The 72,089-nt window shown below is 48.2% G+C and overlaps 1 protein-coding gene and 1 long non-coding RNA gene across 3 annotated transcripts; both read right to left on the bottom strand.

Moving 5' to 3' along the window:
* Positions 1–21,869: 21,869 nt before the first annotated feature.
* LOC129387026 (uncharacterized) lies at positions 21,870–29,147 on the bottom strand. The gene is made up of 2 exons (XR_008614349.2): positions 26,114–29,147; positions 21,870–22,076 (listed from the first exon to the last, which is right to left on the bottom strand). It is a non-coding gene; the product is annotated as an uncharacterized lncRNA (long non-coding RNA).
* Positions 29,148–29,419: 272 nt separating this feature from the next.
* On the bottom strand, positions 29,420–66,654 carry LOC126539860 (transformer-2 protein homolog alpha-like). 2 transcript variants are annotated; one of them, XM_055075665.2, is made up of 10 exons: positions 66,457–66,654; positions 52,652–52,836; positions 44,818–44,898; positions 44,463–44,477; positions 43,199–43,250; positions 42,104–42,232; positions 40,287–40,346; positions 33,492–33,607; positions 30,480–30,521; positions 29,420–29,778 (listed from the first exon to the last, which is right to left on the bottom strand). In XM_055075665.2, the coding sequence occupies exons 1-10, from the start codon at positions 66,469–66,471 to the stop codon at positions 29,610–29,612; spliced, it is 864 nt and encodes a 287-aa protein (XP_054931640.1). In that variant the 5' UTR covers positions 66,472–66,654; the 3' UTR covers positions 29,420–29,609. The 2 variants fall into 2 exon arrangements, with proteins under 2 accessions (XP_054931640.1, XP_054931641.1); XM_055075666.2 differs by lacking the exon at positions 30,480–30,521.
* Between the last annotated feature and the right edge of the window lie 5,435 nt (positions 66,655–72,089).

The following is a 72,089-nucleotide window of genomic DNA, read 5'->3' as shown; positions in this document are numbered from 1 at the left end:
GCGTCTGCTCTCAAGCCTGAATCTTGCATCTTATGCGTCCGATAACTATAAATTTCGCATTGTCACCGATGTAGGTCGGCACACTCACTAAAGAGTCGACTCACTCATATTCACTGAAGCTCAGATGGACCTGCTCAGATGGACCCATGAGTCTGAGTCTCAGTAAGCCCGGTAAGTAAAATTTTGGTGAGTCTGAGTCCGAGTGAGACCGGCTGAGTCCGAGTGAGGTGGCCTTATCAAAAAATATATACATGTATTCTGAGTGAGTCTGAGTGAGTGTCGTTTATTTTGCTCACTGATGACCCGAACCATCTTTTGGTGGGTAAATATGCCCGCTCGCAGAGCGACAGTTACAAGAGTTGCAAAGCAGCGCACAATTGCGTTCAACCGAAGACCAATCTTGAATACTCGTTCGGTTTCACGACTGTGATTGGTAAATCATGTGAAGGGGTGCATGTTTCGGAAGTGCTTAGCCCCAGTCACTGAGTGGGGTCAAAGGAGTCTGTGCTTTTTTTTTTCTATTCTGCCATCGGTTTTGCACTCAAATATTATTTTCAGAGGTATCTGGCTCCTAATATTAGGTTGATTGCGCAATCCTCTTTAACGAACCCCTGGGGCATCGGTACTGGGCTTCCGTCATAGGGACATTGGTCGAAATAACTAAGAGCGTCCCTGCGAAACAAAAAGATGACCATGATTATGGTTCCCTATTTTGCCGCGTTCTAACTATCCGTCCCGGTTTTCGTCTCCTTACTACAATTCAAATTCTATAAAAAGTAATTCCAAAGGTTGAGTTCAAAATTTGCAAGATCCTATTTCTATTTCCAGTGCTTTTATTTTCGTGTCTTCTTATTTTATTTTCATATTTTGCTCTCGCAAGGTTCAAAACTTTTTGTGTACTTTTTTTTAATTTAACTTATGATATGTTGCCTGTGTGGATCTATTTGTACTTTGTCCTCTGCTATACCATGCAGCAGATTCTTTGCCTATTCCTGCAGTGGGTACGAGCCATTTTCTGTGGTCGTCACCATAAGGAACAACAATGGCTGCCGGCCACTCCATGTCATACGGTGCGCGGCCAGAAAACCGAAGCGCGATGGATTTGACACATCAGGACACGAGCCGCTTCCTGTCCGTCCCGCGGCTGCCCCAGCATCCGTCACCGCAAGGAACGAGAGACCCGAACCGCATCATGTCAGATCCCGTGGACAGGCGATGCGCCAAGTCGCCGTGGACGGCCACCACACTTCCCAATCGCACCAAGATGCCAAACCAAGTACTCCAACTTCCGGTGGCGCGAGCCTTGTCGCCGCACTTCCCTACGCCGCGTACTGGGCGCAAGAAGATGGCTCCGAAAACCATGGCACACCGCTACAAACGATCAAGATCGAGACCTTCCAGCAGACTGAAGCGCAGATCTCCGTCACCTACGCCTAGACTGCCGTCCAAGATTCGGGAAACATCCTCCGATGACAGCGTAATGACGAAATCGGCAATGCGATTGCTGCCGAAGTTGAATAAGAAACAGCCGTCGCCGGCCAGGTCACGCAAAGCCATGACGCGTAACAAGGCAGCTCCGGCCCTCGCGGTAGCTCGTAAGTCGAGGAGCGACCGTACAGCCGCGTCTCGCGACCTTCGATGGGATGCCCGGCCTCCGAGCAGACATGCTGTCCTCTCCCCATCGCCTCCTTATAAAACAATGCCTCAGCCTACGTGCCACTCTACAGGTAAGCCTACCTGCCCAGTGGACTCCGCTCGTACCGCGTCTGATAGTCGCCACGATGCGCTTTCGCCATTTTCGCAAGTCGCACCGGATTCCGACGTTTCGTGTCCAACCATTCCCATCATCGACCCGATGTCACTGCCTAGCGTATCCACCCCTGACGCAGAACCTGGCCCGCTATGCTCTAGCAACAGTGAAGAGCTGCATTTTCGAACCACAGACAGCAAACTACCACCACCGCCTCTACCGCTAGAGAGCGGCTTGCGCAACCTCAACAGCAGCGGGCAGCCCTCGGGACAAACCGGCAGCCGACCACCGCCAAATGTCGGAGTTCCAGCCCAGCGTGTCCCGGTGCCAGCAGGAACACTTCGAAATCACGCCCGTCGACCGCACGACGTCGGCCGTAGTTTGGCCAGACGCTCTAGCGCCACCAGCATTTCTGAAGGTAGTGGCGGTGGCGAGCTTTCCGATGTGCCAGCGAGCTCCAGTAGGGCGACGCACACCGCCTGTGTCACCGTGTGCCTCGCGACCGCCGCCGTGCTGTCCTTCTTGGCCTTCTACGCCATCACCGACGCCGTCATGGCCGCCAGTGCTTCGGGAGACGACAGGGCCGATCCCATTACTGCTCGACCGGAGGAAGAGAGCGAGCCGGGATACCCGCGGGACATGAGGCGTTACATACACGGGCCGCAACTGGCGACACAGAAAGCACTCTCATCAAACGTGACGTTGCCGTCTCAGCATGCTGAAGGTTCACAGGGAAATAGTTCCAACGATGGCAACGTCACAGACGCTTTCGAGTTAACCGTGAAACCAAACAATAAAATTTGACCGAATATTTCCCTTCCAAATGACCACTGTCGAAGTTCCAGCGCACGCTTTCATCTTAGAAAGAAACGCTGCTCAAGCCGCAGGGTTTCGCCATTGTCTTGAGCGTCGCTGTCATTAAAACTCTCGGCATAAAGGTAATATACACACAGCACTTCAACAAGGCGTACCGAACGTCGATGCAATATTTGCCAAACGCGTTCAGCTTTGGCTTATTGTTTGGCGTATTATATGGATAGCATTTACACGGGCACTCGAGCCGGCGTTCAAGCTGGCGGCGTCGCCGTGCTGTCACACAACCAACAGCCCATGCGTACACTGCGCACGGCTGGTTAAAAGTGCCAACATGTTGGTCCCGTTATGATGTGAACACCGTCCGAGGAGCTCGAACGCAACGATAAACCTTGCTTTCGCTGTAAATGCTTCGCCCTGCGGTTGAAAGTGCCAATTCTCACTTATACATTTTTCTTAGTTATCAAGAACGGTAGATAGCATAACTACATACCGTACACACGCAGATACGTTACACAGAGTCACACAGTCCAAGGACTACAAAGGTGTGCACGATCGAGGTTGCGTTTGTAAGCTTGGATGAATAAGCCAGCAACACTATGCAAAAGAATATTAAATAAAGGAAATTTGTACAAAGAAGAGATGCAAATACAGCTGTATAGATCACATAAATGTAAAACGGGGAAAAGAAAGCACCGAATTATAGACACAATGAAAACAGACCGCGTTCATATGTATTGCTTGAGAGCTTTTTAAAACGAAAATGGCAATTTAGGTGATATGCAGTGGCAGATAATTCCTAAACTTGATAAAGCAGTGTATGGAACTGTTTATTAAAGCCAAAATATATTATGAACGAGGAAGGGGGCGGAGGAACTTTTTTTCGCAAAATATCGCGGGCGATTACGATATTTCCCATTGCGAAATTTGAGCGCAGCTCTATACGTGTTGTCATTTCGCGACATATTCGCTGGCACTGACAATCAATCTCGTACGGCACGTTGGAAACGGAGCGACATGTGGCGCGACTGCCTCGCCAATCTAGGGACCGCGAGAGGCAGCGCGTGGGTGACAGGTGGGCGCGATTCACAGCAGCCACCGATGGCAAATCTCCCAGACGACGCGCACTTCTATGGCGCCATCTCGTAGTCATCGTCGCCGCCCTACGCTTTTCTTCTCATGCTTTTGCCATGCCCTCCTACTCCGCTTTCCTCCTCGCGTCTTTCTACTCCGCTGCACTCCGCGTTCGCTCGTTCGCTCAAGATATGTTCCAACACAACTCGAAATCGTGGCTTACGGGTCAGTCAGTACTTTATGTATTCCTCGCCCCGCGACACCTATCGTTAACTTATCACAATCCAGAATCAATGACACCGCAAGCCCAAGCAGGTCTGCTTTCGGAGTTTAATGACGCCTTTGTCAAAATTACGGCATAGGACGTCGTCATTATGCTCGCCTTCGTAGTTGGCAGATGCGTGAAGACTAGCAGCTCCGAGAGAGATGAAAGGTCTCCATCTCTTGACACGGGCTCTTGGCCTGCAGTTCTGACCAGGGTGTCTACCAAGTTGGCATTTCCAAATTCCCTGAGTTTTCCAGGTTTTCCCCGAGTGAGCTTGCAAAATTTCCTGAGTGACACAGAACTTTGTTTTATGTCAAGACGGGATGACATCATATCGCCCGATGTTGTCACTCTCTAGTAAGCATGTCAAAAAAATAAAAAATGTCTTATTCCAGTTCGAATAGTAAGCAGTAGTGTTCATTTTATTCAGAAATAAAACAGAAGGCTAAGTAAAATGAACAGCGAATAAGTTATCTTCGAAAAAATGTAGTAAAGCCCATTGCAAATCGAGTCAAACATTTTCAAACACAAATAAAAAGAAATTGGTAGAGAAGAAAATATTTTCTAATATGAGCTATTTCTTTCAACTGATAGCAAGCTCATTGGTATGAGGCCCGAACTTTGTCACAAGCGAGATTCACTCTCAGCAGCTGGATAGTCAAGCTCAACTGTCCTGACATGCTCTCAGCCCGCGCACAACGCTTCAATGTTGCGTTTCACTGCCTTAAAGAGTTTATTTTGGTGTGGATGAGGGACACTTCCATCTCGGCGTCAGCCAACGCTGTTCTTGAGCTCAAGCTCCCTCAAAGAAGCGGCGGCACACTTCGTTTCCCGTTCATGCATTACATGCATCGGTCCTTTTTGTGTGTTCTTGTCCTCCTTGCGCTGCGCGTTCACCCCACGGACCATATGAAGCATCCTCTTGGACAGTTGTACAGCCAGCGCCCGATTTTTCGGACTCCCTTGGGGCAGCGAAAACGTCCGAAATACCAGGCAATCAGAAAAAATGAACACATGCCTTTTACTGCCTCAAGGGGCTCAAATGCACGTTCGAAAAAAGTTCTGAAGTCCTGCCAGTACATTTATTAGGCATATCGGGGCTCACAATGTGACAGGACGTGGCGTGTGCACGGGTGTATAATTAAGAAATACATATTGTGTCCAGCGACAATTGCCCCTTCCCACGCTTGTTAAGCTTCACCGCCTGACTTTGCGTATGCTTGACCGAGTCACATTACTGTATTGCGGCGAAGCTGACTTTCAGGAACCGGCATCCAACGCACCGTGTTTTTCGAGCTTCGAAGCCAATCGTGAGGATTACAGAGGCGGAGTCGGTTCCATTGCTGACCGCGGCAAATTCTTTCAATGTAAACTATAGCACCGAACGTAAGAAGCTTAATAGCGAACGTCGAAGCAGCTAGTTCTAGCGCCGCCGCGTTGGTGGCTACGGCTGCTAGCGGATCTGCGTGCGAGAGTGCCGGTTCGAGGCGGCGAGATAATAAAGATGGCGGCGTCGGTGGCTTTGATTAATGCCGTTTTGTACCTGCAGTCACCGCAAAAAGTCCAGATAATCGGACGGCAAAGGGTTCTTGCGTCAGAAATTTCAGGCGTTTCCGTACATTGACTTTGTGGTGGTGCTGCGAAGCCGTCCGAATTATCGGGCATGTCGAAAAAATCGGGCGTCCGGAAAATCTGTCGTTCACTGAACACTGCAAGACCTCCAGCCGACGACACAGCGTCAAGGGCGATTCGTTACGATCCCTCTCTGTTACTCGAAGCCAGCGTTAGCGCGACTTTCGTTCCCTTTGAATAAAATTACAGCTAATTTTCCCTGATAGAAGCACAAATGCCCTGAGTTTTCCCAGAGTATTTCCAAACTATTCAATATATCTGAGAATTCCCGGTTTTCCCGCTGCTTACATTCGGAGGACTTCCAAGATGTTTTGCAAAGGCAGGGCCACGCTCGATGAAAATCGCGCGCCGCGGAAGCTTCCGCGCAACAGACTTGTGCCTTGCGAGTAGTGGGTTTCGGAAAAGGTTTCGGAGCTATTTTCGCGGATGCCGTGCGCCGCAGTGAGACAACACCAATGAGAGGGACAGCTTCAGTCACGTGCTCACGAGGCAGCTGGTGTAATCCGGACCTGCCGGACGGCTCGTTTGGCACTCAGTTTCATCAGGCTTTGGTGGTAATGCCAGAGTCCTTCCATGTCTTCTGGTCACGAAACTCCGCCGTCACGCTATGGGACAGGTTCATGCGCTGCTTAAAGCTGCCGCGATGCGGCGCCACTGTGCCTCAAAGGGCATCGTCGGAGTTCCGAAACGCCTGTGCGGTGCGAGACAACCTAATCGATATGGTGCGTTCTGTGCATGTGCTGCGGTATTTTTCGAGCTCTAGGCTGTTTAGCTGAAGTGGCAGGGTGGGACGACGATGACGAACATGCGTTGCGTGCCGGGGTGCTGTTCCGGCTACAAGGGAACGACCGAAAAGGTGTTTTGTTTACCGAGTAAAATAGAAGCGGGCCATACCGCGGCAGGAAAGTGGTGGTTGTAACCTTTAATGCAGATATACGCGTTTGGCCGCGAAACGCTTCAACGCCTCGTACATCATCACTGCCTACAATTTCGATATAAAGTGCGACGCCGTGTCCCTGGAGTGTGAAAAGCCGACGCTGAAGCCTAACGCAGCCACAAGGACCTTTAAATACCTTCGCATCTCACGAAACCAAAAGCTCGGTCCCGCTCATCGACAGTTCGACCCCCATGCAAACGACCACGTCAGTCGTTGGGTACAACTAAAAAGCGCCGATTTTTTTTTTTTTTTTTAAGTATTTGAGCAAGAAAGAGCTGCGGTATTGGTGTTATGGCTACTTCTGTTCGTTTAAGAGTTCACTTGCCATGTGTTATGAAATGCTTATGCTTTACGCTTTCTTGTGCGTAGAAACAACCGATTATGCATTCTGTATCGATTGCCATTCGTTTGCTATTGTTTGCTGCGCCCCAATGTTTTGATGTTCCCGATGTTTTGATGTTCTTTCGTTTTTCTTATATCAGTGCCACGCTCTTAACAAACGTCTTGCATTGTGAATGGTAGGACATTCGTGACCAGACGCCTGTTTTTCTTGTCTGTATGTCAGTTACTTTACATAAATAAATAATCGCGCTTGTATGATGTTTTTGCACCAACACGTTTTATTTCTTTTTCCGGTCGTATTATAAAACTGTATTCTTTTTTTTTTTTTGCATTTTTCGACCATGACAAAGATATCAGGACCAGTGATTACAATATTTTAACCTCTTGTAAACACTTGCGCCTTAATAACCAAAATATTTGATCTCGTCGTTTCTGCGTCGAAACCACGAGCAACGCTAATAAGTAGTGGATTCACAGACGCAAGTAAACATCTGCTTGCTAAGAGAATCGCCTAACTGCAATAATTTCAACTGTACAGGTCTAACACTGCACGTTCGCCTTAATCCTACGCTCGAAGCCGCACCAAAGACATCTAGTTGTGAGGTTTGTCTTACATTTATCCTACCTAAAGCTCCTTCAGAAATGGCATCGCTTTGCGAGAAATCTGAAGCGCACGGAGCAGATCAGTTTCATTTTCTTCGTCGTTAAACGAAGTCATTATTACGGAAGCAGACCTTGCAATAACGATTTCATTGTTTTGATCTCCTGATAAGATACTGTGCACGGTTTAACAGAAAGTGAAGAGCCTTGCTCGGTGAACAACTTGGCTCTGCGCGCAACCGAGAGTTCGCGCTTATTATGTACGGGTGAGTGCAACAGCCCTGATGTTTGCCCTTCTGTTTACTAGTGGCACCACTGGCGCTTTGTTGTGGAGGCGCGGTGTTCAATTTCAGGCAAATAAAAAGCGGAACCTGTCGAAGCGTTCATACGAACGGCGCTGAGAAAGAAATCAGGATCGAGACCGCCCAGCCACGGCGGCCGCATTTCGATGGGGGGGAAATGCGAGAACACCGGTTTATCTAAATTTACGTGCAAGTTAAAGGACCCCAGGCGGCCAAAATTAATCCCATCATATCATATCATATTATACTCATATCGTGGTTTTGGAACGTACAATCCCAGATTTCTTTTTTCCCCAGACGGCGCTCGGGCAAGTATCGAGGTATGTGGAATGTTAACAGTAATTATGTGAAAGTAAAGCGGCGGTTGCGGAAGTTTACAGAGCTAGAATACCGAGGCTGCCCCACACACAACCACGGCACACTGACAACCACGGCGTTAGCGGCGTTTGCATGCCCTCTCAACACAGTTGCGCGTGGCGGGCCTGGCGCTATGTGAAACCGAGGCCGCAGTTTCGTGACCAGAAAAAAAACATGCAAGGACTCTGGTAATACTCTATCAAAATGAGAAGATACCTTCATGCTGTCCAGTGACTACTGCAGTGGTTAGCCCCCAGTCAGTGTGGCCGCGATGGCACATCTGCGTTTTATTGACGGCGGCGCGCTAGCAGGAAGACTTGCTTTCCTTTTAAAGGGCCCCTCACCAGGCCCCATAGCAAATTTTGGTTATACGCTGGAATTTGTTACGTGTCCTCTAGGGAGCGTTCTGCCGCAAAAATTTTGTTGTGAAAGTACTACGCCAGGTCCAACCGCTCGTCGCGTATGCCGCCACCCCCCCCCCCCCCGCCCCCCCAGAGCCGGCGCTGCGCTTAGCAGGTGGTGTGACGTCGGCTCTCTCTGTTTCTATAACGACGCATGACGTCAGCTTGCTCCCCGCCATAGAGTTTCTCACTACATTACCTAGAGGGAAATCTGACGCAGCTGCGCTGTGGTATGCATGGGAACGCCGGTATATTGTGACTTCGGATTGGCATCGTTCTCGGAGAGACAGGACTCCACAATGAGTCTGTCACAATGATTCATTTTCGTCTAAAACAGCACGTGAAAAGCTGTTTTCATTTTATTATTACGAAAAAACATGTTTTGTTTATGAGAACTTTTTATTGCGTGTACGATTATACGTTACTTAAAGAGTATCAGCGGGCCGCTAAAGTTGGAAGGCAGACGACAAGGTTCGAGCTCGCTTTGAAACAGGTTGTCTGTTCTTGCATTTATTCGCTTGGTCATGCATTGTAGGTGAGTAAAGATGTAATATGTGTGAATGGAAACATTTTATGAAGATTTTACTTTGAGAACGCGTTATTTGTGTAGCCATATCCACGTTCTAGACGAAGCCTCGTACAACACCAGCCAACACGAGGCTCGCAGACACATCTACCGTCATTCCCATGATGGCACGGTGCCCCCTTAAGAAACTCCCATAGATGGTGGCGCCAGATTTCCCTCTAGGTGTTATAGTGAGAAACTCTATGCTCCCCGCCGCAGCTAAAAGGGAGCCCATGGGAGCCGCTGGTCGCGTGCGCCGTGGCCCCCGAGCCGGCGCCGCGCCCAACAGTCTCTCCATTGATATAACGACCTCCTCCCTTGCGCTCGCTCCGTGGCGGCTTCCCTGGGATATATTGGCGGCGAGGAGTTACGGAGTCGCCATCCATCGGAAGCGCCTCGCTGGCGTAGTATGAGGGATCACGCAGCGCGCTCCTCTTAAGTTTGGGTTACGGCGCTCAATAAAAACGCCACGCGGCAGCCCTCCTGGACATTTCTGCAAGTACCCTCAAAATGAGGGCAGTTTTCTACTGTCAAAATAATAATCTTGGGCTAACTGAAAGTACAGAATCGTTTACAGACGCTATCTCTTTACCGAACATGTACAGTGAGTGCCACTGCGCGCGGTCGCCGCAGTGGAGTCTCCCGACCGCCGGCTTCGTGTGTGAAAGGTAGGCAAACGCTGAGAGTAAACTATGTGAAATATGTTGTTAGAGTGGGCTGTCTGTAAAACCAAATGGGGAATAACAGAATGAAGCCTCAATGCAGCGATCGCACGGGTTCGCAGCGACCGACTGCGCGTCTGCATGCGTGTCCGCGCACAATGTTTTGCTTTCGCTGTGAGCGCGTTTTCACACCGTGCCGCGAGCGTTAGGCCACAGCACATCAGCATCTGACAGTACACAACCAACCATTGTTGCGTGTACGCTATCAGAGCTGTTCAAAAATAATTTCGTTATAACTAGGGGCTTCCACGCCTACGGTGACTTATGTGCCGTCGCGACGATTCGATCTTTTTTTTTTCCGCTTCATCTAAATTCTTGGACGTTTCAATATCCATATTTTGCAAGTTGCATCGCACTGTATGCTTATAGGTCTTCTCAGCGAGAAATTTCCCGCTGCTTCTTTTTCTTAATCGAGCACATTCATTTTTTGGTGCTAACACAAACATGAGCATATGCCATGATTTTTTAATGTACCTGAATGGGTAGGGAACGGTAAAAAGTAAACGTGCCACTATTTAGCATCAACAAGTTCATAGACCGGAGCTTCATGACGTTGACCAGGCAGCGCGCGCGGGCGAGCGTCTCAGTGCACGCTTTCTGCTACTCATTGAACGTCGCAGCCCCGACGCCGTAGCAAATATTTTCCTCGCGGGAGTGCTTGCTGCACACCCGAGTTGTAGCCGATGGCTGTTTGCCGGTTCTAAATTTCGCGTTCCAAACTTTACGCAGCTTCTTCGCGCAGGTACGTTACACCGGGCTCCGTTGCGTATGTCCGGCACTGTGGCACCGAGCAGTAGCCTGCCATGTTTGCCACGCTTTCAAAGGCAGCCACTACCTGTTATAGCGCGTTCGACTGTTGTGAGATAGAGACACGAAGCGGGAAAACGTCCCCACTTATTCAGAACTGCGGCGCAGATGGGACTTTTAACTTTTGTTTTCAGCTTGCTTTGACACTCATGAAGCAGCCGACGCGGCTGCTGTGTCCACGTGATCCCTCAACCCACGTCATGCCAACGGCGGCCCTAGCTTTTCCAGTAGTGGAGCTCGCTCCAGATAGACACAACAGCGGTTGCGGGCAAAGGGGATAAATTTAAGTTCAAGGTGCGGTACGTTCTTGCTATTTTCAAAAAATAAACAGCATGCAAATTTTGCAAATCAGTTTTGCGGAAGCCTGCAAGGTGGAGGGAAGTACATAAAAGGGCAAAATTGGCATCGACCCGAATTGTAGCACAAAGCTACAAAGGATACCCATACGGGTTTCTCAGAGTTGACAAAAACAGTTGACAGTCGCTTTGAGAGAGAAAAATTTATTTACAGAAAGGTAGAGAGGTCCGCCTGAGCTATAAATTGCTCTCGCCTCCTACTCTACACTGGGGAGAAGGGACGGGTAGGAAAAGAGTTAATGAATGATGATATGAGGAAGAGGTGCGTATATACTAAAGAGGATGAAGGTGAAAGCCTGTGCGCTCACGAGACGTTCATTGAATTATTTTGACACTCTCATTCGGATCCGTTGTTTATTACTATTGCCTGTTTTCTCTTCTCTTTTTCGGAAGAAAATGCTGCTTGTTCTGCGTGATTTGTGGGACGTTATAACGAAAGTGGCAATTTTATGAAGACTGTTAATACAGATGCGCAATTTCACCACATGAATTTGTTCTATTTTAACATACTGCATGTGGCATACAGACCTCATTATTCATCGTCAGATGGATACAAATCTACTGACAACACTCCCTTCACTTTGTCGCCGCGGTAGTGGTTCTGGATCTACGGACATTACAATAGCCTTGTGATCCGTAAAGCGGCATCCGACATACTTGATATCGTTTACGGAATTTTCATTGTAGAATGCCAAGTCGATGGATGTTCCTCGAATCGTGGACGCGACTTGTCTTGGCGTGGCAATGTCTACATATAGAACGGTTTCCATGCGCTAGAGAAATGCTGCATTTGTCTAAACGTTTCGGTTGAAATCACCGACCATAATCATTGGGCGGTGGCTCACGTCGGGTGGCATGTTTCGGACGATGAAGTTGCCCGCTGCTTTTTCTGACAAATTGGGTACGAAGTGAGCGCAGACGAAAACGAAACGCGTCTACAATCGTGCTGCACAGATTTCGCCGATGTCTAATTGGCTGTTCAGATCCATAAGTGTTGCTTGTACTGCGTCTTTAACCCAGATGTCTACGCCTGCTGTAGCGTTGAGATTACGTTGTGCGCCACGCACGTGGCGATACCCAGACAACTCTCAGAGGACTGCTGGTTCCATCCTCGTTTGTCAAGCACAGAATGCGTGCTTCGATTAGGTTAATGTAATGCGTAATGTCTCGTCGATGTTTTGACGGAGAGCGCACGCTGACGCATGCGACCACCATGGGTGCTTGACTGGCCAGTCACTTACATGCCTTGGCAATGATCTGCACACGATGTTTGTTCAAAATTTACGACTCGTCGGTCAATGCTCTGTCGCAATATTCCTTGCAGTGGTAGAACTTGGTCTCCACCAAAGGTAGTGGGTTCGAGTGCCTTTTAACTTTATATTAATTAATCATGCTTTAATTAATTTCGCCTTAATATCAATGGTCACGAACTCGACTCTGACCTTCACGATGTCAAATGGAATCTAACTTGGAGATATGGCCGGCCCATGTCTCCAAGTGGGTTCTTCTCCCACCAAAGGTAGTGGGTTCGAGTTTCTTAACTTTATCTTAATTAACTGTTCCTTAGATAAAGGGAAAATCAGACATCCACCCGTTCGTAGCAATTGCTACAAAGGAAAGAGAGAGAGAATCAACTTTTGTACTGAGCCCTTAGTGACGGTTGGTGCGCGCTGGCACCAGATGGGGTGGAACCTTCTTCTCAGGTCCCATATGCGTCCAGCAGTTCCTGGCCCCTAGCCGCCAGCGCGAGCTGGGATTGGTAGGTCGGGGCTGGACAACAAGGTCTCCCATCGCTCGAGGGCGTTGGGGCTGGGGAGGGTGGGGAGTAGGGATGGTGGGGGGTTCTTGAGCTTAGTGCACTCTGCAAGGATGTGTGCTAGAGTGCCTTTTGACCGTCTGCAAAAAGGGCATGAAGTGTCGTGCTCTGTTGGGAACATCTTGTGCAAGAGCACCGGAAGCGCTAGCGACCCCGCTTGCATGCGTCGCACGATCGTTTGCTGCATTCGGCTGAGCTGCGGATGCGGCCGGGGAAGCCTACATCTGCCGCTTCTGTACATTTGGGTGATTTCTTTGTAACTTCTAACGGGGTGCGGTAGCTCTGGCTCGTCCTCGTCCCGGATTGACAGTTCTCGGGCATAGTGGTCGGCGAGTGCGTTGCCTTCCACTTGCGAGTGAGCCGGAACCCACACGAGCTCAACGGCCCGCCCCGGTGATTTGCATTTGGTGAGGATCGCTAGTGCCGCGGGAGAGATGTTCCCCTTGCGGTAGCTCGCGTAGGCGGTCTGGGAGTCTGTGACAACGGTCCTCACTCCCGGTTGCGCGAGTGCGAGGGCCACGGCCACTTCTTCTGCTTCGGCTGTATTCGTCGTCCGTATCGACGCGCCTGTGACCAAATTATCGATGGTGGTGACGACCGCCGTTGCTCTGGTTCCGTGCTTGGGAAGCGAGGCGTCCGCGTAGAGAACCTCGGGGTCCTCTTCCAGCTGTCGAGCCAGTGCCTTGGCCCGCGCAGAGCGTCTCTCGTTGTTCCTCCCCGGCTGCATGTTCCGGGGGAGGGGTTTGGTCTTAATATTGTCTCTCCACGTTGTGGGGAGCGGCTCCGTTGTCGGTTGCTGTTCAATTTGCCATCCTATCTTGCGTAGGACGGCCCGACCGTGCTCTGTCCAGCTCAGCCTTACTCTCTGGTGGGATAGGTGTGCTTCTACCAGCTCTTCCACCGTGTTGTGGGCACCCATTTCCAGCAGCTTCTGCGTTGACGAGTAGACTGGGATGCCCATGGCGAGTTTGACTGCTTTCCTTATCGTCGTGTTCAGCGTCTCGCAGTTCACCTTCGCAAGCTGGAGGTACGGGGCAGAGTACGTTACGCGTGACACGACGAATGCCTGCACCAGGCGCAGTGCGGAAGGTAAGTGTTTGACGAAGTAGTTCTGCGGAAATCCGCAAGGTGTAGAGAAGTAATTGATAACGGGAAAATCAGACATCCACCCGTTCGTAGCAATTGCTACAAAGGAAACCCATACGGGTTCCTCGAAAGAAAAGCCTCAGAGTTGAAAAATTGGTCCTGGTCCCGGACTCGAACCCGGACCACCGCCTTTCCGGGGCAGCCGCCCTACCATCTAAGCTAACCAGGCGGCTAGCAGATGGCAGGGCGAAGTCGAATTTGTCGACAACACACTAAGCAGAGGTAAGTGTTTGACGAAGTAGTTCTGCAGAGACCCGCAAGGTGGAGAGAAGTAATTGATAAAGGGAAAATCAGACACCCACCCGTTCGTAGCAATTGCTACCTTTGAAATTGCAATTGTAGCAATTGCTACCATTGCTTCGTGTGTTGTCGACAAATTCGACTTCGCCCTGCCATCTGCTAGCCGCCTGGTTAGCTTAGATGGTAGAGCGGCTGCCCCGAAAAGGCGGTGGTCCCGGGTTCGAATCACGGACCAGGACGAATTTTTCTTCAACTCTGAGGCTTTCTTTTCGAGGAAACCGTATGGGTTTCCTTTGTAGCAATTGCTACGAACGGGTGGATGTCTGATTTTCACTTTATCAATTACTTCTCTCCACCTTGTGGGTTTCCGCAGAACTACTTCGTCAAACTGTTCCTTAATTCACTTCGGTTTCATTAACAACAAAGGTAATGGGTTCGACTCTCGACCTTCACGATATCAATTGGAATCCAACTTGTAGATATGGCCGGCCCATATCTCCAAGTGGTTTGTACTCCCACCAAAGGTCGTGGGTTCGAGTTTCTTAACTTTATCTTAACTGTTCCTTAATTCACTTCGGCTTCAGTAACAACAAAGGTAATGGGTTCGTCTCTCGACCTTCACGATGTCCATTGGAATAGAACTTGGAGATATGGCCGGTTCGCGCATATCTCCAACTGGGTTCGACTCCACTTGCATTTTGGTGCCATAACGCCGGACATCGGATTTCTTGTCCCACGAGCCGTTAAAGGGTTTCGTCTTAATAAATCACATAGTGACTGAACCCAGGAAAGTTTCCGAAACGTGACAAGTTGGTGCTTCAAAGTAATTGCCAAATAAAGAACGAAGAGCAAATGCTGATCCTGATTTAATTCCTAAGCGGAAATTTCGCACAGTTATACATCCTAGCCAAGCTTTTAGTACAACGCGCTGTTTGGACAAGGCGGAATGAGCACCGAAAGTGCTTACACATTCTCTGAAGCGTTAGCCAAGCTTCGCGTCACCAGCCCAATCACGGTCTACGATATCCGCCGAAAAGGAGGTTTGCCGAGCCGCACCGGGCCGTCATGCACGTCCACTGTAAATCCGGAGGCGGCGCCCACGAGATCGCCGTGAAAACGGGTCAATAGCGGAAGCAGGGAACTGGACTTTCTTCAGTTGGGTGTGCTACAAGTGGGTAGCTATAGAGAAAAACGTGAGTTTATATCAATCCCGCGCACTACACAAGGTGTCGTGTTTAGAGGTACCACCACCACAAGCTGCAACTTGTCCAGTCGGGCACTCGTCTCTACTCACCGGCTGGAGCCCGTATAGTTTAATCATAGAGAAAGAAATTCAACTAGAGTGGACACTGAGCGAAAACTGCCAACAGGAAATACGTCACGCTAGTATTAATGTCAACTGTTCGCTGCCACGAGCATCGGGAAGGAATGTGAAATAAAGTTGACATTTGTTATTTGTTTTTATTCTTTCCGTGCCAAACTAAAAATGTCTGCGTAGAAATTAAGTTATACTTTGAGACTTACTTCTCTTGCATCACCTAGCGATAGGAAAATAACGCGCCAGATGCATGCATCATGCGTCAGACACGCCGCCGAAGCAAGCTGCGCGTGTGAGCGTTGGCCTGTTCGGCGACCCGTCTGCCCGTTTTTTTTTTTTTTTTTCAGTTTTTTTTTTTTTTTAATTTAGCCTAGTTTGTTGGGCTCCCGGCGTATTCTAGCGTTCCTTCTGCACTTCGACACGGCTAGTCGCTCATAGCACTTCCGGGCGACGAGCGACGAATTCTAGATTTGCCAAACCGAGCGATCGCGCGACAAGACCGAGCAATCTATTCACGCGAAGGCCCGATCCGTCGCTCGAAGCCGTCGCTGTCGCGCACAAAATCGCGCAAATGGGGTTTAGCCTTTACTGAGACAGGTTCGTGACCCTTTCTGACCCCCAACATGATTGTGATTAGTTTCGTTACATTTTCGGATAATGCCGAGGCACTTCGCCGCGCCTGTAGAGACGCCGCGAAAAGCGATTCGGCCGTGGCGACATAGTTTGGCGTGCACTGAATCTTGTGAGACAAGTTTGTGACGCTTTTTATCGCCCCGCAACAACATACACGCTAAACTTTCCACCTTCCTACCCTCGTAGCAGTGCTCCAAGCTGGCGGAACCAGCTTACTTGGTAGAAAAGCTTTTCAGCTGCCGTCGTCGCTTCTCCTCTTCCATCAAGCGGGGCCTACATGGGGCGTTTTTCTCCTGCGATTATCGCGCGCCAAAAAAAAAAAAAAAAAAAAAAAACGCGCTAGCGGGACGCCGGCCAGGCTACACGAGCGGCGAACGCCGCCGCAGTGTGGCCAGACAAGGCAAAAATGTTTTGGCTACCACTAAATGAACGAACAATGCTTATATGTTGTTTGCTTGTGTTATAATAAATTATGCAATAAATACCCCACTAATATGTCTATACACATTACCAGGTGTGCTTTCGCCGACATAGCCATGGTGCTGACCAGCGCACGCGCGCGAAGTGCTCAAGGGACGGCAAGGAACGGTGAGACGGCTGGCCGCTCCCGCCGAAAACAGACGGAAGTGACTCCGACAGGCACTTCCGGTAGCGTCAGACGCGTGCGCGCAGCGTCAAAATCTAGCCGGCCCTGATCGGCGGCGGCGGGCGTTTTTCTCCACGCCGAGCGTCAAATCGGCGCCGTGAGGCGAAAATCGGCTCAAAAACGCTCCATGTATTCCGGGCTTCAGAGATAGGACGCCATAGACGTTTGCACTCGGAGAATCGACTTTATGTACACAATACTTACATCGACAGCTATTTACAGTGAGTCTGACGTATCAACTCGACATAGCCGATAGTGCATAACACCGTTTGTATGTCAAGACCCTTTGGTTACACTGGGACATGCGCCTTAAGTCGGCAGAGCCGAAAGTGCAGAGCACCTTTCCTGCGCCCGGAACCTCCGTGAGAGATCGGGAGCCAGGTTTTAACCCTTCAGTCGCTCCTCCCGAATCCCCTCACGGCAAATCACGACACCCCAGTGACCTGATTGGGTGAACTGGGCTGTCACTCACAGGACACTCTCTCTCTCACCCTTTCCCTGCGTTCCTCGGAACATTCAGAGATGGAGAGGAACCGCCAAACATCCCAACCATCCTGCTCTGCGACATGTATGGGAAAGTCTCCCCACATTTTGAAGAACATTTACGGGGAACGAACATCTGCGTCGCCCCATCCACGCACCTTAACACCATCGCGCACTGCGTGCCGCATAGGGCACCCCTGGCGAAGCGCACCCACCGATTCACCATGCCGTCTTGTGCGAGGTTTGTCTCCTCCGGCGAGCCCATAAAACTAAGTGCAGAGATGGATTGTGTCTCCGGTGCCAGCGTGTCTTTCAAGAGACCGCACATCGTGTCGCCGATCCCTCTGGCTTTAAGTTGCCCCTTTGTAGCCCAGGCATGCCCATTGACGCCCTAATCACGCTTTGCCCATGGTCCGTCCAGGCAGGGCGCTTCCGGGCCAAAGAGCTCCCAACGTCACACCCTTTCCCACGTTTCCAGACCGTACGTGCAACAGGTTACGATGCCCCGAGGTGGCGACGCAGGCTCTTTGCCGCCAGAGAGCGCCTTGTGATTCACTGCCCAAGCACCCAGCTGGTTTTACTCTCGGCGAAGTCCGAAAACGGCGATCTCCCACAATTCTGGGGCGAAATTACTTCTCAGCCACCATGCCGGTTATCAACGTCCTTTACATACACCTTTCAGTACTCACGCTTGCCGAAAATGCGACGAGCGATTGCAGAGATAACACGGGAGTTTTAGCGCAGGCTTCTAGAAAGCGCAGAACGCCAAGGAGCTCAAACACCAGGCACTTGCGACTCGAAAATTCTGTCTCTTGAACGGCTGAAAACATGTTTTGCACCCAAGGATTTGTATCGAGTGCGAGTAGAAGGAATTCTGCAAGCGTCTAGCGAAGTCTGGTTGAGAGCCTTTGTTGTGGCCACCTCTGTGTATACGTAGCGTACTACCGCGTCGGTTGAAGTCAAGTTGTTATGGAAACGCGCAGTCGCCCATGTATTTGTGCTCTTAAAGGGCCCCTCACCAGGTCTGGCCATTTTGAGCTGACAAGCGCAGAGCATACAATGCGCGCCAACGATCGTGTCTGCAAAGAATTACACCGCCGCGTGCCGCGGAAAGGTCTGAAATTTCTATCCGGACGCAGTTTTCCCTTTCCATAGCGGCGACCGCGCTCGAAGCCGGACGGTGACGTAGTCGCGTCCCTACGCCTAAGTAGTCGGGTCCGCAGTGTGACGTCGCTCGTGGCGACGCGTCACTTCGAGTATTATTGAAGGCAACATCTGCCATTTGTGTGACCTGTTGCTTGAATTGACCAAGTTTAGAGAAATAATAAAACGCACAAAGGAATGCCTGCGTGTTTTTTGTTTTACTTCGCACCGAAGGGAGATGTACTTCCACTTCGTCCGCTTGTTCCCACGGTCGTGTAGCCACTTGCGCAGGTACCGAAACTATGCCATTTTCTACCAGGTTCCAGCGCGTGATCATGCTCTGCGATCCGCTTGTGAGCCTCAGTATTCGTGTAGCATTGAATTATATGGCTAGTCATGTGTCCTTGCGCACAGCGCGCAAAATCGTGCGCTGCGCGAAACGATAACAGCTCGCGCGCAACGCCGCCAGCGAAAGTGCGGGCCGCCGAAAAAAAAGTGAAGGCGGGGCCCATGACGTGTGTCACGCGATCTTCGAGGCCCGGTATGGGAGAAGGGAGAACGCAGGGAAGGAATTTCGCTTGCGGAGGCTAGAAGGGACGAGTGGAGTGTCTCGCTATGCAGTGGAGCTCGCCTTGTGAAATGGGTTCGCAGCACTGAAATATTTATATCTCAGCCTGGTGAGGGGCCCTTTAAAGTGTAGGAAGGGCCCGGGAATGGGGAATGCTTGAACGTCGGATGTTTACGTGATATGTACGGTATTGTTAGGGACGAGTCAGATATTAGAGACTTTTAGCGTGTCCTCTATTCCGGCAAACTGAGACGGTTTGGGCGGATTACCGGATGGTCGGGGGCATAAACGTGAGCGACCGGAGCACTGCAGCCGCCCGGTGTTGTAGAGCTCAACCAGGCAGACAGAGCTAAAATTACAGTAACCTACCCAATTCTGCTTCGCTGCTGGTGCAAACTTCTGCAGCGGCGTAATTGTGTTAATTACGCCGCTTTTGAAAGCTTACGACCCAGCTAAGAATATAGTAATTGGCTCTGTGTTTAGGTGGTTGAGCTTTGCGCCACCAGTCTGGCCGCTCACGTTTAGGCCCCCGCTCATACGGCAAACTCGCCCGCGCTTGCAGGAATATCGGACGCACTAAAATTCTCTACTAACGCGATAGCATTAAGGAGCTCGTGTCGCAGAAAAGCCGGTGTCGTCGGCGGCGTTGGCTGTGAGCGAAAAATACCGGAAGGCAATTAATAAATAAAACAACTTGCAAAATGGGCTAGGTGGGAATGGAACCAAGTGGTGGTGGTAACAACTTTATTGAGACTCTGCTCAGTTATGATCTGGCAGGCCAGTCTCTCCGGAGCGTGAGACGCTACCACTCAGCCACGAGTTCGATGGTTCAAAGCGGGGCAAAAGCGCCTCTAGTGAATGCAGCGTTTCCTTAGAAACGTGCCATAGAAAGTTATACTGGGGCGTATATCGGCAATTATGAGCATGTAAATGCAGTTAAACGAGTACCGAAGTACGTTTCCGCTACATTTTTGCGCTTGGCACACACGCAGAGCCATCTTACGGCAAACAGAAGACCCCCTCGCACGCTTCTGCCCTTCGTCTTGTAAAGAGCATGCCAAGCGAATGAGTGGGCCGTGCGAACGGGGTGCGAAACGCTATCGCGTTCCACTCTAAGGAAAAGCTTAAGCATCCTCCAATTTTTTTTCTAAGCCACTATGTAAAAGTGAACTGCTTGCTTGTACTGCCGCACATTCACCCCTTTCGCCTACACGCAAGGCGTGAACTCCGAAACGACACATGCTTTCATTTTCAGCCGATGCCGTTCGGTGGAGCTTCGTACGGGTACTGCAGCTTACCTTGTGCCACGTTGGATCAGTGCACCAAAAACCCGGAACGAGCATTTATACAGAGTAAAATAAACATTGTTTTTTCACAAGGAGTCTAGAGTCTTTATGAAATCGCACGTGGTACATATTCGATGGAGGCTTGTAAAGATCGTTCCCAATAATTTTAATAGAAAGATTCCGCACCAAGACCGCGCCGATAGCGCAGCCAGCGTAACGCGTTCCATTTATCGTTCGAAATGCATGCGCCCAAAACCGCACGTGGTTCAGGTATTTATGCCCAACTTGAGGGCATTAAACCACAGAAGGGCATGGCGTTCTGTGCCGATAAGCTGCCAGTACATGCTTTTCAGTGCACAGGGCATCGCTTTGGTAAAATGATCCCGTAGATACAAAACTTCCGAGGTGCAAGTAGTTTGAAACTGAGCTTAACGACTCGGCTTTAGATATTACCTTCCGCTGAACCTTCGGTGAATGAGACCATCACCAGCCCCTCTACTTCGACTTTTCATAAAAGGCGATATCTCGTGTCCCGCCACAAGCATTTCATATCGAGCTGCATGTTCGAAAGCACAAGCTGGAGCTTCAAAATGAGCTTCGAGACGCTTTCGCTCGGAATACAGCTATTCAAATCCATCTAATACGTCGAAATGTTTTTACGGTGTAACCGCTGGACCAACTTCAATGAAATTTGTTCCACGCGAGCTACATCTCGACGACTCTAAGCACAACATTGATTTAAGGCTAGACTTCTCAATTTAGTGGTTTAGCAGTGTACGTACTCCTCAACTCTTCAGAACTGCGACATCGTATTTCATTGTGAACTCGGTGGTTCGGCTTTTCACAACACTGCAATATTCGAGAATTTCTAAATCAATAAGAGTTTCCTTCCTAGTCATCCCGATTTAAAACATTTACTTTTATATGCAACCTCATCAAAACAGGTGCACTGTTTGCCGCGAAAACACGATTTTCCCGTTCCCGCGCATTTAGATGTGAGCTGCCGAGTTGAAGGTTCTTGTCAGAAAGTGTCTACCCCATTTGACCTGCATTTATGTGGCAGAAAGGTGGCTTGCCAGCTAAGAAAATGGAGGGCGAACTTTGGTTTCAAATTTCGCGCCAGAACCACAGCGCCAGCACACATTGCGTCACAGATCCCGACGCTCCTCCGCAGCGCCGTTTTGAAGTTCTCGAAGCTCGCAAGCTTGAAGTCCTCGGTGCCTTCAGAATGCAATCATTTGTTTAACCGCAAGCTATGGGGAGTCAGAGGGTACTGCTCTGGGCATCGTCAAATCCCGCCATCTAGATGAACTTTGTAATGTCGGCATTTTGGGCCACTTATCAGAGGCCGTAGCGGCCCTCTGGGCCAATCGGATGCGACAATATGGCGGAATCCGACAATGTTCAGAATAGCACATTTTAAAAAGCAATATTGATTCTACGTGTATCAAGCCACAACGTGACTGCCGAAAGACTGGCGGCACCATACTTGCCTTGCTGCAGACAGCGGGGAACTCGGCCGCAATAAAAGCAGAACAAGCAACTTGCCTTATGTGGACATGCGACGTCTAGCCACTACGGCCGCTTGCTGTTTATTCAGCAATTGTCGAAGCGCGCAGGAGAGGTCTGTCCCGCTGCGTCGCCAGGTGCAAACATGAACCACGTAATTTGTTGCAAAGAACGGGCGCTTTATTGCGGGTTCAAACATCGCAAGCTCACAGCGCCGAGGTCTGGGGACACACCGGCGCTGGGATCGAGGCAGCCGCCACTGTGGGCCGCTGAACTTCCAAGAGAAACAGCTCCCGCAAGCAGTAAGGAGAGCATCATCCGAGGTCTCGACGGCTGCTTTCATCCAATTGACCGCTCGTCTTCCACTGGGTCCGCAACCGTACCCTATCAGCGGCGCTCTGCTGACGCAGTCGACGATCAATTTAACTTTCACGAAATCGCTACCGCAATCTGAATGCGGGGCGAGGCCACAAGCATAACCTCCTATATCGTGTATAGAGGCTACGTACGCCCCAATCAGTTTACAAAAACTTTTAAAAAAGTTCCGCAGATGCGCGCCTATCCGAGCAACTGATAAATCGAGCCCGGCGAAGTTGTATAAGCGAGTTCTCACCTCTGAAGTACTGCACTAGCGGACAACTTTTCTTGGCTATGAAGCGAAGGCTAAGCAAACTAAGCGCGCCTATTTCACCGCTGCTGGAAGTAGTTCCGCAGTTTTCTTCACGTTTTCTCACGTCGGACATAGAAAATATTTCTTTACAGCACCTAATTTGAAACGATACGCAATATTCACCAGTCAGCCATTATTTTATGGCATTTTTATTCGCTCTTTCACACCCGAGACCATCGCACGTTTTGAAGATTCATCAAACGCAAAAAGGCACCGGTGTCTTGTGGCGATTGTCACTTGCTGTCCCGTCAATAAACTCCCCCGAGACGCCGTTGACCAGCTTCAGCAACAAGACTGTTTAAGCGCACCAAAAAAAAAAGACGTGTTTGCAGCGCCTGCGCGGAAATCAAGCGAACCCGTCTGAAAATCGCAACCTTCAGCGTATAGAAACGAGTGAGCAAGCCGACTGCTGCGCCGGCTCTACCGACGCCATACGGCTGCTTCAGAGCTCCAAGGCAGGCTGCGATGCTCGCCGTTCAGAACTTCGTGCGTATACGATCTGAATAAACTGATTCGCAGAGTTCATTGTATCTGCCTTCACTAAAGAGGTTGTGGGAGGTTGGCAAAACCGAAACCGGTGCCGAGCGCGTCCGGACTACGTTGCGTACGAATATAGGCATGTGCAAAAGCTCCAACCCCGTAGCTACCCCTTCATAGCCAAGAAGAGTCCGCGAGTTTGAGTCCTATTTGCCGGCCGTATCACCGACGCCCTCGTCACACGGATGCTTCCGGGCTCGCGCGCAGGCAGCGTGGTTGGTTGCTCTTCACCACCGCACTAACTCCTTGATTATCTCCAAGGCACGAAGCCGGAAACACGCGACGTGATTAACACATTACATAGTGGCTAAAAAAAACACCGCGCAAAGGTGTCTATTTGTGTGAAGTGTACACCAGGCAACTCTCAAGCTATGTCATCTGTTTGTGCGAAGGGAACACAGTGACTTTTATGCTAGTCATTCATAATCACGTTTCAAAGCGAAAATTTGGAACTAGAAACCAGGCTGCATTGCTCATCGATACCTAAACTGCCCGCTGTGCTAAAGCCTGCCAAACCCCCTTCAACAGCATCACTCTAATACTAGAGGTCACTGGTGCTAGTGTGCTCATGGGCACGATGGTTCGGCCAGCGAGGGAATGATGGGGAGTGCAGGGATTTGCCTAACCTTCGTCCTTCTGGCTCCAAACTACTTTGCAAATTGATCTTTTTCAACAGAGTATTGCGTATGAATGCAACAATTCATTCTAATACTTATGTGTTACTACCTTGAACATATAAAAAAAGAAAGGAACTGCTTCATAATTTAGGCCAATAAAACAGTAAAGTCACAAGAACGTATGAAGCCACAAGCACAACGATGCTGGGGTAAGAGTTCTCTTTAAAAACTTCAGTAGGAAACTTTGCGGCCACCATGTACAGTACTCATGTCTTAAGCTACGCCAGTGGTCTAGTCTTGAAGGTACTGTTACATCATGTGCACCGTAATGAATGAAGCTGTTGAGATCTAGCATGCCCATTTATGAGACTTCATCAGATGTGAATATGCATATGCAGCCGAGGTTTCTTCTAACAGGAAGAAACCTTGGCACATTCTCAATTAGGTGCATTATTTCTGGTAGCCAATGTGCAATTCCCATGCTCTGCACCAGCATTAAAAATCTGTCTTGCAACACCGTTGATGTAAATTCACATAGTAAAAAGTACTGTAACATGTATTAAACGGCGGACAATGAACACAACACCCAAGATAGAGGCAATTAAACACGCTTTATGATCGTACTAGTCTAGTTTTCTGGACTGCTGTGTTCTCTGGCGCCGCATTTGCCACTGTGTATTACGTACACAAAATTCTGCATTTTTTGCAAAAGCAATTTTCAGCACCCAATAAGCAACCTATTACCTTTTGGTAGCAAATAAGAGGGCGAAAAGTGGCCAAGCTTCCACCGCACATTGCTTCAAGTATGAAATGGCTTAACAGTCAAGAAGGCCATACTGCGCAATTCATGGTCAAGGGTCCAAATGTAAAATTCCTACCTGACAACAGACAACAGTTTCATGTTACGATGAGCAAGCAGGCGACATACAAAGTGATTTCTCTATAAACGGAACAAAAACGCAAACTGCAGATATAATTGTTTTTCTTGATTTCGTGTTGCTTTGTACAGTAGAGCTAGAGAACACCTTATAGCCTGAAACCGTTACTGCGCCTTGAACTTTGCAAACACTGCACGACTGCAAATTTATGCTCAGCCTGCACGAGACAACCCTGCCGCTTTATGAAAGTGTTCAATAGTTTGAAGGCAGCATTCCCTCTGAAGTCACATGCGTGCATCGCAGTCATGCTGCTCCAAGCAAATCGGGCACGGTACTCTACTAGACTGCATACAATAAGTCGGCAGCCATGCTGGAATTGATCCGTAAACCACACAAATGAAACACTAAATAAGCCCGATGAACTGATCTCTCACAAGTTTGCACTTTAGTTCGGAAACATTGCCTTTAAGGAAATACTCAAAAACATTTCGTATTTGAAAAACTTGCGCCTGAACTGTGGGTCCAGAGATGTCAAGATCGCACGATTCAGTTTACATTATTCTCTGGTGTCTGCCTTGTTTATATATTCAAGACATACAATGCTACCAGCTGGTCTTTGCCATTAAAAGCAAGGTAGCCATTCTTCACAGTGTAAGATTTGCAGCCAATCTACTGACGTCACGGAAGCTCCCACAGAAATTTCAAGACGCCGCAATGACTTCGCACACAAAAATGCACACAGTTGCTGCGAGCATGCCTGCGCTTGTAGACAAGGCCAGGCCAATTCAATAAGATGCATCGTGGTTGTGAAGTCATTGACTACGTTGCATTACTTGTGTATATTTCTAGGATCGTACCGATGCCTCCACCTGTTTGAAGCACCCAAGCAAAATGCTGCAGTGCAAACGAAGTGCAATGACAAAGCAGCTGCAAGCTTAGCCAATTACACGACTTGAGCCCGTGGAGCTGTCATGAACTCAAAAGCAGAACAAGTCCTGGCACTTACTTTTACCACACAGTGCTCTGGACATGTGTATAGACATCCCTCGTAGCTAGTGTCTTTTGGACATCATAGGCAGACCAACATTCATCTGACGACGTCTCAAAGCTGCTTCAGGCAACACTAACAACGCTTGCACGTCACTAACAGGTCCATCCTAGCAACCAGCAGCAAACTCCCCATGTCTAAAAAGGAGCGTCCCATAGGCCCAGTAAAGTCCTTATACAATGCATGATCTGCACCGTTACCATAACAGAAATGCTAACAGTGGGTATTTGCCTTTACAAGTAATCCTGCAGAACTTAATAACAAGCTACAGTGCATACACCAAACGCCTTCAAATTGCCGCTCGATTGCTTGAATGCATTGTTCCAGTCTTGTACCCAAATGATAGAAAAAAAGATTAAAAATTTTGTGCACCTTCTCTTGCAATTGAACAAGCCAAATGCCACCCCAGAAATTTTCAGCATCAACTTAAACGATGAAATAAATACCTTGTTAGCTGCTGCAAGTTAAACACGTGAGCCCCAGCACATAAAACTTTGACCATGTGCACAGTGGCCACACAAAGCGGCTCTCATGTCATGACAGCCCTGTTAGCGCCTGCAACACATGTACGCATTGTGTACCTCCTTGCAGCGTCGAAAGATTGCGTGCCACGTCGAGATGAACCGCTGCCCGTGCCCCATACTTTACTTACCACGCGCTTGTGCTGTGAAAGCCTGGCTTTGCTGGGGCTGGCCCAAACGAGGACCTGGATGGTCCATTGGGCCGAGTAGCGAGTGCCTTTTTCTTCCTATTTTCCAAGCTGCATGCTGCAAACTAAGTGCAAAGCTTAGCACAGCGCACCTGTACCTCAACTAATGGACCAACTAACAATGGAGAACCCCGTTTCACCTGCAAATAGGCTAAAGACCCCAAGTAGAAGACAAAAGCTGAGGAACTTGCTTCAATCTGCTCCATTACTGCTCTAAAGGACCTACCCTAACATCTGTCTACGCTACCATCTGCTGAAAAGAATCCACAAGCACTGAGCGACCTGCACTAGTATGCGGCCTACCCAAATTGGGCCTCGCGGCACTTGCACTGCTACCATTCAGAGCCTAAGTCCGAAGTCATAACGGTTCAACCAAAGCCAAAGCTTCACTAATGGATGTGGTTTAAAATTTATCATTCCAGGGCAGCACAACCTAGCGTTGCCGCAGTGTAGTGCTCTAGGTTAGTTTTCAGGACCTTGGTTTCATTAATCTGAACCCAGAGCATTACACACAAGTATTTTTGCATTCGTAGGAATCTGCTTGCCCTATTGAGTACACAATCCCCCAATGTGTTACGCAAACAGTAATCATGCTGTCGCTAACACATACCGTAAAGATGGCCAAGACAAAACAAGTCGAGACAGCCCAAGTAGGTCCATTAAAAGACACTCGGCCAAAATCCCTAGTGCCTCTGTACAAAAGGATCAAGATATGCTGCTATTATAGTTGAGCAAAAACCTACATCAAGGAAGCCTCCACAGAAGGATGTGGTCAAATAGCTGATACCAATCTTTCCACTTAAGAAACAAATCTATGGACCAACACTTGGCATCGTCTTAAGTGTTTTAGATACAAAAGTACATGGAATAGTGTCATGCTACCATAGAACAGTTTTACTGCTACAAAGTTACCTTAACAACAAAAGTAACATCTCGAACTCAGATATTACAATTTGAAGTCAAACTACAAGCTATCATCTAACGGAGCCACCTACAAATGGAACTCAGATTTTACAACTTAAGGCCACAATCAAAGCTATCATCGAACAACGGAGCCGCGTAGAAATAACGATTCTGTAAAACCTTACTTAGCTTTACTTCAAGTAGCTGAAATCTGGCATGTCAAATGAAAGTCAAGAACAGGTGCAGGGTTTGGAAACTAATCGAAAACCCTAGTTACAGTGACATTCTGCAGCCTGCTATGTGAGCAGAGTTGCAAAGCGGTCACAGGAACATTCAAAGCGAACAGGCAATAATCTCTCGGAGTGAAGTGATTAGCCAAATTAGGGACAACAGTTGCATCACACGTGCTGCTATCAGCTGGCGGAAAAATAGCGATAACAGCAGGAAAACTGGCTAGCAGAAAGTGCCCTGGCAGCAAAAGCACTGCACACGAACAGTGCTACTAGCAAAAAAAGGACACTAGACTTCATTGCCAATGAGCTGCTCAAACACCACTCCTTAAAGTACATATCAATTAAGTATAAAATTTTTGCGTCCCGATGATCTATAGTTGTACTACTTGCAATGAATCAAGCATTCTGGTCTTAGCTTAAGTGCAGCGAGTACCCAAACCTTCCAAAGATTGTTGCAAGTACGTCCAGCTGACCCAAATGGCACACTGTTCGTGCCAGCACAGGAATGCAATGTATAGCTACCTAATTATGCAGCGATTCAGTCTACCCTTTTGTACGGTTCTGAAATCCAATTCAGCTTTGCTATCCTTCTGCATGGTTCTGAAACACACATTTAGTGCTACAGAGCTCAAATATACAGCTAGCACTTTATCATAAAGAACAAATTCACAGCCGCACCCTACACACCAGCTTACCAGACCTTAGGAGGAGCACGAGATGTTCTGTCCAGCATCGCCGCTGACTGCCTCACATTTTGTGCCACGAAGGCCTCACAGCGACTACCTCTCAACTGCACTACCATTCCCTACAACTCCTTCCATACACACGGGCTGATGCACTGGAACTTCATTAGTGGGCACCTGCTTAGTTTTTTTCAGGTGCTTATACGTATGCCAAACCTTCAGGTATATCGCCACAATTACAAATGTATACTGCATTGCCATGCAGACACATGTTCCAAATTAGGGAGCCTGACATATATGTAACCCATCCATCCATCACATAGTTCATGTTTGTAGACAGAGTTACCCCACACTTCACGCGGCACCAGCTCATCATTCGCTACGCGAGTTTTTAGTACCTTTTCTTGTACAAGAATGTACGGGTGCCTCACGGTTGTGCAGTTGGTTGCCCGCAAGATCTGCAGCATTGCACAAGTGTGCGACATGCATCTAGCAAAAAACAAAAGTGGTGGGGGTCATCTGCAGACTGCCTTGAGTAGACTGTTGTATACTATTTTGAAGGAGGTATCCACCTCACTGTGGAGAAAAGCTATGGCAACTTGGAAAGCTGCCATCACTGCCAAGAGCAACATTTCGGCTTTGTGGGTAAAGGGTACATGATGCAAGCATGATGCAAAACACCTTTACAACATGTTCAGGATGGCTAGCATTTAAAACCACCTACCACACAATGACAGTGCCTGCAGTCACAGGGCAAGGGAACTGACAAGGCTTACTGTTTAAAGTAGCAACAAAATCGCGACAAAATTTTTGTGGCAATGCACACCTGTAAAGTCTTGCGTCCACCCCCGTACAGCTGTAATTGATGCGTACTGCTAGCAGCCCTTCCTCCCCTCCGTGTGGGCACCAATGAGGTTCCAGTGCAAAAGCTGTCTGTACCTCCCGGGCACAGTTCTGCCAATAAGAAGCCCCAACACCACAGGCACGCGAGACGGGAAACCTGGGCGGTAGAAGGCAGCGAAAGCAACGGTACCGCTTACCAACGGGGGGGGGCCGGGTCGCTTCTGCGTTGGCCCCACGCTGTTGAGACCATTTCTGTGTGTGTGATGGGAGGAATAGAGGGGGAAGGAGGGAGGGGGTGATGGCACCAGGCGGGAAGCTCACCGTGCGGGAGGGCAGCACGGACCTCTTGCCGGCCCGCCCAACCCGCCTCGCCTTCAGGCTTCGCTCTTCTACGCCCGCAACCACCGGTTTCTTTCTTGCCCTTCGCAAACTTCAAACTTCACAGAGACACACCAATGCGCTTCGTTTTCCTTCTTCCAAGCCCTTGGTGGGGGTTGCAAAGAGAACAACAGGGAACACCAGTTAACAACACACCCGCCAGGAGGAAAAACTTTGCGCGCGTGTACACACACACACACACACGAAAACACGGGCACACACACAGTTTATTCTCTCTCAAAAGGGGGAAGCTGCGTGTGATGTGGGCAGCCGACGAACCTTTATTCAAATGGACAGCAGCCTCAGGGTGATCACTGCTAATGTATGAAATGATTGACAGAGTGGGGGGAGCGGGGGTAAAAGGAGCAAGGGCGTACAGACAGAGGTGTGTGCGCTCGCTCAGTAGTATCCGTACCTCCGGGGGGAGTACGACCGAGACCGAGAGCGAGAGTAGCGCCGCCCCCGGCTGTAGTAGGGGGATGGCGAACGGTCCCTGTAGCCACCGCGATAGCCACCGCCACCACCTCCGTAGCCGCCTCCACCGCCACTGCCGCCGCCGCCTCCACCACTGCGAGCACACAACGCATGTTTAGGCTAGCCACACACAATTTCAGTGTTGTAACGGCAAAACTGAAGAATAAACATTGTAATGCTGCACTGCAGGCTCAAAAAATTTTGGCCACGAAGCGCTCTTTAGTGCGTACCTAAGCAGATTCAATTTCAGACTGTTTAGTTCCAAAGCTGATATAACGCCCTTATGATTACATTCACAGAAGTGCACAAGTCATTTCGGTGCAGCCCGTGCCTCCATTCCAGTCTAACACTGACAAAGACTTTCGCGGCGAGTGAAAGAGCGACGTGTGAATTTCAGAAGCCACGAGGAAGGACACTAGCTTTCCAAGCACATCTCCATGGGCAGTACAACAGGAGCTAATTTTGCAGTTATCCGTGCAGCACCACGGGCATTATGAGTACATGGACGAACAGCTTCACAAATGTTCCTATCAATATCCATGCAGCCCGAGTGAGCGTTTAGCAGCAAGAAGTGTTACTGCCACGAGGCCACAGTCGATTGCCAATAATAGGTCATGATGACATACTACCTTCCCAACTTCATAGTTCCTTAGCTCAAGCAACACAAAAAAAACCTAACTTCACGGCTCTTGGCACCCTCAGAATCGCATGCGGCTAATTAGTATAATGCTCAGCAATGAAGGTCGGGCCTTCGCAAAATGATTGATGGCCCAAAATCTTGCACCGCAGACCTACCCGTATGCTTTGCTCTTGTATCCAGAATCCCCTGATCCCTCGCTGACAGCAAAAGGTACATGGAAGAAAGCATCACAAGCTCACAAAGAAAACAAATGACAACTCTGCTCTCAGTTTTGAAGTGACACATGATCCGAACTGGGCGCCATTTTCAAAGACTTATGACACCCGATTTCATTCTTGAGATTGACGGCAAGGATAAATTTGGCAGCTCGCTGCAGGAAGGTGCTGGGAACAAAAATGAAGATACTGAAGGAATTATTTCACTCAGGTCATGTCGTAACTGCCATTGGAACTACAGTGGAACCTCGTTGCTACGACACCTTCACGGGAAATGGAAAATATGTATCATTTGAAAATTGTGTTATCAAAGGTAGTCCAGCCAGTTTAGGACCAGGAAACATGTTCTGGGGCAATTTAGGACCAGCCACACCAGCATTTTGGAGCAGTTGCAGTGGAAAAAAAAATTTTTGGTTTTTGGTGGAACATTTGGAATAGTACAGCGGTAATCTGAGCTATTTCGCAACCCTTGTTATCACTGTGCAAAAAGTAAGTGCTGCTCAAGAGTGAAGCAAGACAGAAAGTCAACAGCGACCGATTAAAGCTTGCCTTCCCACGGATCTTCAGTCGAACCCACTGATAACATTCAAGTGCCACGAAAATTTTACTGTTATAATTGTTATAACCAGGTTGCATGAAAAAATCAAAACGGGGATGGCAGAGCTGATGTGAGAAAACTATAATGGCCGAGAGGCCAGTGCCTCCCCACCACGTTCCTCCATCCAAGTGCTGATTATGTTGACTGTTTAACTGTGCGCTCCGATTGCGTGTAACAAGCCGCAGATGTTGGCGTTAAAGAATGGCACTGCTATAACTACAAAGACGGGCCTTTTAAAAAATGCGAGAAGGTTGCCGCGGCAGATTGTCAGCTTGAGAAATCCGGAAGAAACGCCAAGGCAAAATCGCCACAAGAGTCTCGCCACTTCTCACTGGCTTGCACGAAAAGACCCTGTCGATCAAACTTGCATGCTTTACACGAAGCTTAGACATCCCTCTCCAAGGCATCCAGGTGCTCCACATAGTGCAGCAGAAGGTTCCTCGCGGAAACGAAGCCCCGGAAGGACTGAATCATCTGCCGAGCCTCCTGTGAGGACAGCATTGAGGTGGCCAAGTGCGTCATCGTTGCCACCGTTGCTATCGTTATCCGATGCAAGCATGTCCTCCACAATCGCCTCATTGGTTATAAGCACTTCATTTACAAATATGTATCCGTGCGCTATCTTTTCCCCGGCTATGCCGTGCATTGCCAACGATCAGCAGGCGGATCAGCCATCTCCCATTTCGGCAAAGCAAACAAGGCTGAGAAACCATGCGGCCAGGAACGACTTCGATGCAACCAACACAGACGAATGCTCGCGATTAAGCTGTTTGCAGAACTGCGCTGAATGAGGAGCCAGCAAGCAACATCTGAGCAGTGCTGTTTGCGTGGTCCATTTGTGTTTCGGAGGGTGAGAGCTATGGGCACAGCCCATTCATGTTCGCAAGGATGGAAGGGCAACAGGAGAGGCGCGCGCGGAGAAGGCTAGAAAATGAGTACGTGGAAGTGGGCCATCATGCGGTGACTCAAATTTCTCGTTTTCTTTTCAAGGAGTTTACATTTCACTACCTATTGGCTCGGACACCCAGCAGCAAGACTTCGTTATAACCGATAATGCTGCACATTGTACCAAGTGGGTTATTTTACCATGGAAAACATACAAAAGTTGAGGGTGCAGCAGCTTACTGGTATAACCGATATATTGTTAAAGCTGGTTATCATTATTAAGTGGGTCCAACTGTATACCATGCATGGCATGCTACAAACAATTTTATTTGGGTAGGCAAGGAACTTATTTTTATAAACTAAAATTTCAAAGGCTAATAACAAAAATACGCACCTGGGCGCAGGACAAACATGAAGTACAAATGAGCTACAACAACTTGCACAGTCAGGCACATGACAAAAAGTGATGGTAAATGTATTTTCTGCATCCCAAATGACAAATGTGCTTTGATATGCTTTATTGCACTGGGCAAAATGTGTATTACGGCCAATAACAATGCAAGAAAAAATTATGGGTTCTACGAGGCGAAACCATGATCTGATTATGAGGCTATAGTGGGGGACCCCGGAAATTTGGACCACCTGGAGTTCTTTAATGTGCACCTAAATCTAACCAAGTACACAGGTGTTTTCACATTTTACCCCCATCGAAATACGGCCACTGTGACCGGCATTTCGTCTTGCTTAGCAGCACGAAAGCACAGCCACTAGCTAGAAGCTAGACAAGAGACTACGCTTCTCTGAACGGCGCCAGTTTTTCGAACATGCCCGCTCATGTGGATGCCTTTGCGGCACCGACACGTACCCCTACAAAATAGCATTATTCGAAGCTGTACCACCACCGCCACCTTTATTACCTCGCAGCTTCGAACAAGCACTCTCGCACGCCAACTGGCAGCCGTAGCCACCACAGCAGTAATGCTAGGCCTAGCAGCTTCAACTGTCGCTACTAAGCTTCCTGCTATTCAGTGCAGTTTTTCATTGAAAGAATTCGCACTGTCGGCAATGGCGCTGACTCCACCTTTGTCATCCTCGCCAATGGCTTCGAGGCTGGCAAGGGTCAAGCACTGCACAATGACCATTTCCAAAAGCCAGATTCGCCGCAGTCAAGCATAAGCTATGCATTGCAGTGAAACATATAAGGAGTGGGAAGGAGACGCTGTCATGGCACCCGGTATGTGTCCATTGTGTAGTGTACATTTAGCGTTGACTAAAAATAGAAATTTGACATCTTTTTTAAGATCACATGCTGCATTACATAACACTACAATGCTTATTTTTCATGTCAGACACGCAACTAAAGTTGCAGGTCTAGTTCTAGCAGCGGCACTGTGTGCACACTTCAGATGCGTAGCTTGGTCCAGAAAAATCTGACAGCATGCAGAGGGGTGGATCTCGGGCGGACTCACTAGGATGGCTTGCCCATGTAGATGCCTGGTGTTGGTGTGTGTGCCCGTTGAGTGATGGAGTAGTCGACTCGGATCTTGCGCCCATCTATCTCCAGGCCATTGCAGCGGTCCTTGGCCTGCAGTACAGTACAGGCACATATCGATAAGACTTTATACACATTGCTTTAAATCTAAAGAAAGCACCGACTGCTGCATACAGCTCCTAAACAATGATTGTAACAAGAAGTTGGTCAACACTAATGGGTGCTGCTGAACTGTAACAAAAGCATCCAACAAGAGACAAAAAGACAGACCAAACTCTGGCCACAACTGAGCCCTTTATATGCGTTCAAAGCACTCAGACATGCTCGATCATTCTAACAGCTTTGCTGCACCGCTATTGTAGACTTCATACATGTGCCATTCGGCAAGTCAAACCCTACCTGCATGAACGCCTGCTAATTTGGGCACAGTCCAGCAGAAAAAGGCGATGCTTTTGTTTTGATACCTCGCTGGTCATATCCTTGAAACTGAAATTAGCCTAGCTTGGCTGATCCGGCAGTTGCCGGTCACGCCCACACCACAGAAAAGGTCAAGCCGCTAAACTGTAGAAGGCTGCATTTGCAGCTTGTTGCGAGAGCTATGAAAGTTCCACGTATCCAGTGTTTGTTCCTCTTGTTAAAAAGGGGGGGCACATGGGCTGCATGGTTAACTTGAGTTACTTCTTGATCAAATCTGATAAAACTGCATACGCTCAGTTTTTTGTGTGTGTGCTCATTTTAAATATCCCATTATATTTTGCATATACACAGCAGTTCCCAAAATAATTACCTTCTATTGTTTGTCAAAACAATTTGCATTTATGTGCTAAAGGGAAAGTTGTATACAACATATAGATGGATACAATGCATAAAGGATAGCAACGCCAGAAAGAGATTGGAAATTGAACAATTTAACATATTACAGTTAAATCATTTAAGTTGTGCGTCCACAGTATTTATTTATTTAAAAATACCTTACAGGCCTCAAAGTGAGGCATTGAGTAAGGATTTAATATCAATAAGCTCAAATGTAAATAAAAATTTGGAGCAGGAAATGAAAAATCTGCTGTGTGTTGGTTTCTCAACACATTTAGGTTCATGCTGAAAAAAAAAATTGCTCCAGCTGTTCTAGATTCAAAGATATTTATGCAACAAACAAGCAAGTGACCAAAAACCATGTTTTGAGAAATATGAGAAAAAAGAAAAGAAACTTTAATCAATGCTATACAGGAAAAGCTTCTTCCATATTTACACTCAGAGTAATAGCAAGCCCCAAGCATATTCTGATTGCTTGGTTGCAACAGCGTGCCTCTTTCAAGGTCTGCTGCAGGTTTCCGGCTGATGAGCGCTTGCCTGCCAATGCCACAACACAACGGTCATCTTTTCAGGCCATGCGCTTTGTGCTGAGAAAGCTAGGGTTCAGCCCAAGCTCTTTCAGTATGTCTACAGAGCTTCTTTCATTCCCTGCATTGAACTTCATAGCGGCCTCGGCTACTGCAGCTTCAACGCTGAACAATGAGGCGTGTCGCTCCTTAGATGCAAGTGCCCATATCATGGAGTGCAAGCACTCACTGCTGTTCTGCATTTTGCCCCGTAGACAGCGCTGAAGTAACTTTTTATCAGAAAATCTCCGATGTACTGGAAGCAGGGCCTTACAGACGTGAGGAGGCAAGCTGCAGGGATGCTTTGGCGCAGGCTTGTCCCTAGCCTCTGTTGCATTCTGCTGATACCAAGTGTTGGACCCGGTTGGGCAAAACGTGTGGTTGGCCACTGCATCCTTGGCAGTGACGTCATGGTATGTGGCCCTCACAGCCCTCTGCGTGGCATCGACATCCTCGAGCGTCTTCAGGGCCTAGCCGCAGTAGGAAATCAATTTATTAATGAGATCACCCGCAGCCGGCCTTTTTCACTGAGGCAAGGGCTCTTGTACTTGGCGACCAAGTTGGGCAGAGCAGTTTCCATCTGCTACATTATGTGGTTAAAGCAGTCCTTTTTGTTGATGGGAATGTAGCCGTATACCTCGTCTCCTCGTAGAACAAGGTTTGTTCGGCTGTCTTTGCCGTATTTTTCTGTCACCAATGGCTGTCCTTCCAATTGTCTTGCAAAAGGTCACCTTCCTTCAGGCCCCATCCAGCACAGAGGCTACCAAGGACAACAGAGTTCGCAGAAGAACTCGATAATGCTGCCGACGCCAATGTGAGACAAATGCCCCCCTCCCCCTCAAGTCATCCACTACCCGTCGTACAACACCGCAATGTTGCCCGGAGTTTTAAAGTTTAGTTCTGCACAGGGTTCACGAACCGAACACGCGTACTCGCTCGTCAGTTTCTCAGCAGCGCAGGCAGCGGCGTGCATCCACTGCGTCTTCACATACGTTTGCCACGTTTTCATATGCAGGCCGAGATGTGCGATGTTCATTGTTGCAAACACGTCATTTAGCGCAATTTGCCCGCTTCCAATAGTTTGCACAGGGCGCGTGGCAAGCGTGTTCACGCTGAACAGATTTATGTTTTGGTCTCCATCGATGCACAACAAACTCCACCCAGATGTCATCACGCAGCAGCGTGCATACACAAACAGCAGCTTGATGGCAAGGCCATAATCCAGCTCCCCTTTGCCGATTCTCACATTGCCGTCGCAGATTTTGAACATTGCGAGCATCAGAAAAGCATTCACAGACTCCAAGCTCACAATTGAGAATGCCGTAGCATCAGGCGGGGAGCCGCGGCATCGGCGCATTCGGCAAGGAAGTTTTGTTTCGTCTTATCGATGCTTTTCCCCGCATGTCTTGTAGCTACGTAACTTGCAGTATTTGCGTGTCGTAGCACACACGGCCGCTGTCCGTGGTGCCGTCGTCGGTAGCCAATGGGTTCACTGGGCCAGCATCCGTTAGGCCTACTGCATGGTATTGGCTGGCTTGGCAACCACACCACCAAGCGCAGCACATCGCGTCATCTTGAGCGTCCTCAATCATTGTGGGACACTTATTAGTCTAAAAATTAACTCAATAGGTACCTCTCACGGGGCTCTTTGGCAATTTCACTTTGCTAAATACAAGAAGTGTATGACCCTAATATGCCAAAGACTTGCCTAGAGGCTATGCTATTTTTATTTGTTTGAAAGCATTCCAATGGTAAGAAAGCAAAACTACATCTAGTCAATATTTTTTTCTTATTATTACCCATTACCTTTTATTTTAATTTGCAAAATGGTGCTAGAGTGACGGAAATAGCGCCACCTCCAAGATCGTTTTAATATGAATACACTGATGCCAAACTTATTGTCCCTCAACATCATCTTAGAAAAAAGCTCTGCAAGACTGTAAAAACATTGAACTGAGGGAAACGCATTTGAAGTTTAGACACCTGCAACTTTTTCTGGAATGCAGCTACAGCAATATTAATCACATCATTTTGTAGCTCTATCCTTCCCGAGACTGACCATACTAAACAGATTTTTTGGACTCCAAATATTTTGACTTCGTGGCTATTTCGGATTTCATTAATGCACCGCCAGGGTTCCCATACAGCTAATGTATTTCCGCAACCGGTTTTTCGGGCTAATTTTGATTTTCCTGACTAAATCGCTTGTTCCAAGCCACACTACCCAATCTTGGGGGCCGCCATGTTGGATTTTCCTCTGGCTTGGCTTCTGGTGGCCTGCTCTATAGCCTCCATGATTGGGAGGTGCACACTTTGAATAGAGAGCACACAACATCCTCCAGTCTCGGAGGCTCTTGGCTGGAAAATAAGCTCCAAGGGACGGCACTTTTTCTTGTTTCCTTTTTCAATCACCACTATCGTCATAATCACTAAAGTGCGGGAAGTACCGGAGAGCGACTGCTGAAAACAAATCTGATCATTCGGCTATCAGACAACACTGAACATCTGTTTTAAGTTGCCAGGGGTTGTAGATTCAGTGCTTGCTTTCCCTGCACTTTCTTCCATTCGCAGTAACAGCACAAAAATGGTTCAAATGTGGACTCGCCAGATTGCAGGCAAGCATACATGCATGCAGCAATGCACTGACAAGCCTTTTAATACGAAAGCATTTTATGCCCCCGTTACGCGTAAATCCAGCATTGTAGTCGGCGGCGTGACCGACTGATGGTACCAAAAATGGCTGACAGCAAAGAGTTAACCACATCAAAAAATGCTTGAATCAATGTCGAATTTCTCGGGGAGGTTCCTGTAAACAAATAATTAAGGGGGGACACTGTTTTTCAAATAATGTGCATGATGTTTTCCATCAATATTCATGAAACTTTCCATTCTTGTTAAGACTTTTGTGCTGATTTCAAATATGTAATTATTTTTACAATAGGCCACTTAGTTCTGAAGATAAATTAAATTGATTGTTCATAATTTGCGAAAACAATAGGGAAAAAAAAAACGCGCTACGAAATTCATATTGGCGCATGCCTGGGTACTAGAAAACATAAGGAACACAATGGTAGGAATACTATTTTGATACATCAAATATTACTAATTTTACAGCAATTCAATCTTTACTGTTCGAATTGTGGCTACCCTACTGTCTGATCTAAAGCAGAATTGAAAATTTTTAACGCATAAATTCGAAAATCTGACCCTACCACTGTGTACTTTGCACACTCAGCTACAAGCCACAACAAAAATTATGGCTCTATCTGCTTTGAAGGCAGAGATATCGCCGCTGCAAATCGGCAACAAGTCAAAAGTCTGTGTTTTGAGAAAACGAGAAAAAAGGAATACATTCACTTCTAATCAAAAGTACAGAAATAATTTTGCATTATTTTGCAGTGAAAGTGGCTAAAAGCCACCAGGAATGTAGTCGCTCTGACCACGGCCACCCAAATGCGGCAAAAACATCGTTTAGCACCTTTCGCAGATTCCCGGTGGCTTGCACCGCACGCGCGGCAAGGTTGTCGTTCACGCGGGTCGAGCTTCACGCCGACGCGATATCGCCGTAACACGCGTATGTGATAACGATCTTTATGGCAAGGCCAGATTACCGATCGCTTTTGCCTCCTGCGACGCTGCCGCCGCACACCTTGCACTTGACAAACGACATCAGTGCGTTCACCGAGTCCTACTGAGGAAAGCGAAGCCTGCCTCGGCGTCGACTGGCGCGGCTGAAACGCCGTCGGCGCGAGTGAGCAAATCCAACACCCGCTTTGTTGCTGGCGTTGACGCAAGAACTTGAAGTTATTTTGAGCATTCATCTCCCTCTGCAACAAATCCGCACGCTGCAACATTGCAGTGTCACGCGGAACGCGGCCGCTGTCCGTAACGATTTCACTAATTTGTGAGCTGGCTAGGCCTACTTCGGCATCGTCCGCGGCTTCGGCATCATTTGCGGCGAGCTACTCTCGATGCTTTCAGAAGGAATGGAGCGCTTTTGAAAGTTATAAGCTGATCGCTTCTTCGTTTTGCCGAACTTGTGCCTCGTGGCGAACTTCCCCGGTGGATCGGACATCGTTTGGCATGTGCCAACAAACCTACGAGACGCGCCGTCGCGTCGCCTGCAGAGTGGAGCAGACGATGGGAACCTCGCGCAGCCAACCACAGCACGCGCTTTTGGTCACGTGCGCTAGTCAACGAATCGAATCGCGCGTTCGGGCTTTTTTTCCTCCCCGGATTTCAACGTCACTGGCGCACCGACGGAGTCACTTTTGGCGGGAAATTCAAGGAGGAAAGCTCCTCTTTCCAACGAGACCAAGATGGCTGCGATCGCGCGCATAGAAAGAGAGCTACGCGCCGCGATAAAAAGGGCTGTTTTTGCGCGCAATTCAGCTCACAGTGATGTTATAAATTGATATTGCGGACGAAATACTCTTCCCTGAGATTCGAAACTTGGTGAATAAAAGGAATATTAGCTGTAGATTTCGAAAATTTGGTTTTCAAAAAATCGTTTTTATTGCGATTTTTTCGCCGCATAGAGCCGTGTCCCCCCTTAATGCCCTTTGAAAAGAATATTAGGTAAATTTCGGTCTGAGTGGGGATCACACACTGGCCTCCAAGGTGAGAGACAAGCACACTTTCCCGACGCCACAGTGGCTCCACTGTTTTGGTTGACTAAATGTGAGACTTAATATGTGCGTCATTGGGCACGTGACTGCACAGACTTAAGACGGACGTGACGGCATAGACAGGAGGTGGTGCCACTTCAGAAGTGGATAAAGCGAGTATAAGAAGCATTGATGTCCAATTGAATGCCGCTTAGCGGTTCTTTAAGTTATGAACTCCTTGCAGACAAGAGAGCGCATTTTTTATTTGGCAGAGGTGCAGTTAGAACACAGACAAGAGCTTGCATGGGCAAGGAACGTGCAGTAAAACATTTCACTAAGGCAGACTACCAATTATTTAGACATTTAGGTTGTACCTGTAGAGTCCAATGATAGGTTGGCTAATGTCTTCTTTACTTTAGGGAGTTCCATGCAACTTTCACCAGCTATACACTAATAATGGACTGTAATGAAGTATCACCATCACTTAGACTTCTTTGACTAAGCGTCACAAGGATACATTTCATTAAATGTCTCGTCTCACCAAGTGGCTGTTCAGTGAAGACTGCAATTACTCAAAGGCCTTTCTTTCTCAAAGTATGCACTGGTGGCTCAGTCTTCAACCTCCCGACTGCTGTGTGCCATGTCAAAGCAATGGTCAACTTTCTGCAACCCTTCTGCAGTGTTTTCATATAACAAACAGCCTAACTGCAATGTCCACCACACAGGTGAACTGTCAAAGTCATGCACTATGTATGCAAGAAGCACCCTCACTCATCAGCGACTCACCGCTTTGGCATCCTCCACAGTCTCAAAGTAGACGAAGGCAAAGCCTCGAGAGCGGCCAGACTGCACGAGAAAACAATAGGGCAAGACTGCAGCTTGGCACTGTGCTTCTAACCAATGCAGTTTCCCTCAACAATGAAGGGGACGAGGGGATCACAACTAACACTCTCTCTTGCTGCAGAGGGCTAAGTTAGGTGCACACATCGGAAATTATAACAAAAGCACAAAACGTTTTATATGAATATTTTCAGTATTATTTTGCGAAACACTGCAGGCTCCCCATTTGTGAAAAGCGTAGCAAGCACATGCTTGAGGCTTCACATTTTGATGCTTCTACAAATCTGCACTATAGGTCAAGCCAGGGGGTTCTTTATTTCAAGATTCTTGCAAGCAACGTTGCAGACAGAGCACCTCAACAGGTAATGGGCTAGTGGTGAATAAAAAAATTTAAGTTCAAGGAAAAAACTTCAGACGAATGTGCACTAAAGCTCACTTTTGTGAAACAAACAGGGTTTAAAATCCAGCCAACTTGTCAAGGCAAGCAGGCACTTAAAATGGCTTTGAGAATGCGGACCTTAAAGGTTTTAGAGACAGTCTACGAACTGCCAGCACTATAACATTCGATGTCCTCATCAGTGGGTGCGTTTCTGGGCTTCTGGTGCTCAAATTGATGGGCTTTGGAAGCATTCCTCACTCAATGCTCTTTGCCAGCAGCTCTCTGGAAGGCAACAGCATCAGGCTGGAGGATGCCTAAGTAGCACACATTTGACTGTGCAGCTGCAAGATGCCGAAATTGTGCTCTGCAGCAGCGTCACGCACTGCTGTCACCATAGCAAAAAAGTAATGCGTGCAGGTCTTCTGATAACACCGACACGATAACAGCGGAGGCCCCCAGTTGCATTTTCCATCTGCCGCCTTGACACTGTGCCAGCTACATAGCTAGACTGGAAACCACTGGTCGAGGGGAGGTGAGGGGGGTGCAGTGCTTCAACTCTGTATTTGTGAGGGGCTTGTGTCCCATCTGACTCTGCCTTTCAACATTCAAACTAGGTGAAGGGGCCAGAAAGGCGAAACTTGCAATGTCTTCTCAATAAGTTGACGTTATATGATAATGAGTAACCATCACAGTCGGGGGAAAAAGATGGACATCAAAACATAGAGGCTGTCAAAACCACTAACTAATAACATTGCCAGTTTTAAGAATACTCAGATGCAACACTAAGCCCTCAAATTACAAATTTTTGAGTGTGTTCTACGGTGAACTAGATCGCTTCCAACAAATCATGCCACCTTATCGGCCATAACAAATAACCCTGGATGCTCGGTGTCTAGAAGCGAAAGGGACACAAGATCCCGGACAAGAAGGAAGAAAAAAAAAAAAAAAAGCAAATGCGAGCTGCTGCCCCCTACCTGTGTACGCTCACCTTTGCACACATTGCCAGCCTTGCACGCCCTCTCTGTATCGTCCTTTTACCATCTCCAAAACACAAATGAGCTGCGTCAACACCCTTGCCCATCGGCGCTGTCGATTCATCTCTCCGAGAGGTGGAAGGGACGTGCAGCAAAGGTGCGCGGCACACAAATGGGTACAGCGGCGGCTGGATTTTTTTTTTTTTCCCATCATTTCGCATTCCTTTTTCTTTCAATGTGCACTTTGTACGTTAAGCGAGCAGATTGCCGCCCCCACCCCACCTGCATGCATGCAAATTGGCTGCTCACCCTGCCTACATCCGTTGCTGAAGCACTGTCAAAACTCCCCCGTGCCCCTTTTTTGAGCGTACCCTCAAACGCGGCACCGAGGGCACAGACACACCACTCACCTGGGCATCGTAGACCACCTGGACGTCCTCCAAAGGCCCATACTTGGAGAAGACCTCCTTGAGGTCCCGCTCCTGCGTGTACAAGCTGAGCCCAAACACACCGAGGCAGCGGCTCGTGCTCGGGTTGTCCTGCAAAGCGTAGGTTAAAAGAAATCGCCCAATGAAGCCAACAACCACTGACAATATTTATCAAAGGAAATGTGCATTCACATGTCAAATACCAGGCACCATTAAAAACATAGTAAAGCAGTCGAAAAGGAACCACACCAGTTTAACTGCATGGAATGTTTACTAGGGTCTCACGGATTACCGTGTCTTTCAGGGTATACATCACCCACCGTGCATAAAATGTGCTTGCCAGAAATGTACTTTTGTATGATGCCTCGATCACTTCTGCAGCCAGATGTTGTGCCAGCCCAAGGGGCCTAGTGAAAAGAGCTCATGATGAGGTTCTCTTTATGAAGGGGGGGGGGGGGGGCATGATGGGTATTGTTACGAGCTATCGTGACAACATGATCATAGAGTGAACGCGCAATATGCTAGGTTGCGGGTCCAAGGTGCTGACGCGCAAAATGCCTTTGGTGCCTATAACGCGACGCACTAATAGGCCAAACGTGGTTGTCCTCTGCGAGCCACAGTGCACTTAGCCAGCGGACTCATGGCGGCACCCCACGGCGGCCGCGGTACCTAGGCCATGTAGCCGACCACAGCTTTATGTCAGCTACTGACCAATAGCAGCCGACTAAAGGAATGACAAAATAAAGCAGCTGATGACCATATAGTGTGTCTAGAGGAGAGTGAGGACACGGCCTTCTGTTGAAGAGAGCGTTTTAGAGAAAGGCGACTTCGCGATCCGTTTGTGAGGTCCACGCACTGCGTACGACAGCGCAACTTGGCCGAGATGTTCACAGCAGCGTATGATACCCGTAGACTATGTTAATTAACGAAGCCCAAGGGGTGCTTCAGGGCCCCTTTAGGCTCTCAGTGAACATCTGTTCTGGACAGTGTGAACTTCGGAAACAACTGTCTTTCCATTCATGATGAACTTCAGCAGCATAATGTGTGGCCGCAAACAGCACAGGGGCATTCACTTACCCGGCTTCCGACGTGGCGTCGTCGATTTGACATGGGGGAACGACTGTGGCTCCTGCAAGAGAGAAGCAAGTCAGCCCCACCACAACAGGTGCCCAAATGCGTAGAGCCTTACAGCACGATTGCAAACCCAAAGCTTGTCAGCACGCAAATCTTTCTGGCCTGAATGTTTTTAAGGGATGGAGAATTTTATGTTACGAACATCTGAACAACAAAAAACACGGGGTAAAAAAAATTCTTGCTGGTGCTTTGGGGCAATATGTCGAAGGCTTTTTTATCGTATGATCTGCCAGCAATCCAAGGTTTTGTAGGCAACATGTGGTTCCTTGGACATTTTGAATTCTGAACCATAACGGTGCTAAATATTGCCACAGATTATTTGAAAATTATTTTAATGCCACCTAAGGCGCAGGGGATATGCACTTAGGCCGCAGGCTTCAAAGATGCGACACAGAGGCCTTACTTCAACGTGATGAGACACATGCGACGTTTGGAAAACAGGGAGAGCCACATTTATTTGCAGCACAAAGTCGACAAATTACACAACTAGCATTCCTAACACTCGCATTTTTAGGAATAGCTCTCTCATTCATTTTTCTCGATGTCGCACATTTCCTACAAGTCCTTATACAGGAATCATTGGCCCAGAAAGGTTTAAGCTAAGCATCTTTGTTCTCAGTTTACGCAAATGCACCATACATAATTCATATTTCTACATCAAAGATAATTCGAAATCAGTGCCTCTTCTAAATGGCAAATTGTCGGAGCCACTTAGTCAAATCCACTAGACTCGGCAAGTACGAGCTTAATCCGCCTGACGATATCCGTTAAGTGAGACTCGTTTCAGGGTGCCATAGTAATGGTACACTCAACTGGTCCCTTTCGAGCTCTCTAGAGCCCAATGAAGTTTACATTCGGCTGGTCAAAATCAAGCGCGAGGAACACGTTAACTGGATCGTTCAGTGAGTGACGCTCCAGCTCTGAGCTTTTTTTCTGAACAGAGCTCTGAACAATGTTGTGCTTACACAAAAAAAATGTGCACATTCACTAAGCAGATCCGTTTCTGCCACCCATTTCTACCCTTAGCACAAGGAACAAACAACATAAAAGAAATGACCAAGCACACCTGACACTTTTTTTGTCCTTGAAAAGAATGTGTACTGCGCAATCACCTGCTCACCTAGTCAACGTTGTTCATTTTTGTCATCTCACCGGTGAGTTAGCATAAAAATTGTCACATTTATGCCAAGACCAGCAGTTCACTCACCTTCGGCTGCGAGAGCTGCAAAGAGAAAAAAAGAATGCCACTGTCAGACAATGTACAAGGACTGCCACCCTTGTTATTAGATGCACCTAGCCTGGCATTAAGTTATAGAAGGCACACTTTTAATCAAAGAAAGAGCTTCTATTTTGTTTCTTCACAAAAAATTTAGGCAAAGCTAAAGGCCGTTATCTTCGACGTGGCTTCACCCAAGAACGCAACACACTTGTTATCAGCTTTAGCTGAATTTCTCCTTAAGAATTTCCAGTTTTACTATGCAACCTCTCTCTTCCTTAACAAAAGCAAGTTTTAAAAGGCTTGGTCAATCAAACGAAAACCACAGCAAAGCATGAGCACTCACTAGTAGTATCTGCTGCGCCTTGGTGACCGGGAACGGGAGCGACTGTAATGGCGGTGACGTCTCCTCGATCGGGATCGACTCCTGCAGAACCACCACGTGCACAAGTGAGCTTGACTGGGTCAACTCAATCACTCAACCGACAGCAGTGCATTTGCAATCTTCACCATGAGAACAGACCTTATGCCTCGATGTAAAATAGTTAGATGGATTTTAAGGGGGGACGCGGGGATCAGATCGCGAAAATCGCAAAAAAGATCGATTTTTGGCAATGACGCGTTTCGGTATCTGCAATGCCTAATCTACATTGTATCAATATGGTTTGACTGAAAACGCACTAAAAGTGCCCGAAAAAAATTAATTTTTCAGTGCGTAGGGCGAGAAAACAGCTTTAAATCGCGTATAATCACCGCAGTTCGCGGGGCCCTAACTCGTCTTTCCCGCCACCGAACGCCGCCATCTTGGTATCGTTCGAACGCTCGAAGTTTCGCCATTCCGTTTCTGAATTCTTCGGTCGTCGCCATCTTGTAACAAACGCACAAACACAAAAGAAGCGCGGGTCTGCTAAAGGCGGTCACACGGGCCCTGCGATGAAAGCGGGCCTCCGATTGGTTGCCGTACTGAAAGGCGTCTCGCCATTGGTTGCTGCTGCAGCAGCGGGCAAGCTGGCAACCACAGCGGACGGCAGTTGTCTGCTTTGAAACCCACGCCGGCGTCGTTCTTCGCTTGACACTCGCAGAATTCGGATTTATGAAAGCTCCCAGGTCAGTGATGGATTGTCGCTCGTTCGAAAGGAACTTTTAAATGAAGCATGCCTTCGGAAAACGGAAGCGCAAGCCTCCTACGGCGAGAAAAAGACGGCGGCCAGCGGGAGAAGCGGAGAACCCGACTGAACACGCGGATAACGTGTCGCGTTATCTTGCACCGTGCTATTCCAGCAGCGAAGCCAACCATCGCCCTGTGACATCGATACTGATAACTAAGCCACCGGAAGACGTGCCAAGGGAGGCTCTCGCACCTGTGCGTACGGCCGCGCGAGTCAGCAACCGAGATCGCGTTGTTGGAGGCGACGCGGGTCGAAGGTCTCCATCGCCGGCAGAGACGGTGTGCGTTTCCGATGCATCGTGCGACAGGGACACGCAGCCTGCGAGTGAGCCCCAACCGTCGACGAGCTACATACTGTATGGTGACTCAAGGCTCACCAGACGAATCGTCGCACGATTCAGACGCACCTCGAGCCGCGTTTTGTGTCAGCGGTGACTGCAGAAGCGCAGGCATGCAGCGTTCGCGACTCCCTTCGCGCAGTGTCAGCGACTGAGCGGAAGCAGCAATGCCAAGAACAAATTTAGGCCCCTTGTGACTGCGAGTTCATTATTATGCCTGTTTCCGCGATGAACTCTTTGATCGCTAAAGCTCTGTGCCCAAGATGCCAACAGCGTTCTGTGGGTGTACACTGCGATACCAGGCTCGGCCTGGCAGTGAAAATGGTGGTCATGCACTACTCCAAACGGCGCAAGGATAAAGGAACGCCTGAAGAAGGCATCCAAAGCCCACCAAATAGAGGCAAAGGTGTAAGAAGATGCCTGACAGCAATGATTCAAAATATTACAGCCCTGGTGCTTTTTAATAAATTTGCAGTGCTTTTAAAACTTTGCAAACTTTGCAGACCGTTTTCTCAATTGCATTTTTTTTGTCAATCACCTCGCTCGTGGAAAGCGTAGCATAACAATGGCTTGACTGATTTTGGTCCAGTTTGTTTTGCTGTGATCCACAAGCTGTGCTGTACTTAAAGACAGTCTTGAAATGTTTCTTTATCTTTCCATTATTTAATTATTTCACAATTACTACATGGCTCCATGCAGTGAAGCACAGTCATGTGCATGTTATGTTGAGCAAAAAATTATTAGCGCACAAAAAAAAAGATCGAACACTGTCTTCATGTAGATTAGACATCTGGGCAAACATGCAAAGTATTTCCAGCTCCCTATCATGTTTCGTTACTGTGCCAGGCTTTCCACAAGCAAGGAACTTATAAATTCTTATAAAACAAAAACTAATTAAGATATCCTAATGAAATTTTAGAATTGTCTCTTTATTGCAATGTGCAGTGTGTGTGCCAAATTTCAGCCCTTTCTGTCAAGAAACAAAAAAGTTAATTCTGATCCCCTCCTCCCCCCTTAAGGGGGGATGAGGGGATCGGAACTAACTTTTTCATTTTTTATCTTAGAGTGATGAAATTTGGCATACAGGTTCGAAATAGCATCAAACAGACAGCTGCAAAGTTTCACAATCATATCTTCAGTAGTTTTTATTTTATCATTATTTATATATTGCTCACATGTTGCTTGCTCGTGGAAAGCCTAGCATGACAGCAAAATGGGTTATGGGTCTGTAAATGTTTTTAATAGTTACTAAGAAGTATAGTCTAAGTCAAGATTCTCTTAATTTCTTTTTAAATTTCTCTGCTCTTCTTCTAAACGATATAGTATGCACCTTCTCTTTATGTTTAGAATGTATCATGCTCCAATCATTGTGTAATAAAAAAATGGTGAGCCTAAATGGTAAATCTGAGACTGTCTTGACATAAGGCACACTTCACCAATTGCAGCAAAACAAACAGGATTAAAATCCGTGCTCCCATTGCCGTGCTATGCTTTCCACGAGCGAGGTGATAAGCTCAAAACAAACTTTTGAGAAAACAAGCCTCAAAGTTCCATACTGGCACACACTGTCTAGAATGCTCCTGCATTGTAGAATTTGGTGTCCTTGGCAGCAGGTGACTTCTTAGCCCTCTGTCCTTTCAGGAGATGGACTTTGTGTGCCTTCTTCATTCGCTGGGAGTCTTTCTCGACAGCCCGCTGAAGAGAGAGGGCACCAGGGCGCAGGCCCAATGTTGTGCACAGGTCTGAATAAGCTTTCAGACTGCCCGAGTTGTACTTTGAAATTGCCTCGTGCACTGCTGTTTCCACAGCAAACAGTGAGGCATGCTGGTCTTTTGATACTAGTGACCATATCACTGAATGGAGACTCTCAGCCGCGTTTTGAGTTTTGCCTCCTCTGCACCGGGCCAGCAACTGAGGGTCTGAGAGGCGCTGGTACACAGGCAGGAGTGCTTCAGCAACTTTAGCTGAAAGCTTGTACTTGTGAGCTGGTGCTGGCTGCCCTTCTGCCTCAGCTGACCGGTGGTTGCACCAGCTAAGGGGGCCAGGGGGACACAGCTCATGATGGGGCTCATCATCTGTTGATGTGATGTGGTAGTACGTTGCCATTACTGCCCTTTGCATTTCCTCGACTTCCGAGTGGTTCCGCAGAGCAAGGCCATAGTAGTTTGTCAGTTTTTTGATGAGCTGCTGTGTCAGGCCCCCCTTTCCACCTAGTGGCTCTCCTTTCTTTGCCTTGGCCACCAAAGAGCGAAGTGCAGCCCCCATTCGTTTTTTAACATGATTTATGCAGTCCTCTTTAGATAGCTGCACAAAACCATAAACTTCTTCATCACATAGAGTGCGAAACATGCGGCTGTCCCCGTCACAAACTATGTTTGTGTAACGTAGATCATTTCTGCTCAAGGAGCGCCTGAAGAGCTGTAGTGCAGCCTCAACCTCCATTCTTCCAGAATTCACATCAGTGTTTTTCTGGCACTGGTGTTGCTGCTTCCATTCAGCATAGTTGGGGTCACTTTCTGCTGGCTGTCGGCTGCACCCAAGGCAGAAGTTGGACAGAACTATGCAGTCCAACACAAGCCCTGTATGGAAATCAATTATACAGCCTACGCCGGTATGGGAGCTGTGGCCGCATGTCAACCATGTGCCATCATACACTACTGTAATGTTCTTTGAAAATGTTGTCTCCATTTCAGTGTACACCTTTTTCACTGCCTCTACAGCATCTGTGAAGATGTTGTGTGCAGCTGCCGCTGCGGCAGGCTTGAAAGTCTTTTTGAGGTGCCCATCATATGTTTTGTGGTGTAACCCACGATGCGAGACATTCATGGTGGCCCAGAAGTCATTAAGAGCAGTTGGTCCTTTCCCAATGCTCTTTATTGCTTGCATAGCTCTGATGTTGACCTCGAAAGCTCTAGAGCCGCTCTTCCTTTGTGAGGACCACTCAGACTGTAGGGTACTACCACAGGAAATGCATGAAAGTACCATCTTCACAGCTAGTCCCAGTTCAGTCTCGCGGTGCACTGCTAGGCCGGGCTGCTGACAAGTTGGGCAAAGCGGGGAACCAATCAGCGAGTTCAAAGCAGCAACTTGAACAAGCATAAACTCCTCTTCTGGAGGTGCGGGAATGGCATTTTCCTGTGAGCCAGTCAGCCCGAACTTGCGCTCCGTTGCTGAAACCGCGCGAAGCGATTCGCGAACTCTCGACGCTTGCAGTTCTGCAGTTTCCGCGGACACAAATCGTGTTTCCAGGTGAGCTTGAATAGTGCGACGTTCACTGGGCGAACAGTCAACACTGCGATGAGCGGCAAGGTCGGCCGCCGGCGCATCCGCGGCAGCGAGCGTGCGCCCGCGTTGCAGCTCCGTCGAAGCGCCGGAACTCGTCGATGGCATGGGACTGCCTTCACTGGCGGTTGTTGGCTGCGGAGACATCTCGGCGTTGAACGACACACCGCGGAAGCGCGTCTCCGATGCTCTGCAGTCGGGCGGCGATGACCGCTGCAAGCTCACTCCGTAATCTGTGCTGGACGAACTTGCGACGGGACGCTCGCGTACGGCGAGACTCACTGGCATGTCGATCGTCACCGGTGAAGTAACACTGCGCCCGCGCTTCGACGGCAAAAGATCATGGTTCGTCTCACTATCGCTGGCTGGTGCTCGACTCGGCGCAAGATCCCGCAGCACGTTGGGCGAGAGATCGCACAGCACGTTGGGCGCGTACTCCGCCGATTCTGAACGGACGCTCGGCTCGGCCGAACCACCTGCTGAAAATCGCCGCTTCTTCCTTGCTGTGACGGGCTTGCGTTTCCGCTTCCCGTAGGCATGCTTCGTCCGGTACTTCTTTTCGAACGTGCGCGGATCCATTGCACGTGGCCGACGTCCTCGAAACACAAGAGAAGGAAAGTCCAGAAAGGCTTCCCAGCAGCGGACAAAAGCAGACGCTCCTTGCGCTCCTTGCCTCGGCCGCCATTATGGCGCGGCGTCGACCAATGAGGAGGCGCCTTACAACGAGCCGCGGCGCAGAGCCAATCGGGGCGCGGCAGCCATTGGCTGCTCCGTGCTGCCACTCTCCTGTTTTTCTTTTTTTGTGCGCTTGCTGGCTGGCAGGGAAGGAAGGGAAGGGCTGGGACAAAGAGTCAAAGAGTCGGGCTTTCCAACGATACCAAAATGGCGGCGCTCCGTGGCGGGAAAGCCGAGCAGTCGCGCGTTGAACTTCGCGGCTTTTTCGCGATTTCGGGCGGATTTGTGGACGCCGGCACCGACAAATATATTTATTTTAAGTGCTTAGAGTTTGTTTTTCGGTGAAATATTTCAGTACAAGATAGAAATGATGCTGTAGATTCTGAAAAGCGTACTTTTCAAAAATCGATTTTTTTCGCGAAAATCGCCATCTGATCCCCGCTTCCCCCCTTAATATAAGGAAATCAATGGTGTAACCCTTTTTTCTTCCATATCCTGGCCTCAGTACCCCTAAGCACCACATGTATTTTTCTGCAATTTAGCAAGGCAATTCTGTTCAGTTTTATCAATGTAATTAACGCCATTCACATCACAAGAATGCAACAGGTGTCTTTGAGATGGGCAACGGTGAAATCACCATGGCAGCCAGCTCCGTAATAAAGATGAGAGACCTCAATTCCTTTAATGAGCAAACAATCATGAATTACAGTCATTTAAAGGTAGAAATTAAAGATGCACACCAAATGGAGCACAGCTTCTCACAGGGGTGGCAACACTGAGACAGCTGGGCTGGTGCCCATAAGTGCATGCTCAAGCCTGACCATGCAAGGGTTCCTCTAGATAAAGGATTGTGGTGTGGTGGTCTCATGGTATCATTAATGCACAGATAAATGCGATACTCAATGCTGCACTGAAAGCTTCAGACAGGGTTACGAGAGGCGAGAAGGGCACTGTGCATGAGAGAGGCAGCTGCAAAGGACCAATCTTATTACCCTGGGAAGGGCTAAATGAAACAGGAAAGAATGGCCTACACTTCATGTATCTAGGTCTCCAAGCTCGCTGGACATGTTCCTCATATGGCTTTCAACTGCTGCACCGATGGCTGAACAAATGCCTGCGTCGGGTTTCTTATACCACATGAGAACTACCTAAAGAAACCTCTTGGCCGTTTGTATTCTGTACTTCTTTCTTTCTTGTTCGTGTTCTCTGGCAGCAGCTAATACTGTTCCAGCTCCATTGACCAGTGCTCATTTACAACTGTCACTTGCACGTCAAGAGTGCGTGCCACATGGCTGTCTCTAGAGACCTTACACCTACTAGTGCTTGCAGTTCACGCACGTTGAAAAGGCAGAAGCCTTGAGTGACAGTTTGGCTGGAGCCCGAATCAGCAGTGGAAAGCATCAAGATAGAAATCGGTTTAGATGGCTTTAGAAATTTTATTGGCATAACATGACCACCATTACTGGGGAGCTGCAGCCACTGTGGTGACAGCAACGTTGCAAACACAGCTGGAGTGTCACATGGCAAACATTGCAGTAAAGCGTACACTAACCACTCACTATTCACAACGCTCTGCTATTCCCAAGCAAAAAAGAAAAAGTGCCATCATGACTTGTCTGGGAATTAATGAAGCCCCTACAGGCGGAATTTAATTATGAACGCCATAAGGTCATACACTTGCATTAGAGAATAAGAAAGGTCACCTCCCATTGCCTACACCGAAACAAAGTCCTGCTGATACGCCTTAACGGGCACCTGAACCACCTGACATTTTTTTAAAACATTTCAATTAATTATGCAGGTGCATTGTGTACAAAATGCCAGAATGACCGTCTTTGATGGAAGTGGCATGGAGACGACACAAATTCAGAAAAACTATCCCATGCTCCTCGCCTGGCCCTTGATGTCAACAGGGTGCTCCAAGTCGCGTCACCATGGGTAAACACTGTCGATTCCTCCAACAACGAGGGACGACAGCACCAACATGACAAGGGCAGACTTTTACGAGAATGGAGGGGTTTGCCCGTTGTGTGCCAGATTTTTCTTTTTTAATCTTCCATTACTTTGGTGTTGCACAGAGGTCAATAGGGGGGGCACAACAAAGGAGCCTTTTTTCCAGTGTGCCAATGTGACTGATAGTTTTCTCTGCACTTACTGTTGGTGAGAATAGGTGGCGAAGCGGAGAGAGTCAGTGGAGAGGGTAGCGAAGGTGAGCGGAAAACCGCAGCAGCCACATAGGCATTCGTCAACCACCTGTAACTCTGCTACCACTGCGCCGTTTCCACAAATTAGATCGCCTAAACCTTTATTGTAGATTAGCAGTGGTGTATCCAGAAGGTGGCACAGTGAGCATCTACAAAAACCAAGGCTTCCATTTTATCAAGTCATCAAGCTTTGAAGATGATTTCCTCCTGCACAAAAGCATTGCCAGTGACGGCAGTGTTTTGTGTGCTATAGACTCAACCACTGACTGGTGTCGCCAACTACCCCGATAGTTCTGATACGGTGCAGCAATGCACAAAGTTAGATAAGCGGGACCTTTTGCCAGCAACTAAATTTGTGTATTTAACTCAAGTTATGAATTTGCTATGCCACGTCATATGCATTTTTTTAACGCAGTAGCGTTTTTTTTTTTTTTTGCCAGCATTTAAAGTGTTGACATCGCACTACACAAGGACACAAGGCCAGCTAAGACCGCACACAAATCGAGCGCTTACCGGGTGCGCGAGCGCTGCCTGCGGCGGTCGCTGCGGGAGTCCTCCTCAGGCGTTCCTTCATCGTGACTCTTGCGGCCACCGTCATCGTCGTCCTCCTCCCTCTCTGCAGCCGGCTCCTCTTCCTCCTCCTCTCCCCCAGCGTTGTCCTGGAGGTACTCCTCCACGGCCTCCTCTTCAGGGGTGCCCTGCACGGGACACAACAGACACGGTTGAAAGAGAAGGATGGACACAACTTATGCGCTGCGAAGCAACTATCATCGCACTAACAAAAGAATGCATGCACTAACCTTGTTGCCTTACTCACTCAATTGGCTTTAAACAAGAAAAAGGCTAGTTGCAAAAACTTTTTGCACTGAAATGCAAAAAGCAGGGTAGGAACGCATATGGTATGTGCTCCCAACTTTACCAATATGTTTGAAAAAATATTTACAATTAGCACACTATGAAACAAATGAAAAGGAACACTTTCAATATTAAATTTCTTTAAAGTCAATATGCACAATAAAAAAGGCAATCAATTTCATGTAATAGTTCCCAAGCACGAGACATGCGAATATTCAATCACCAGATAATTGCAAGAAATATCTATGCATCAGGGATCCCTCCAGCTTGAACAATTCCGGGGACATCCAATTCGTAACGAATGGGGCTTCCTGCCCGTTTGTCAGCGTTTAGCATACAGTCGCCGACCGTTTATTCGGACCTCACGGGGACTGCGGAAATGTCCGAATAAACAGGTGTCCGAAAAAGCAGATTAAAAAAAAATAATTAAATTCTTTATTTTCACGCACTTATTCGGGCTCGGCAGTAGGCTTGAAGAAATCGTGAATGCGCTGTTGCACGCTGTTCCGTTTACGCGCAATCAGATAAGCCTGAATCTCTGAGAGGGCCGTACGGTCACTATAGGCGGCTGAAAGTGTAGTGTTATCAAGCACGCGTGATGTAACGTTATCAAGCCCGCGTGCTGATGTATAGCATGAGCAAGACAGATTACACGTGTCGCACTCTTGCTATCATGTCCAGTCATGTGACCCTTTTCTGTTTCGTATAAAACTAGCAACACCAAGCAATAAAGCGTTCTTTGATCTGCCACTACCCGCCGGCTATGTTCGATTACTTCAGTGGCGACGAGGGTGGGACAGGACCGGCTCCACGATGACAGCCAGGCCACCTGAGTTCGACGACACCACCAGTAGCTGGAACACTTACCGGGTCCGTTTGGAAGCCTTTTTTGAGGGCCACAGCATCACAAATCCAGGGAAACAGCGTGCGCTTCTTGTGTCAGCACTAAGTGACAACGTGGTTCGCGTACTTCAGGGCCAGTGCCAGTCAGAATCGGTGAACCACCTGAGCTATGAGGCCGTCGTACAGCACCTGGACAACCACTTCGATCCCCAAGTCAACGAGATAGCAGCGAGCTATGCTTTTTTCATGCGGAACCAAGCGGAAGGCGAAAAGGTACGGGACTACATAACCGACCTGAGACGTCTTGCAAAAGATTGCAGTTTCGATAAGTTTTTGGATCGCATGTTGAGGGATCGGATTGTCTGCGGAATCCGTGATGAACAAGCTCGACGACACATGTTGTCTCAGAAGAAGTTGACCTTGGCGGAGGCCGAAGCTTTCGCTCTAGCAGCGGAAACCGCAGAAACAAATGTTCGGGCTATGCAAGAGAAGAGGTTCAACGACAACGGTGCTGCGAACTTCATACAGAAGCACAGGATAAATCCGCAGAAGTCCGGACGTGGGCATGGATCCATGACCGAGGCTACGCGATGCCCGAGATGTGGCTCGAATCATGTTTCGGAAGTGTGCAGACACAAGAAAGCGACGTGCTACAAGTGCGGCAGGAAGGGACACCTGGCAAGGATGTGCTCTAGTGGTCGCGCTAACCCCTCAGGAACGTACGCTGTGAAAGAGCTAGACGGCAGTGACGAAAGCGGAGAAGAAATGCTCTACGCTTCGGTGGCTCACAGCTACAGTAGTAACGAGTCCGCACGGCCATTCGAAAGGGATTTCATCTGGGAAGGCCGAAAACTGCGCATGTTGGTGGATACAGGATCCACTATCAGCGTAATTCCAAGGACGGTATTCGAAAACCATCGCGAATGGTGGCCGACACTGGAGAAAACTTCACTGCGGCTGACATGCTTCCTGGGGCCTCTACCGGTCCTTGGCAGAGTGGCCATGAAAGTCGAATGCGATAATACGCAAGTAGACAGCTCGCTAGTGGTAGTGGATTTTGACGGGCCTCTGTTGTGCGGCCGGAACACCATCCAAGCCTTTCGGAGTGCTGGCATAGCGCTACTGGATGAATGCGCGCCACAGAGCGTGAATGTGGTTCACTGCGACGCAGCGACAGCGAAACTTTTGGCTAAATTTCCAGAAATTTTCGACGAGAAGTTGGGGTGTTGCAAGGGGCCGCCCGTGAAACTACACAAAAAGTAGGCCGCTGTACCACGCTTTCTCAAGGCTCGACCAGTGCCGTACGCGCTTCGGGAAAAGGTGTCTGCCGAAATTGACCGCCAAGTACAGGAGGGAGTGCTTTCACCAGTGAGAGTTTCCGAGTGGGCTACGCCAGTCGTGCCCGTAGTGAAGCGAAACGGTGATATTAGACATTGCGGCGACTTCAAGCTAACCGTTAATCAGGCGACACATCTGGAACAGTACCCGTTACCGAAAATTGAGGACATCTTCGCATCTTTGTACGGGGGGGAGTTGTTCACCACTTTGGATTTGCGGCATGCGTATAATCAACTTCCACTGGACGACGAGGCACGAGAAATGGCCGTGTTGAACACACACAAAGGGTTGTTTGCATACAACCGCCTCGCGTTCGGAATTGCATCGGCTCCGGCTTTGTTCCAGCGCCGCCTCGAGTCCGTTCTGCAAGGCCTCCCGCGCGTCAAGGTGTACTTGGATGACATCATTATAGCCGAAAAGCAGAACGACAACTCAACTCTCCGGCAAGTCCTTGAGCGGTTGCGCGACAATGGACTCAAGTTGAACCGTGACAAATGCAGGTTCCGCGAGAAGCAAGTTTCGTTTTTGGGCCACAAGATCGACGCAACTGGCCTGCACACTCCTTAGAATATGGAAGCCATCACCGAGGCACCAAGACCGGAGACGGTGAGCCAGCTAAAATCCTTTTTGGGATTGCTCGCTTATTACGCCAAGTTTTTGCCTAACCTTGCAACCACCTTAGTCCCACTCTACAGGCTGCTGGCTAAAGGAGTTCGATGGCAATGGAAAGCCGAACAGGAGAAAGCCTTCCAGGCAGCCAAGCGCGCTATGGTGGCAGCGGAACTACTCGTGCACTACGACCCCGAAAAGCCGTAGCGGCTTGAATGCGATGCCTCGCCAGTTGGAGTTGGCGCGGTGCTGTCACACCGAATTGGGAACACAGACTATCCCATATCGTTCCGTTCGATGGCACTGACACCTGCTGAGCGGAATTACTCGCAATTGGAGAAAGAAGCACTGGCCTTGGTGTTCGGCGTTACTAAGTTTAGAGATTACTTGTTGGCGAAGCATTTTACTCTGGTGACGGATCACAAACCACTGACCGGACTGTTTCACCCGGAGAGGCCGATACCGCACATGGCAGCAGCGAGAATTCAACGATGGGCATTGCTACTGTCGGCTTACCATTATGACCTCGAGTACCGCCAAGGACAGCTAAATGCTAACGCAGACGCTCTCAGTCGCCTTCCACTGCCATGCTTAGGTGACCGAGGAGGGCAAGAACCCATCGAATACGTGCTTTATACGCGGAGCCTAAATTCCATGACCCTTTCCGCTCAGCACTTAGCGGAACTGAGCCGATCGGACGATACGCTGCATCAGATCAGGGGGTGGATCACGCATGGCTGGCCGCGGCAGTTATCGGTGGCACAGCAACACCTGATGCCATACTTTTCTCGCCGTAACGAGCTCACGGCCTTGTCACGATCTGCTTTACTGGGGCCATCGAATAGTGCTGCCAGAGGCGGCGCGACGATGCATGCTAAAGGAACTGCACGAAAGTCACCCCGGTATCAGTGCCATGAAGCGCACAGCGCGAGCGCTTTATTGGTATCCTGGACTAGATAGGGACATCGAAGTGTTGGTTAAAAGCTGCCCTCAGTGTATACAATGTTGGCCCATGCCGGCTGCTGAAGTTCCGTCTCCATGGCCGGCGAGCAACAAACCATGGTACAGGTTGCATATGGACTTCGCGGGCCCCATCAGTGGCTTCCAAGTTTTTGTGTTGGTGGATGCCGAGACGAAGTGGATCGAAGCCATACCTTTGAAGACCGCCACAGTGGAGACGACCATTCAAGTACTTCAAGGTATTTTCGCACGTTTTGGCCTGCCCTACTGCTTAGTATCTGATAACGGACCACAGTTTTCAAGTGCCACTCTGTCCAGTTTCTTGAAGGAAAGCCAAGTGAAACACATCAGAACAGCCCCGTACCATCCTCAGTCAAATGGGTTGGCGGAACGGGCTGTACGGACAGTGAAGGAAGGGTTTCGAAAGAAACCGGCAGGTACATTGCAGGAGCGACTAATCAAGTTTTTATTTCGTTATAGAACGACGCCATTGGAAGGAGGAAAATCGCCCGCCGAACTGCTGTTGGGCTTCCGTCCCCGAACCAGGCTGACAGCTTCACTGACAGACAAAAATGTGACAGAAAATGATTGTTCCGGCGGGCCTGTTCTCGGAGCAGCAATAGCGCCAACACGGTATCAACCTGGCAGGCAAGTATGGTCACGCCAGTTTCAGTCTGCTCGGAAGTGGATGCCGGCGACAGTAGTGTCCACGACGGGAGCACGCATGGTTACATTGGAAACACCGGAGGGACCGCAGCGGCGCCACGTAGACCAACTCCGGCCACGGCTCGGCACAGGGTCGTCACCTAGCAAGCCGAGCGAAGTCCAGACCGGCGACGAAGCTCAGTGTAGCGCTGAGCAGGCCGCAGCTCATGAAGGTTCGGACGCACGGGTTGTCGGCTCTCAAGCCGAAGACCAACAGCCACCACGTCGTTCGACTCGCCTACGGAAGCCCCCAGATCGTCTCACTTACTCCAGCTTAGGGGGAAGGGATGTAGTGTTATCAAGCACGCGTGATGTAACGTTATCAAGCCCGCGTGCTGATGTATAGCATGAGCAAGACGGATTACACGTGTCGCACTCTTGCTATCATGTCCAGTCATGTGACCCTTTTCTGTTTCGTATAAAACTAGCAACACCAAGCAATAAAGCGTTCTTTGATCTGCCACTACCCGCCGGCTACGTTCGATTACTTCAGAAAGCAGTCACTGATTGTACACGCTCCGCATGCGACGGCAGCATAGCACATGGTGCGTCATCTTCCGACTCGGAGTCATCGTCCGGCGGTGCAGCAGAAACCTGACGAATGATCTTCCCGTCGTCGAGTTCTGCGCATGTCAGTACAGCAGTGTCAGCACCTGTGAAACTGTCAAATGACCCGGTGTCCGGAATCGCAATGCAACCACTGCGCAGGTCTCGGCAGAACATTTTCCGCGTCAGTAGGGAGCACATCGGAAGGCGACAAATCTTAGGCCTCCCGGCACCCGCTTGCCAGCATTCCCCAGCGCAGTCTGCGCAGGCACTGTCGGCGCCATTAGACACTTGACGCGATGTTTCCGTATGCCGCACTGGATCACCGGAACCTTAACACAGCACGAAAAGCAAACGCCACCATGCCGACACTAGTCGCACAAACGAAAAATGTCGCCTACTCGTAGCGTCGTGGGCGAAGAAACAAATCAGCTGCTGGATTGTCTTGACATGGCTTATTAAGCTAAAACCGGAACTGCTGTAGAGCCAATCTATCGAACCAGGCAGAAACGAGGATGATGAGCAGGGATTTGCAGTAGCGCCACTTCGTGGGGGAGCAAGGAAGCTCCGTTCAAAACAAAAATGGCGTCCAGCAAGTCGAACCATGCACCGGTCAGAGTCGAAGCATGGTGCTCTCGATCGAGTTGGCTCAAGGAGTGTCCGAAAAATCCGACGAGAGGTTTTAAGGTGTCCGAACTTTCGGCAGTTGTTATACATTATGGTCTATGGGAAGAATGGCGGTGCCGTGAAACAGACCGAATAATCGAGCATGTCCGAATTTTTGGAGTCCGGAAAATCGGTTGGCGACTGTATATGCATTTGCTTTGCCCTCTGGTGCAAGACTCTGCTGGGGCATGTGCAGGTCCGTGCAGAATGACAATGACAGCTTTTCCAGAGAAGTGCGTTTCTATGGGGAGGCCTTGAACTTTTGTCACTGTATTAGCTTCGACTCAAGTGTGGTGGAAGTGTCCCTAACAGTGAGGTTAAGAACAGGTACAAGTTCCCACGATGCCCAAACATTTAGTAAAATATACCTCACTGGGATTTATTGTGACCTCAAAGTTCCCTAGGAAAGTGTAAAAACGTGCTATGTAGAGGATTCCCTTGATTTTGCTCAGGCGAACAGATGCTTGGTTACTAGGGAGTATGTGGTTCAATTATTAAAGGGTCCCTGAAACAGTTTTTGTCGTATGCCTTGATACAGAGGACAACTCTTTAGAAATGCTTTCTCACAACAATTTCGTGTCAGCACGCTATAACACAGCTACAAGTGTTTAAACATCATTATTCCCTCAACCCGCGACGTTGCCCCTTAACCTTTACACCATGCAGCCATCACTACGTCCCACCTCCTCCATGTGATGAGAAGCCAACAGACACCAAGTCAGCATAGGGGAAAGACATGTTCTCATTATTTGAACACAGACATGTGATGCCTGCGCCAAAAAAGGATGTTCCACATCCGCCGTCAAGCCCGAAGTGTGGCGCTGCCCAACACCGCCTGGTTTACTTCTAGTACATAAATACCCTAGAAAGCAGTCAGGGAGACGGGCCACGGTAGCTCAAATGATGAGAGCATCACACGCGTAATGCAAAGGTGTGGGTTGGTGCCCCTCTGTGGCCAGTTCTTCATCCACTTTCATTTTAAACAATTTATCATTTTTTTAAATTCAATTAAGTACATGCAGGTCCCCTATACTTTCCTTGGTGTCGTTTGTTGGCTTCTTGAGACTAATAAAAACTAGGCCCTCAGTTTCCTATCGCCTCCTTCATGCTGTGACAAGTGTTGTGAACTTCCAGTTGACTTGAATCGAGCGTGTTCCCACGTCCCTTTCCTAAGCAATTTTGCTCCTTAAAGGGACACTAAAGTGAAAAATGATTTCTTTCGCATCAGTAAATCACCGTTTTACAACACCAAAAACACCACTCTTACAATGATAAGACGTTTGGTAAGCCAGAAAAAGCGCAAGAATGAAATACGGGTGGCAACGCCTACTTAAGTTCCCACACCTGGGGGCTGCGACGTCTTGGATTTTGATGGCATCTTCTAGGGCCTACTAATTATATGTAGCAGTACAGATTGACTACATTGTGTTCTAAAGGAACCAAATATTAAACATGGCAAGATTCGGAATCTTTATTCAGCCAACGCGGCCCAAATGCAAAAAGATACTTTGGAATCCCCGACGTCACGCTGACGTACCGGTGCTGGGCTTTCGGCGTGAAATTCAAATACTGATACTTCGACCTTCATTTTCTCATCTAATATTCAAACTATTTTTTTTTTAGATGACTGCCTGCAGGGTTTTCAAACAATGCTTTATTAGTCTAAACTGATTTATTGTTTCGCTTTAGTGTCCCTTTAAGGCTGGACTACATGCAGAGAAATTTAAACACGAACATTAAACACATAAAAAAAGAGCTGCCATTCACTTGTGAAAGTGGTGAAATGGGCAATTTATGTTTACTCTAGAATTCAAAAGAGAAAAACTACGGGAGGAAACAAGCACGCTGACATCAGGAATCGAACCCACACTTTCCGAGCGGAGGAAGAGACGGCACCACTACACCAAAGTCTAACTCAAGATGGCGCCTTTCTGACTGATGTTTTGACGCATTGCGGAGGCATGTTCAATTGCCTCCGCAACAGATCTTTTCTAGAGCTTGTCATTTTAATATATTTTTTCTGCTATCATTCTGGGCAAATTCTATACAATGCTTGGCTTTCTGGCAAATGTTGAACATGCAGTTACCACTAAAAGCACCTTTTCTAAAAAAGAATCTGGCTGATCGCTGTGTCGACAAAGGAGGTTGGTGTTAACCTAGACGTGCAGCATTTCTACACCGTGCAGTCACTGCAGTTGATTCTCTGCACACACACCTCCAGAGCAAGACTAGCTTAGTACAGCGCTGGTAGCATGCATGTTCCTGCCGCGAAACAAAACATCGTTGCTCCAACTTTCACGTGAGAAACCCTCCGCGTCTCACCGGCTGCCATTGCCAGAGCTGTAGCAGATCATCCGCATTTTCACGCAGAAGTAAGCCAATAGTTTGAAGAAAGATCTAGTTGTAATGCATTTGTGTACTTATTTTTGAGGGCACACAAATTGCCATGCATAGGTATGCTATTAAATATATGCTTAAAGTAGCGGCACATTTCAGGCATCTCCAATGATGTAGCGTGGGTATTCAGTCTGTTTGCTTGTCCAAAATGTCACTCAACCCACACTTACAAGTGTGGGAAGGGACAGCTGGAAACGCAGGGGGGCTGTGCCGCTGCCATCGGCAGCAATGCCCATTTTTAAAACCTTATGATTAGTTACGCAGCTTACATTGGGCACTTAAATCCATCTTAATGATTAGAAGGACTTAGCCTACTGATGCAGCACATTTGTACATAACTATCAAAATCATTTTAGGGTCTCTTTAAAGAAAAAGGTTCTAGTCTGAACTTCGCATTCGAAGTACCCAGAGAACAATCCATCTGGTTTTTGGATATCGGCATTCAAGCTGGAGGCAATGTATGTTTGGTTGTATTCACTGAGGTTGGCAAAACGCTTTTAGGATTTCCGCTGAGGTCATTCCAAGTCAGTAAAACAAATAGCCATGACGTGTTCGGGGTCAGTACTGCACTAGCCTTGTCTGCATCAGGTGACAAGCCTTTTAAATGCAGCTCCACAGAACATAAGACTGTCAAATTATCCACAGGGCACATAGGCTTCACTCAATCAGAGAATTCTGAGTAATTGGGAACAATCCTTGTAATCCCAATGGAGATTAATGCCAATGAAAAGCTGGTTACTAGAATTCCTTACTTGCACACAATGCCAAATTGCATGAAGAATGCAGAAAGTCAATACAGTGTAAACATTTTTTAAACAAGAAACAACTTAGGCCACATATATGCTGCAGTAGAGAGAAATTTACAATGGCACTATGCAGGAGTGGCACAAATGCAAAGTTAAATATTGTGGTCGGTTCATTGCATGTGGGTAGCTTGCGTTGTATTCCATTCACATGTACTATGGGAAGTGGTTCATCAGCCAGACCAGGGGTGCAATCGGAGATCGTTGTTTGAAGCATTCATTCAGTTACCGGCAAACACGATTGGCCTACTCCACATCGACGTCGCCAGCCGCGGCCACTGTTTTGGCGTCGTCAAAACGACACGCTCCTGCCAATCATCTTGCAACGGAGCACGTCGCCTGCATGGTGCTGAACACAATGGGAGTTGGGAAGTTTGAGTGATCAAACACTCGTACAATGCCGGCTTCGCATGGCACGTCTGGTGGATTGGACTGGATCCAAACGGCGACTTCAGTCGCGGAATGGCAAATTCGGATCCAATCCATAGTTTATTTCGAGAAAATGGCGCTTGTGATGGGAACTTCGATTGTTGCACTGGCGTTGCTTGAGGAGGAACGAGAGCAGAGGAGGTGCGAAAGGTGTTCTCAAGAAATGGCCGAAGGCTAATTCCGGCATCACTTTCGTTTCTCGAAACAAATAGTGCGTTGGTTGTGTGGCGAACTCAACCCCAACATCGGGTGCCAGCGAGCCACTAGAATGTTATTGTTGCCTCTTGAAAAGTGCGCCCCTGTTCCAGTCTCTTTTCCTTTCTGTGCGCGACACCACCTAGGGTCGATGCTGGGAAACTAAGTTATAAATTGTAGTAGTCACACGTGTTACTATTTGAATATGTGTTTAAGCTTGAGAAGAAAGAAATTAATTTTTTAGATAAAGATTTCATTCACTGGAAGACGAGAAACATTTCATTTTGTAGTGTACTGTCTGCAAGCAAAAGACAAACGAGGTAAGTAAACTTCTGGGGAGTTCACCACTCGCCGATTGGCTGCTCTCTCCGCCCTGTTATCCCAAATTTTGCATACTGCCACTTTGTGACGTTGCAGCAACCGAACAGAACGTGTATCGAACAAACATCTCCGATCGCGTCCCAGGTGATGTTTAACATAAGCGCTTAATAGATCAGACCTTCCCTAAAAAGGCAGCAGTCTCCTAATTTATCTCTACATTGTGGACAGTAAATGCACCTTATGACTATAGAGTACAAAGGTATTCTTAAGGCACAAGGACTGCTCAGAAGATTGCACACACTTTCTTCATACGTTTGGCAACAGGTGTTGCAGACAGTGTCTGATGCTACACAGCTTAGAAATCGATGACTTGGCTGCTTACATTTATAGAATTTTTTTACGTGTATGCGCAATGTAAATGTATTCATGTTTCTGTCACTGTTAGCTCTACACTTGTGTCGGCCCCTTGTGTGATGTAGTAATTTTCATTGCAACTTTCATGGCACTGCACTTGGCCAATGACATTAACATGGCGGCGCATACATAATGCACTTTGGTGACATGTCAGTGAAGCCATCCATTATCTGTGATGGAAAAGGTCAGTCTCACTACTTGTCAGCACAAATGCCACTCCGGAAACGTCACAGTTCAAAGCCAATTGAATTACAATTTCTCTCTAGATGCTTAAATACTTTGCACTAGAACTGTGGATGAGTTTTACAGCGAAGCTGTATATGGCTAGCCATTCGTACGTCCGTCTGTTGGACTGTACACTGAAAGCTCCTCCGACACAACCCCATGACCATGCACAAAAAAAAGAAGATTCGCAATTAGCCAACACCATCTAGCTAGCACAAGGCCTGTTTACTCTGATCCATGATGTCAAGTTACCTGGCCCGAAATTTCCATTGACAAGGCTTGGGTGATGAAAGCGGTGACATTAATATCACTGTTGCCGAGTTGAGTGGTTGTAGGCTACTCGGGAGCATCCCCTATGGCAGTCGGGCCAGGTAACATAACGTCATGGATGGGAGTGAAAAGGCCTTGTGTGATCTAGGTGGTGTTGGATTAGCTGCACCAGTAGTGATGTTGTTGCTCTCCGTCGCAGGTAAGCGCACGCGTAGCAGTCTCTCTCTGGCTCCGAAATGAGTAGGACGCACGTCACACATAGTCCTTAGGTGCAGGCAGCTTTCGATCAGCAACGCTGCGAGCAAAACTGGGATTGAATTCGTCTACGCTCTGCTGCCGCTGCAGCTTGTGCAGCCGAACACAAGCAGCCTTCCAAGCCATCATTTAGTGAACAGTCGGGATAAACTCAGTGATAAAACACCAGGGCCGCACGTTTCAGCTTCACTGGTTGACGATCTGTACGGAGTGCTAAGACTGTGATCTTTTATTGAATAATTTTGCAAATCCTCCAGTCTGCACCTGCCATGTGCTTGCACTTTGTAATGTGTGTAGGCAAGAGGTATCACACACACACACACGCATGCACACAATTACAGAAAAGACTGCATTTGAAGTAACATTTCGGCCAGGGCCCAGATAAAGCATTACAATAAAAGCTTAAACCGTGCAGTCTTCGTTCTTATGTCATTTTCACAAGATCCAGAGATCATGAACCTGCCCGATTGAAAAAAACAGGCCGCAATAAATGTCATTTGATCAAATTGTTGGATCGGTGGCCTAAGCATGTTCTGTTTGTCTTTTTTTATGCGTAATTTACTCCAGCAAGGTCCTAGTATCAGAAGCTAGCACAAGACATTTAAGGATTTTGGTCCACATAGTACATTGTACATTTATGCGAACTTCATTAAAATTGTGCGCACAATTGTTCTTGTGTTTTTTCTCACGAATTCTTGCACTTGCCAGCTGAACCAATGCATGCAAAAAGTAATGAAATTATGGGGTTTTACGTGCCAAAACCACTCTGATTATGAGGCACGCCGTAGTGGACTCCGGAAATTTCGACCACCTGGGGTTCTTTAAAGTGCACCTAAATCTAAGAACACGGGTGTTTTCGCATTTCGCCCCCATCGCAATGCGGCCGCCGTGGCCGGGATCCGATCCCGCGACCTCATGCTCAGCAGCCCAACACTATAACCACTGAGCAACCACGGCGGGTGCATGCAAAAAGTCTGTTATACCATGCATGGAAGCAGCTGCACCATCATGCTGCCGATAATGTTTTCCTGCAGCTGTTCCATAAATGCAAAAAAGAAAGCAGAGAAAGGCAACTTCATATCTGTTCAGTTTTTCAGCCAAGCTCTACAGCCACAACTGGAATACGTCGCCTGATCGCAGTGCATTACAGCTGCCTTGTGTCACAGTGGCCTATGCCTAGCAGCATTTTATGCTAAGGCTTGGCCTATAAAAAAAAAACGAAAAGCTTATGCGGGTTAACGATGCCTGTAATACTGCCCATTGCAAGTCATAAGGGCTAGTATGACGCACCATTATGCGTAACAATGCGGAAAGCCATACACATATAAGGTTTCGGCCCCTTCAAGTAAACGAGAACCTTCTGCGCCTGCTTCGAAGAGCTGGCAACTTCCATGCTAAGAAATCTACCACACATACTCATTTTCCTTTCGCCCTATACATAAACAGGGAAAGTGACTATCAGCGATGGGGTCTACGAAAAATAACTTAACAGGCAGCAACATCCCGAAGTTTTCGACTTACAGCGCTAAAAGCACGAGTTGCCCTGCAAGCTTCTCGCGAGTCCACGCTAAAGGCCCAGCTAACACAACTACGAGGTTTCGCAAGACTCCGTCAGTTTGAAAGCACGTGTACAATAAAAGAAGTAATCTGCTGCCTTAGGATCACATGAACGGCGCACTTTATTCAATTTTCTTGAGCTCTCTCACGCGCATCGATTCTCAAACAACTCAAGGTTCCGCTTGCGCATCGCAGGCGCATCCTAGCGACACGACCTTCAGGCGAACGGACACCCGTACCGATAATAGCCACAAGATATCTTAGGTGCCGCGTGCACTCAGCAAAATGGCCGAACAGGGAACACGGCGTGCGCGACACAAATTCGAAGTCTCGCGCACCGAACACGTGCGCTCCGACGATACTGCCTTGGTGGCACAATGGCGCAGAACCGGCGGCCGTACGAAATAAGCTTTCACTTCGCTTTCGTTTACCAAGCACACAATTATAAATGAAAAACACGAGAAAAGAAAAATATATAATAAAGGACCCTAATATGGCGGCAAAAGAGTAAAATGCGATTACGTAAAACCTAGTATGCCGCTTTCGGTACAGCGATAAGACGGTAATGAGGGAGTACTGCAATGGCGTTTCAGTCCGATACGTGTACCGCCGATCATGCTCCCGCACCGGGCTCGAATGACGTACCGCAAGGAAATGTCGCAGCGCGCGCTCAACTGCGGCTTTGTGCGCGCCATATTGACTGCTTCGGCACCCAGCAAGCCATACGGAAACTCAATCATGCTCGAAACATTCATTAACGCCTCGCGCGAAAATAGAAACGCGCCGCAACTTTTGATTTGTCGCACTGTTTAAGAAAAAATTGCGGGAAACAACGACAGACTAGCTAAGTCAGTTTTCGTGCTCCTAAACATCGGGGCGGGCACACCGCGCAATCGGGCGCGGCGAAGCCACGTTCGCGAATCCGCTCACCTCACGGTCGCTCATGGTCAGCCTCGGTGGAGCCGGTACGTCCTGCGCGCTCGGCGAAGCAACGAACCTGAGGGCGTCGCACAACGCAGGCGGTACGACACAAAGAACAGCAACTACGCCCAGCAATGGACGACGCTACGGCGACGAGGAGTACGCACGCGGTAACCGGTGCCTCGCAACTTCCAAAATGGCTACCGTAGAATGCAACTGACGCTCGCGAAGCACGGCGCATCAGTCACTAGCGATTACGTTTGCCACAACCGTAGAGCGCAGCGCTGGCTTCGGCAGCGATGGGAGACCGTTTTTGTTGGTTTCGCTTTTAGGTCTTGTGTGCTTTTCCTTTTTCTAACGCTGGGCGCCCAGAATTCTCAGCTCATGAAAAAGCAGGCGCGTATCAGCGTCGTATAGCGTCCTTGGCAGGAAACTAGAAAAAGCTAGTGGTAAAGAAAGAGAAAACACGCATACAGACCAAGCTTGCAGTTTGCTGACAAGATGACCACGTCAGGATACAGTTTTTTTTTATTGTAATTGTAATACGACTATCTCTTTTACTTATGCGCGCGGCAACGCCAAGATAACGCGCTCCCAAAGCACTTGTAGTACTCATTGGTGCAACTACTCTGCTTCAGTCATTACAGGTAGAAAATGTCTACGCGAGAACTACAGGTTACTTTGAAATGTCGCAAGAAAAAGGGGGGAGGAAATAAATTGCGGCAGAACCCATTCGACTATGACTGTCGACGGTAATGCGCTGGCCATGGAATTAATAAATTGATACAACATATTACCATCGTCTAAACGAGTCATGTATGAGGCGTGTACTGTAGCGGGATTCCTCTTTCGCCATTCCCTAATAGAGTTACTGTATATGACTCTCACGGGGAGCCATATACAGTGACTTTATTCCCCGATAAAACCCCTCAATTTTCCAAAAGTAGACCCGGGCTATTCTTAGATCTTTCCGCCACCCCGCTATCACCGACGTTTCCTCCTCCACGCCTCCTGTCACCCCAGCCTTCTCTACACCCCATTGGTCAATCTATGTCACGTAGAAGCAGGCGCCGCGCTTTTGTATATTTTTTTATTTCCAGCGCGCTCCGACCGCCATTGTTGGCCCTGCGCGATGAAAATACGCGCAAACGGACTGATAAAGTTCGTTAGCGGAACAAATGGAGGTGCTAGGAACGAGAACTCAATTGTGATGCCTTGCTGCGGCGCCTTCGGTTGCCGCAACCGAAGGCAACCGAATACATAAATACGCAACCGAATACATGAATAATAGCTGGATTGCCATTGCCAAAGATGCTGCAAACGAATTCTTGAACGCTACGTACTGTCAAGACAAGTAAAATATGCATTTTTTCATAAAGGAATATATTCTTATGTCCCAAAAATTGTGCCAGATATAACTGATATTAATGCTTCCATGTTGTTTGTCTATTTAATAAGAAACAAAATATCACACGAACCTTAAACCTATATCAGTGCGAAACCAGCAAAGCAGTGCATGCCGCTGATATGGTAAATGCAAAGGCCGCGAGATGAACAAGTTGAGGACAAATATGTTGATTCTTCGTCATTCGAGAGCCTTGTTTACATTTTTGTACATATGCAACGGCCAGGGAAAAATCTCCGTGACGCTGTCCTTCGGTACAATGTACTACGCAGGAGCAGCTGTCACCGGTTGCTTATTGTGATTGCATCGAAATCGTAGTCACAACAGAGATCCCATATAAAAACAGCAGTCCTGCAAAATATATAGAAATTCGAAGTACAATGGAATACACAATTGCGAAGATAAAGCTTGATACAAAGCAAGAAAAGTGCATCTGGAAACAAAGTTCACTGCATGTTTCCACAAAACCTCGCAACAAGATATCTAAATGTGCGTATAAGTATCCAATAAATCTACGTATCTAAGCAAAAGTCACTTTATACAGGGTGTTTCCGCTAATTTTAGCCATAGTTTAAAAATGTGCCGATGCACTCTAAGACGACGCGACCAAGTGCATGATGCTTACTTTTGTACGTAGTGTGTCACGTTATCTTTTGTATTTTGCTTAATTAGATTTTTAGTCATTATTAATATACCAAATTCTGAAGTAACGAAGCTAGGAAAAAATTCCGTTTAGAAAATTGCAGAGCGGTTTGCAAAACGTCCGAATAAACAGTTTCTTTCTTTCTATATATATATATATATATATATATATTAGTGTATTTCAGCTTACTGATTATGCCCGCGAAATACAAAACAAGTGACATGCCCGTTTGCGTGTCGTGATTGCACTGCTTCCAAGCGTTCCACGCGCAAACAGCCATAGGCGCGCTGCCGCATAAAAGGCGACAGGGCAGCGACGTAGGCGTTGACTGTGCCATTTACGCCAGCGATATGTGCTCCCCTCGCGAAAGTTCGTTATAGCGATAAGCAGACGCAGCGGGTATCGCTTGTGCTGCCGGAAGCAACAGGTCCGTCATTTCGCGATAGCTGCAAGCAAATTGAACATCCCTAAATAAAAAAAGCTCAGTTTTCAGAAGGCTGAATATGATGGAATAAGAGTATCATTAATGGTCAGACACAGTTTTTCATTGAATTTACGTTTATTTTTCATGCGCTTTCACAGCAAGCGCTCGAAGAGGTCACCTTCTGCAGCAATACAACACTGGAATCTTCCGAGAACGCATGCTGTCGCTGCCTTGAGCACCGTCGGTGAAATGCTGTGGCAGACTTCAGTTATCTTCTCCTGCAAGGCTTCTGCAGTCGTAATTTCCGTCGTGTATACGTGATCCTTAATATAGCCCCAGAAGAAAAAGTCAAGAGGGTTGAGGTTGGGTGACATTGCCGGCCACAGCACAGGCCCATTTCTCCCTATCCATTACCCCTGGAAGGTAACATCAAGGCTTGCTCGTGCTTGACTGCAGCTGCGGGCTGGGGCCCCCTCGTGCTGAAACCACATTGCGTCAAGCTAGGCTAGTGGCATGTTGCAGCAGAAGTCTTCAACCGGCCCTTTGAGGAGCTCACATACCTCTTGCCGGTCAGAGTGTTGTTAAAAAACACTCGGCCAATGACTGTACTGTCATATATTCCGCACCAAACGTTAAAAGACCACTGATATTGGTGGCGGGATCTTCCTAGCCAGTAGGGATTTTGCTCACTTCTATAGTGGGCGTTGTGGATATTCACTTGGCAGTTTCGGAAAAAGTTCACCTCGTCAGTCCGGATACTTTGGTGAGAAAGTCAGAATCCTGCTCCTCCTGAATCAAAATTCCATTCGCAAAGTCGTGTCTCTTTTGAATATCCCTTGACTCCACGCATTGATGCAACTGCAGGTGATAGGAGTGCAGTCCAGCTGTTTTCGAAATCATCCAGGCATTTGAGTGGGACACACCGAGCTATGCGCTCACGCTCCGCGCGCTAGCGTGCGGATTGGCCGCCACGAAAGACAAAACGTTGGAGCGAACCTCATTATTTATGACTGAAGCTCCCTGCCTCTTTCTTGTGAAGCTGCCGGTTTGCTTCAGCGACTCCTATGTGTTGAACATTGTCATCGGGCTCGGTCCCGTACTCGAGTGCCAGCTTCGAAATATTCTTGCAGCCTGCCGTCTCTGTCTGCCTGCAGCTCCTAGGGCGAGGATCATGTCTACTTTTTCCTCGTTGGAAAAAGGCATCACGAAATTGCTCGCGCTTTAACAGCCGATGCACGATAGTCTGTTTATCGCTGTATGGAATTACCACCTACCACCACCACCACGTCCATCAGTCGCTTTACACAGCGCAGGAGATAACGATTGCTAGCTTAAATCAAACAGCCAACGCTTGCGTCGCTGCCCTGTCGCTTCTTAAGCAGCAGCGCACCTATGGCTGTCTGTGCGCGGAAAGCTGGGGAGCAGTGCAATCACGATGCGCAAGCGGGCATGTCACGTTGTGTTTTTTGTATTTCGCGGGAATCCGCAGTGAGCTGGAAGACACGAATACTTAATAGATAGAAAGGCAAACTGTTTACTCGGACGTTTCGAAAACCGCTCTGCCACTTTTTAACTGGAATTTATTTCCTAGCTTCATTGCTTCAGAAGTTAGTTAAATAATATTGACTAATTATCTAATTAAACAAAATACAGAAATAGCGTGACACAATGCCTACAAAAGTGAGCAACATGCATTTGGTCGCGTCGTCCATCGTCATATTTTTAAACTCTGCCTAAAGTTAGCTAAAACACCCTGTATAATGCGTCAAATAAGGCAAATAAACATGTTGCGCAATCACAGATTCCCAGATCACAAAACCCTAAGCCCCCCCCCACTCCCTCCACTCCGCCTACGCATCGCGCGCGACTGAAGGCGGCGCGCTTCCTTCTCGCTTTTCTCCGTTGCACACACAAGGCTGATCCACCATCGTCGGCTCACCCCCACCACCCCCCCCCCCCACCCCCTCGCTACGCTTTCACTCGCACACACAGCATGCGGCGCGCGCTGACGATGTTATCGCCCTTGGACTTCATACGGAGAATGACGGCGACAACGAGAATGCGCCTTGAGTGTTCATCTAATTGCTATCGCAATAATATTTAGAGTATCCGGCAAGTAAAGAGTCCCGTCGCCCATTACTTTTCGCAAATGTAGTAACAAAATAGGACTTTCAGCATGCGACAATTCGCTGCGCTGCAACAATGTCTTCTTGTGCATGTGGGTGTGTGTGTGGGGGGGCGGGGGAGGGGTCACCGAAATGAAGAAACGCAAAGGAAAGCATGTTGGCCACAATCGAATGTGTACTCGGGGCGCCTAATGTAGCTACCTAAGGAATATCCAAGAAAACGTGAGACGCTTGGTCCACAGAGAATCGTATGCATGCTGCTAGTTATTCTGCACTGGCGAGATAAAAGACTTTCCGTAGACGTTGCGATAACAACAAAACGATAGTGATGCCCTCAAGCGAACGCGTTGCATTATGTAGAGTCCCCACAATGGTGACGGCGAGCGACCATTGCTTGTTTTTCTCGTCTGCTAGCCAGAAAGCGTCCAAAACTCTCTGATGCCAAAATCCACTCGGCCAGAGAAAAATGAACGCGCACCGCAGTGCGCCGCGCGGTTCTCAGGGCAACACGTGAAAAACGCATGATCTCTGGCTGGCTCTGGTAGCCCGCGGGTAGCGAGAAGAAAAAAAAAAATTGAAGAGGCTCAATGTGTCGTCGCAAATAAAATTCAAAGTAGAAAAAATAAATAAGAACGCAGTTACCGTTGCTGGCGTTAGTGCCTTAACATGGATGCTTTGGCGTAGGTGAAAAAGGTGTTGATATTCTTTTCTGTGACATGATAGCACAAATGAACCATCACAACGTTTCGTCTCATCGGACCTCGTTGCGTGCTTTGTCAACTTGTATAATAGTGTGTTGATTTAGTGTGTCTCGTTGTATGGTCCGATGTACGACTTTAGAAAAGTCAATGCACCTTTGGCGTCAAATGTCTATAAGAACATTACACCCACAAGAATCTGGAATTGAAAATTTAAAGCACGACTTTGGAAATGTCAATGCACATTTCGCATCAAAACTTTATGTGATCGTTATACTCATAAAGCTTCTGAATTGAAATCCATGCGCTCCGTAGATTCCGCGGCCTCTGCAAGATGCCGCGACGA

This window comes from Dermacentor andersoni, chromosome 2 (genome assembly GCF_023375885.2).
Source record: "Dermacentor andersoni chromosome 2, qqDerAnde1_hic_scaffold, whole genome shotgun sequence".
Taxonomy (NCBI): Eukaryota; Metazoa; Arthropoda; class Arachnida; order Ixodida; family Ixodidae; genus Dermacentor; species Dermacentor andersoni.
Note: the sequence above shows the minus strand (reverse complement) of the source record. Positions and strands in the feature narration are given on the sequence as shown.

Coding starts and splice junctions, on each gene's coding strand:
- LOC126539860 (XM_055075665.2), bottom strand. Junction 42,233..43,198: donor GACGCCACGTCGGAAGCCGG/GTAAGTGAATGC, acceptor TACGCTTTGCAG/GACAACCCGAGCACGAGCCG. Junction 33,608..40,286: donor CTGTGGAGGATGCCAAAGCG/GTGAGTCGCTGA, acceptor ACTGTACTGCAG/GCCAAGGACCGCTGCAATGG.